This window comes from Aricia agestis, chromosome 2 (genome assembly GCF_905147365.1).
Source record: "Aricia agestis chromosome 2, ilAriAges1.1, whole genome shotgun sequence".
Taxonomy (NCBI): domain Eukaryota; kingdom Metazoa; phylum Arthropoda; class Insecta; order Lepidoptera; family Lycaenidae; genus Aricia; species Aricia agestis.
Window position 1 is genome coordinate 17,753,934 of NC_056407.1, and position 72,089 is coordinate 17,826,022.

Consider the following 72,089-nt stretch of genomic DNA (forward strand, 5'->3'; position numbering starts at 1 on the left):
CCGGGAACTTTGAAAACTCTTTGTTCCGTCGGCGGGATTCGAACCCGCGACCTCCGGCTTGAGCTACCGACGCGCTCACCACTGAGCCACAGAGGTCGTCAAATCTTTGTTATTATACTATGTTAACACGGATGATTGATATATTGAGTCCCTGTCTGCGAGTTGATTTAAAAGAATGCACCTCATTTCTGACTCAAGTGATACTGTCAGGGTAAATAATAATAGAATAGTAAAGGGAAGCTTACGTCATGTAAGTAGGAAAAAGGTAACATTAGATTGGAAGCGATAGAAATGAATGTCTGTTCCTCGTCAGTTTCAACGGCTTATAGTGTGTCAAAGTAAAATGACATCGTGTAACACAATTTTCTGGAATTTGGGAAGGTATTTTGCAGTACCCTGTACCATCATATTATTTTTCTTAAATACGGAACGCTTTGTGCGTCCAATTACAGGTGGCAATAAATCTAAGGAAATAAACGGAGTAGGCTGCGAGTAACAGAATGTGACTACGCATTCAATTGTGATTTGGATAATCGTGGAACAAACGGCAGGCCGTGCCAAAATGCAGCGAGCGACATTCCGCCCGCGTACGAGCGAACAATCCGGCTTCCGAGCGAACGAACGAACCGGCCGTCGAGCATGCTATTCAGCCGCCGAACGAGCGAGCAAAATGCAATTAAAACGAAGCAGTTATCAGCTTCGTCACAAGATAAGCGCTATGCAGATTTAGTTAGCGCCTACTGATTTTCATACACGAGCCCCGAATTCCGATCGATTATCGCGATAAATTCGCCTTTGTCAAATCTATAATATAATTAAAATGTAATTTTCGATCAATAAGAATCGTATTATAACGACGATTCAAACGAGATAACCATAGCAATCAAAATAATTATGTTAAACATTAATTTTAATAAAATGAATGTGGCCATCGAGGCCAGATCGGCGGGCGTTTACTGCTATATCGGGCGGATTAAGGGTCCCCGCAGATATACAACTTTAAGTTGGCCGACTACCGTACAAACCACAGAAATAGATCAAGATAGAAGTAGGTATGAAAAAATTGACACGCTCGTCATCATACAAATTGGAGCGACATTGCGCTTCTATCTTGATCTATTTCTGTGGTTTGTACGATAGTCGGCCAACTTGAAATTGTATGTCTGCGGTGGCCCTAATACATCAGCGCAGATTTGTATCAATGTAAAATGTGCAACTTAATGGCCGAGTGAGCTGCGGGCTGTGATAGCGTCCAGTAGACAGGTGCTACGATACTGTTAGTAGTTACTCCAACTCTTTGCAAGTAGTGTTAGTAGGTAGGACCGTAATATCCCGACATCACGCTGCCGGCCATCGTTCGTGCAATGCTGGACAGCCAACACTTTTTGGGGGCAGTCGAGACATTCGCTGAAGCGGTGATGTCGTCGAAGGAGGAGGCGGAGCGCAGGCGAGAAGCGGAGGCGCATGATCCTCGGAGAAGGCCGAGGCGAAGATCAAGGGCCAGACATGGTCATGACATCGAGTCCCGGGTAGGCCACGATGCGCTGGGTGTTCCAGCGCATTTTTTTTTTTTATGAAATAAGGGGGTAAACGAGCAAACGGGTCACATGATGGAAAGCAATTTCCGTCGCCCATGGACACTCGCAGCATCAGAAGAGCTGCAAGTGCGTTGCCGGCCTTTTACGATGGAATAGGGTAATAGGGGAGGGTAGGGAAGGGAAGGGAAGGGAATAGGGGAAGGTAGGGAAAGGAATAGGGTAGGGGATTGGGCCTCCGGTAAACTCACTCACTCGGCGAAACACAGCGCAAGCGCTGTTTCACGCCGGCTTTCTGTGAGAACGTGGTATTTCTCCGGTCAAGCCGGCCCATTCGTGCCACGTATAAATGGGATTCGCATCGTCGCGGAGTGGTGTGAAATGTGGTGTTTCAACGAGTGGAGCCCAAAGAGGCAGAGATGGTGGGGCTGCGGTCGTGTATCGCGCATTTCCCGTAGTCCCACCCCACATAATCGGCCAAGTGTGAGTCGGACTCGCTCACGAAGGGTTCCGTACCGTTATAGAGTAAAAATAGGCCAAAAATTGGGATTTTTTATTGATTTTTTATTTAATATAAAAATTGTTATTTATTATTAAAGAAGACATTATAACTAAGGACTTCATAAAAATTTCAAGTACCTAGCAGTTGCCATTATTGATTACGAGCAAAAAAGGCCAAAAAAATAACATTTGTTGTATGGGCTCCCATACATTATTATTTATCCCTTAAATATTAATTTTTTTTTTTGTACTTTTTGTTATAGCGGCAAACAAAATACAAAATCTGTGAAAATTTCAGAAGGATAGCTATAGCGGTTATTGAGTTACAGCCTGGAGAGAGACAGACAGACAGGCGGACAGACAGACGGACAGACATCGAAGTCTCAGTAATAGGGTCCCGTTTTTACCCTATGGGTACGGAACCCTAAAAACAAAATAAAATTAATATATTTTAAGGAGGCTATAACCATACACACACACACAATTTTTGGCCTATTTTTCCTCTATAACGGTACGGAACACTTCGTGCGCGAGTACTTGGCCGATTTTTTGTTCCATCGGCGCGATTCGAATTCGCGACCCCCGGTTTGAGCCGCTACACGCTAGGGAGATCGCAGACGGCACACCTTTTTAACGCCCGACAAAAAAGAGAGTCTGTCTGTCTGTGTGTCTGTCCGTCTGTCTGTCTGTTTGTCTGTGTGTGTATCTGTCTGTGGCATCGTAGCATCCAAACGGGTGGATCGATTTTGATCTAGTTTTTTTTGTTTGAAAGCTTTGTCGAGAGTGTTCTTAGCTATAATTCATCATCATCAGCCTCCTTACTGCTGGACAATCAGGGTTTATCTGGTTCATGAAAGGCCGTTAGCAACTTGTAGTCGTTTGATGGGTTTTATATTTCATTCTAGTTCGTGACATTTGTGAATATACAATAAACGTATTACGTATACACATAATAATGGAAAGTTGACCTGGTGCTGCAGCATAACCTAGTAATCAATAGGATATCCAACTCCTCGCCAACTTAGAGCAGAGGTTTCGTGTTTGGGCTCATTTTAATAGCGACAACCAGTAAGAAGTAGATAAATAGTAAATATTTTCATGCTGCTGCTGCAGCATCACCTAGATTCTATAGGAACCGAGCTTCGTATGAACCCAAAGTGGAGGTTGCATGTTTGGGCTCATATTAACGGCCTCATCGAAAAGGACATTGATAGATGGTAATCATGAGACTATGATTCTGTTGATAGGAATTATTCTGCACTTTAACCAACACAAGTTTAAAAAGTATGAAATTAAATTAAGAAATTTAAAAAAACCCCCGCCAAACAACTTTAAAAAGTAATGAAATAATGTTTACTGCCTTTAAGTTCAAATCATTCCTAACTTGTGTAAGTAATATTTTAGTCCATAATTGTTGTCAAGGTGTGTCGAGGGACCGCTAATGTAGATGTTTAATTTCATATAACATTATAGTTTAAGGATCAATTCACAGCGAACTGAATCGAGATAATCAGCGACTTGGCTGTTGTAGGTTGCAGTTTACTTGGCGGTCCCCCGACACATATTACTTTAAATAAGTTAGGAATTATTTGAACTTAAAGGCAGTTATTTCATTACTTTTTAAAGTTGTTTGGCGGGAGTTTTTTTAAATTTCTTAATTTAATTTTATGTGTGATCGAGTCTGCGGCGCACATACAGTTTGCACGGCCGCGCCATGCACTCTCTCGATTTCTCGACTCGATCACACAAAAAGTGTGCCGTCTGCGATCTCCCTTAGGGCGCGATCAGACGTGCTCGTGTTCTGCACGTCTGATCGCGCCCTTACCATTGAGCCATGCAGGAGCCAGGAGGTCGCCTCTTGTCATCATGCTTCATGTATTAACTAGGATCTAGATTAGATACCTTCGTCCTTTCAGCGTAATCGGTATGATGACTTTATGACCCATCTTTTACATTGAGAAATGTTTTATTTATCAACTTTTATACTACAACAACACTTTTATTACTTTACAACTTTTATTATAAATTGTAACATTGTTTTCTTGGCATAATAATATTGTTGCTAAGTAACATTAAAGTAATAAAGCGTACAGGAGCATGTATAAAGGGGAAAACCACAGACCGAGTGATTGTACCGGGGTGAGTGATTGTCGCAGGGAGGCAGTCTCCATCTTGATAGTTGAGATTAAAACCTGTTTTTTATGTTGAAGATGTGAGGTATACCGCTTCATCTTTAATTTTTATAGCTATATTTTACAATGATTGGCTTTGCGTTGAAATTACAAAGATTTCTGCGCCTATGAAAATAAATTATCAAACGTAAAGCTTATTCCTATAGAAATATCATAGCAAACAACACAAACCCAAAGATTGGCTGGAAGAAACTACCTTAAGGCATAACTAGGCCGCCTCTGTGCCATGTTATTTTGTGTGCAAAAAGAAATAATAATAAAAAAAATGAAAAAAAATCCCCAAGTTTTCACTAAGTGGAAAACACGGTCCACTATCTACTTTTTTAAAGTTTTGCTTTAGCCATTACTTAATCTTATAACTATTGTCTATTACTAGATGACGCCCGCAACTCCGTTGCGCCAAAACTCGTTTATCGCGCAGGAAACCGTACATTTTTCCGGGATAAAAAATATCCTATGTCCTTTCCCGGGACTCAAAGTACCTTCATGCCAAATTTCAGCAAAATCGGTTCAGAGGTTTGGGCGTGAAGAGCTTACAGACAGACAGACACACTATCGCATTTATAATATTAGTAAGGATATGCGATACTTATACATACCAGTGAGTAGTACTTATGAATTGTATGGTAACTAGTTTTTATAGAGATGTATGAAGGCTAACTCACCTGGCGACCGACTGACGACGTTGCTAAGTAGCCAGCGTAGCCACGGTCGACCGCTCCGCATGCGGTTACCTAGCAACATTGCCAGTTGTTTTCCCGTGTTTGTATGCTCCGTCACTCAATCTGTCGCCAATGGTCGCCAACCAGTCTCTGCGTTGATTTATGCACGTAGTATTGAGAGCAAAATGTCGTTCGATATGTGTGTGAAAATGGGCCACGTAGCCATGGCGTCTCGGTGAGGTATGGTCCAATAAGAACTAGTTGTCGACGTCGCTAGCCACGTCGCTATGGCGTCTCTTTCTCATAGAAATCGTTCTAATAGAAAAAGTTGTTCATTTTGACGAGCTCATTTGATGGTTTTAAGGATAACGGTGTTCCCCCGAACAACCTGTAAAATGCCTGTAAAGTGTAAACTTATACACAAATAGCTTTATCTGAGTGCTCCCATCAAGACAAGCCAAGCGAAGCGCAAGGATACTACGTATCTTTTCTCGTGTTTCGTGGTTTTTTTTGAACCCTCATAGAGTTGGTTTCTGATGTACCAGATATTTCATATTCTCAGGATATGATTTCAATAATAAACTAATTAAACGTCCAAAGTCTCAATTGAATAGTTAGATTTTATGGATATCCATACTAACATTATAAATGCGAAAGTGTGTCTGTCTGTCTGTTACTTCTTCACGCTCAAACCGCTGAACCGATTTTGCTGAAATTTGGCATGAAGATACTTTGAGTCCCGGGAAAGGACATAGGATACTTCTTGTCCCAGAAAAATGTACGGTTCCTGCGCGATAAACGAATTTTTGCGCAACGGAGTTGCGGGCGTCATCTAGTCTAAAATATAACGATTTCGTCACTGACGCACATCAGATCATCAAAATGTTTGGCTACTTCCTGAAGTGCTAGAAAAACCTAAATTTAGTATACAACCGACAAAAAATCTATATCTTTTCGCCCCCATCCCCTAAAATGGAGGGGGGTGGAAGTTTATATGAAACTTTCGCCATTTCCGAAGGCGTAAGAGTGACTCCCAGTTTGGAGGCGAGGACGGTGACAGTATATATTATGTGCAACATTTTCTACTGCGACCTTCGGAACATTACTAATATCCAGGACTGTCGTTAACGCATCCTAGTCTCTGTCGTTGACGCCGCCCTGCTCAGTACATCAAGTCTCTTCTCTACTATAGTTAACCGAGTAGATAAGTCTACAACAGTTGTTCTCAACTACCATTTAATTTGAAATAGGTAAACTCCAGTTAGAAACCTCAAAAACCGGCTTTGATACCATTGTTACAGCAACATAAACTGTTAACGCAATAAAACCTACCCTTCTATAATGAATCTGTTTTGCTATTTTTTTTTATTTATTTATTTAAATCAGGCATCTTGGCCCATAATATAAAACTAACACTAAGCACTAAACACGTATTATCTGCGACGTGGGGTGCGACGTGTTCGGAAGTCGTCCTCGGAACCTCCTGTAGATGACTCCAATCGGCCAGAACTCGTCCTTCTCGTAGGTCGGTAGATGATACGTCGGGACCCTCACCACAAAGGAGCTAAAATTGACTTTGTGGCGGGACTCCAAACGCTCGACCCTCAAGACGAAGTGGGTCTTGCTCCTGATGTGCAGCCTGGAAACGTATAACAGCGGCGTCTCACGCTGCAACAGTTGCTCGGGTCTTTCGAGTATGGTGCCGTGATGGTTGCGGACGACGGGTTTCTTCTTCTTCCTCTCCGCTCTTATAAACCCGCCATCATCGCACTTTCGGTCTGTTTTGGAGAGAGGACACTTTTTTGCGGGAGCCTCCTTTTTCCCTTTGTTTTTTGAACGCGGAGGAGGGGGCAGAGGGCAAAGGGCGACATTTGCGTAGTTCGGCCGCGGCTCTGTTGCAGGCGGGGAGCAGGCGGTGGGGGCGGCGGCGGCTCGTGCATTGACCCTTCTGAAAGTGCTGACGGGCTGAACGTGATCGCCTGCGCACCTCGACGGCGGGTGACGAATGCGGCATGTGACCTGCTATAAGTACTATAGTAGGTGACTAGCTATAGAAGGTGGTTTATGACCACAGCTATCTTTTCAACATTTCCTTATCACTATAAACTGTTTTCTTGTTTCGTACTTTTTAGAGCATGTTTTAGTAGTCGAGTTTTAGTTAATTAAACTTTATTTTTATTTCATTTATTTTGGGGCTATGATTCGTTCGATAAATTTCTTAATATTATTTCCAACTCCTCAAATGATCGAGGATCATAAGGATTTTTTACAATTTATTTGGTTCTAGTGAGCAAATGAATAGTTATTTATTGTTTCATATTGCATTCGTTCAATTATCAGGTGATACATGCAAACCCGTGAGAAATAGCTAATAATGTTTACATGTTTGAAATGTGCTAATAAAGCACTCTTTCATTTGATACCCCACACGACACCGTCAGAAAAAATATATTTTTTGTTATTTACTTTAAGGCCCATTAGATGGCGCTGCAATCAACTTAACGTAATGTCATCTAGCCTATTATAATACCAGCGGACAATCAAGAGGCTTCTAATGACACTTCATTTGTCCAAATAAGGTAAGTAGTTTTAAAGTTACGAGGGAACAGATGAACATCCATACCCACATACATTGTATAGGTACATACATACATACATACACATACATACATACATACATACATACATGCATACATACATACATACATACATACATACATACAAGTCAGAATCATAACCCTCCTTTTTGCTTCGCTGTAGTCGGGTAAAAATTTGTTCCGTTTCGTCTCGTACATCTCTGGAGCCAATAACCGTACACGAATATCACTGAATTTGATGGTCCCCATTTTGCACGAGTAAATCGGAAAAGCACATGTCAATGAATAGTGGTCCCTCTTCGGCGTGTGGTCTCTCTACAAGCTTACACAAACAACCGATATGTACCTCATCAGATAAAACCAATAATTAATGAAGCCAAATTCAAACCAAGCGAAATCTAATGCAATAGGAAATCGAAATTTGTGAATAGATTATTTTCATTAAAACTGAATGTACGTTTTGATTTGAATACAACGCTCTTTGCATTCGCGTATCAGGTCAGGCCGTTAGTGAAAAATGTTTGCCATTGAATAAATTAGGTGATCAAAAATAACGTGATATTTTTAAACATGGATCCCATAATTACGTACATTAATCCGGCTAAATTCAACTCTTCCACTTCAAAATTCTGGAATTCCTTTAAATCCATCTTGAAGGATTTTATTTCAATATTTAATCAGCGGCCCTCTACATTTCATAAAGGGCCGAAGTTCACATGCCCTCAGCCTTCAGCCCTCACCCTCGTCACTCAAACGGAATACCCTTTTATTTGACTGATAACTTTTTAATCAAACAATATTATCGCCTAAGCAAACTGCTAAGTTCTAAATTAATTTTAATGCCCCAACTCCGTCCAATTCCTCGATATGGCCCGGAACATTGCCAACTGCTAGGGATTTTATATAATTATATCAAATAATTGTTAATTGTTGTTGAATGAGAGGGGTAATTTCATTATTGGTAAAGTATATACTGGAAAATATAGCATGAAACTCAGCGAAACTGAAAAGAACGTTCATAAGCACCTTGACAATGAAGGCCAGTTATTAATTACAACCAGTTTTATTCTATAATTATAAAAAAAAACCGGCCAGGGAGGTACCATAACAAATAATATTATATATTTTTTAATCTTATACAATGTGTCCCGACACCGGTGTCCGATCCTTTAATGTCATGATCTATGGCATATTTCATCGATAAATTGGCCCTCAAATTTTTTCTCTCTCTCACGGTTGTAAAATGGCAGCCATTTTAGTTTTTCTCGGACTTTCACACTAATCTGACCAGTTTAACTATTTTTCTTACTTCTAACGCCGCGTCCACAGTCGATTTCCCGGCGGTGAAACCGAACTGGTGGCTATGGAATTTTGGGCCACCGGGTAGCAGGCGAGGTACGATGAGACGTTCTAGTAATTTACCTAAGCAAGGCAGTAACGTTATCGGACGGTAAGATTTTGGGTCGTCAGGAGGTTTGTTTCCCGCTTTAGGTATTAATTTTATGCAACCGGAACGCCAAATTTTTGGAAATATACCTTCTGCGATACATCTGTTGTAAACATATAGAATCGATGAATTGGCCGCTAAACACGCTTGCTTTATCATAATATTCGATATTTTATCCTCGCCCGCAGATTTTTTTATAGGCAAAAGGTTTACTATTTTAATAAACTCCTCCGGGGTTGGTACATCTGAGACCGGTGTATGAATGGGGTCTAACATTCTACTCCTAATGTCGCGATGGTGTTCATCATCCAAGGAGGGCTCGTCGTCTGGGATGAGAACGTTTAGATATGCCTTCGCCGTTTCCTCTAAACTACAAGTGTAAGAGTTGTTAATTTTAATATTTGAGAAAAAGTTTGGCTCATTACTACTACTGGGTTTAAGCTCGTGATATAAAGAGGACCAGGGACCCTCTTTATCCAGTCTATTCGCGGCATTCTTCAGCATATTATTTTTCGCTAATGTAACGGCAGCGCGATAACGTGACCTTGAAATGCGTAGGTTATTTAAACTAATTATGTAATTATCATCCGAACGGTCGTGGCCAGATTTACGAAGATTATTAATTTTGCGCCTGGCCCTTCTAAATTCCCGACGAAGATTAAGAAGTTTACTGTTCCACCATTTACAGTTGTGATCTTTTTTAAGAGGTTTACGACCCAAGGCTACATCGGCACAGTAAACAAATGTGTTTGACATAATTTCCGCGCACTCATTGACGTTTAAATCCGGCCGAGTGAAGTCTCCGGCATGAGCGGTAATGAGGGAGCGGAATAATTTCCAATCGCCGTTCTTAACATTGTATTTATAGTCATTAGAATTGACTACGGTATCACTCGGGACCGCACGAGAAAACTCGTACACCAGTAAGCGGTGATCACTACATGACGCATCGGGAAGGACACGCCAATTCCTAATCTGGACGTACGCGCTAGATAGCGTGACGTCAATCGACGATTCGCCCGTTGGGCTACTATAGGTAGGTGGTGCATCGGGGGTGTTATGAATATGGAGGTTAAACTCCGCAATAAAGTCTTCTACAGCGGTACGTCGGTCGCGGTCAGCGTACCTAAGCTGGCCGTGCCATAAGGGCGAGGATGCATTGACGTCGTCGCCAATAATAATTTTATTACCCGCGAGAGATTGTAATACGCGGCGAAGTTGATGTAAATGTGGACCTACGGAATCAGAGTACTGAAAATAGCAGCTTACAACGTAAAATCTAAACTGAGGACCCGAAACCTCGGCTACCGCACAGTGCGACGTCGAAAGGTTAGTTAAGGCCGTGACTGAAAATCTAGACTGAGGTGTGTAAATACCCGCGCGAGCTAGGTTATTAATTTGTACTATCTTCGACCGTAGCGACGCGAGTTGATATTGCTCCTGTACGAGCACCAAGTCTAAATTGTAATCGGAAACCAACTTTTCTAATTCTATCGTTGCGTGTATTAAATTATTAAAAATATAAATGTAAAAAAAAATAGTAAAATGAAACAATTTTAATTTTTTAAATTCATTATTTATTTCATTAAGAGTCTTATAATTTACCCTAATTATTATTTTATTAAATTTAAATTATTTCCAACTTTTTACACAAATAATATAACAATCAAACATCAAACATTTAAATAAATCGATTACTTATTTACTTATATTATATGTCATAATTATAAGTTATAAGTATTATTAAACTTAAACTTAAAACACAGCAACAAGTATCTAATTTAATAGAAAATATCAGTAAAGTACAATACTTATCTTATTTCTCTGGTTGCTCCTGTCTCTCGACATAAACTAAACTTTTTCACTATTGAATCTCGTTTTTATACTATCCAAACGGATATTAACAGTTAACAGTCTTAATATTAAATAATTTCAGAATCAATAAAATATTTCCGGTATACTACCGGAAATATTTTATTCCGGAAGTATTTTTAACAATACTACAAAAACTAGTAAATATATCAGTAAAATATAAAAATATTTTATAATAATAATCTGATTTTATGTATATTAAATAAATTATTAAAATAATAATTAACTTTAATAAAACATTAATCAGACTAGCGGAAATATTTAAATACCGGAAGTATTTAAAAACAATTTGTAAAACCTGGTAGAAAAATGACCAGCCTAGTGAAATAATGTCACTTTAGATTTAAATTTAATTAAACTAATTAAAATTATTATTCTTTACATTTACATTTAAATTTGTAACTAAATAAATTATTTCCGCTAACCTTTTAAAATATGGTTTTAGTACATAAATGTATTTATCGTATTATTATTAATTATTTAACACGGCCATACTGACTTGTACTTCGTTCTCTGAAGTACATTCTTTGTGTTAACTTTTACTAAACTTAGATTCAACTAAAGACTTAAGTATAATATGTACATTGTACTTCATACATTGCTACTATCCTACTTTTCACATTAAGTGGACATAACAACGATCAGTGATCTAACTTCAATTTCCTCAACTCAACTCATATACAAATAGAGACTTAAGTATAATATGTACATCATACATTGCTACTATCCTACTTTTCACATCAAGTGGACATAGCAACGATCAGTCTAATGATCTAACTTCTATAACTAGAGACTTAAGTATAATATGTACATCATACATTGCTACTGTCCTACTTTTCACATCAAGTGGACATAGCAACGATCAGTGATCTCAACTCAACTCCGATTCAACTAGAGACTTAAGTATAATATGTACATCATACATTGCTACTATCCTACTTCTCACATTAAGTGGACATAGCAACGGTCAGTGATCTAACTTCAATTTCCTGGCTCCACACCTGCTGCACATGAGACGAGCCTAAAGCAGAGCACTGACTTTCAGCAGTTACCAACAATTATTGTATAACACTTATATGTTATTAACCATATTAGCCCTTATTTTCAATTGATACATCAAAATAGTTCACATAATATAACATTCCTTTTATTTACCATCTGTGTCTTATATCATTAAGAACACACAAAAGAAATCGTAAAATTCTTACAAAAGTTATAATTTTTATTTAACACAATATTATCATGATCAGTCCATTCTCCCGGCCATAATCTCAATTTATCTTTAGCTACTGCAGTTATCGCTCTTAATCTACCTGTTCCCCGTAAGGCGTAGATATCATTTGGAAGAAGAGCAGTTATTTCATAAGGACCTATATATTTTTTTAAACGGGCTTTGGCCCACCACACATTCCCATCACTGCATCTCCTGTGTCGCCAGGATCGTCAGCGGCATCCAACAACGAAAACCCTTTGATATTATGATCTCAGGGAGCCCGAGGGACATGCTAAAGCTGTCTTGGGACCCGCAACGAAATTAATCAGAAGAAAATAGGAGGAGTAGGAAGAATAATAAGGAACTAGTCTATACTTAGGATAAAGCTTTTCATGTCTTCTGTGATCTTGCCTTACATAATCTTATATATATATATATATATATATATATATATATATATATATATATATATATATATATATATTCATGAAATTTAGTATATAGGGGGTTTCGGGGGCGATAAAACGATCTAGCTAGGAATCGTTTCTAGAAAATGTCATTTTCATCGGATACCGAGCAAAGCTCGGTCAAACAGCTGGTATTATATTATACTACATTGCTTACTTCAAATACCTTCGTATCCCGTCTCACTGAATCTAATCTAGTTTTAAATTTGTTTGCTTGCTAACAAAGACGCTGGTAAGCTATTCGCGATCAGATCTAACATCTATTTTCGGGTAAATCTAATCGTACCTCGTTTAGTTGGGCTTGGATTGGGGGAATATTAGCATTACGACCAATAAGTAAACGTGACGGGTGTAAATTCTGTAAAACTTTGTGTTATTTGAATTATTGTGGTATTGATTGATTGTTGGACCTTCCACAATCCGTTCGGCCAATCTGACGAGCCATTACAACAAGTATTTAGCATAATATCCATAACTGTGGAAACGTATCTTTCTACCTGGCAATTTCCCCTTGGTGTCCCTGTTGCTATCATATTATGATGTTCAGTTGCTAGCTCTCTAAATAAGTTACGGATTTGGCCAGAACTAAAATTAGTTCCTTTACCAGTTATGACCGTTGATAGGGTTCCAAAAAAAAAAAATAGACTCTTTCCGGCAAATAACGAGGATAGAAAATACATGTCTAGGGATCCAACCAGACTCGAATTTAATTTTGTGGCCATAAAAATTTATAATAGCGTACCAAAGAATATCCGAGAGTTATCTTTAAAGGAATTTAAATATACACTTAAATTGTGACTCCTTAGTATTTAAATGAATTCTTTGACTGAATTATTAACCATTTTTATTATTAATATTTAATCGATGAATTTTAACTTGTATTTTAATGTTGATGAATTGTTATAATGTATTGTAAGGTTTTATTACATTATAGATGAATTATATTATTTTAACGAATTATTTGCTTTGATTTATTATGTTATTATTGACTTATTATTAATGATATTTTAAATTAAAGTAATATACAATTAATAAGTTTCACACACTATTTTAATCCTAGAATGGAAGCATCAATTAGATGAGATAACACAGTTGTATATATACTGCATTCGGTGAATAAACAATTTGATTCATTTGAAAATTTAGTAAAGCCATCAGCCCATCAATTAAAAGCAATATATTGTATATTATGTACTTGTTTGCAAAAAAGGACTACAGTCTAAGTAGATAGTGTGAAAGGGTATTAGAGTTATCAGTTAGGTGTAAATATCCCTTTTTACTTTAGGACCAGCATGCCCTTTCCGTTCAATACATATCAGGCAATGTTTTAAATATTTTGTGACCAAAGCTGACATCCGGGGAAACCAGAAATGTTCACGAAGTTCATTAATTACTTTATTGTACCCCACATTACAGTTTTCGTCATGAAATAGTTTTTAGCAGATTGTATCTAGATTCTAGACCCTTTTGGTACATACAATTTTTGCTCATTAGGTTGTACTTGTATTTCACCCATATTATTTTATTGAAGTGACAAAATAAGTGTGGCACCATGGCAACGTCCATCGCTATCCCGTCGCCCAAACAATGGTCGCCGTCAGTCTCGAGTTGTAATAATTTACTTTTATTAATTCAACAAATGTACTTATCAGTATAAAAAGTAGCCAGTAGCCGATTCTCAGGCTTACTAAAATGTATATAAAATTTGGTAAAAAAAAATCAGTAAAACCGTTTCGGAGGATTTCGGAGGACGGTACCTAACTAACATTGTGACACGAGAATTTTATAATATATAAGTTATTGCGTAAATAGCATTGATCTTTATCAATTTTGCCGGATTCAACTCTATAGATATTAAATTTTGAATCGTTTTGTTGGGCAATTTCTAACCAAGACTGAGGTTCTTCAATAAGATTTGTCGAATATGACAGTTCAGAGAAATCGTGAGGTGATATTTCTATGTTAACACTAACAGTATTAGAATCATTTACTGGATTACGGCTGAGAAAAACAACATGTCTTATGTATTAACCCTTTTTATAAATAACTAGAATAGATGTTCCGGTGAACTTCGTGTCACTTATAAACCTTCCCTGAACTTCCACGATCATTTTAAGACTAAAATTAGCCAAATCGCTACAAAAATACTAACACAATTGTAAATCAATTTTATACAACGGTAGTATTTTATAATATACCTAGAAGATATAAGATTTGAAAATCAAAATCTTGCAAAAACGTCCACCATCTTGCTACACGGGGGCTAAGGTCTTTTTTATCCCTCGTGGCCTTTGTAGAAATACAATCAGTAAAAATTTTAAATTTAGTGCCTATTAGATTTATACACTAAAACGTTTTAAAGCATTAAATGTCGCCAAAGTTTGTAATTCATAGAGCAATATTATGTACTTTGATGCAGCGGGAGACGTCCTTTTGCTGAAATAGGCAACGACAGTTTTGACATTATATAGTATAGCTCCGTATTCTGACTTACGTCAGTATAAAGTTCTGTAGGTAATTTTGGGTCATATATAGTTAATAATGGCTTGACAGGGCAGTATATGGCGGCGTTAAGTGCCGACTGCGGATTCGTGGTTCTGGACGAGGATGAGACAAAACGCACGGGAACTCTCAAATTTATCACAAAATCTGAGGATCCAATAGTGGTAATAGCGGAATGTACCAGAATAATGCTGGAAGACAGGATACTAGAAATGGCAGAAGTCCTATCTGGGGACCCCGAATCCAGCATGGACTGGGATATATTCGCGAAACCTATCAACTACTCGTGGGTCAATGGGGTTCCTGGATGTGGGAAGACAACTTGGATCATTAATAACTTCAATGAGGAAACAGACGTTATAATAACAACGACAATCGAAGCAGCCGAGGATCTAAAGCAAAGGCTATCGCTACGAACTGGCAACAAAGTTAAAGATAAAGTTCGTACCATGGCCTCTTTGCTGGTAAATGGGACAAAAGAAACCTACAAAAGGTTGATAGTTGACGAGGCCCTCATGAACCATTTCGGCTCAATCGTCATGGCGAATCAGTTAACAGGCGCCAACGATGTTATCCTCATTGGAGATATTAACCAACTCCCGTTTATAGAGCGTGAAAACCTCTTTAAACTTAATTACACTCGTCCAAACCTGGTAACCAGCATCACCCAGGAGTTGTCTTGCACACACAGGAGCCCTATGGATGTGGCATACGCCTTAAGCATGGTCTATAATAACATCTATTCATCGAAGGAAATAGTGCGGTCCCTAAAGCTAATGAAGTATTCAGGAGCGAGAATACCTAAAACCAATCTAAATACCCTGTATCTTGTCCACACACAAGAGGAGAAAGCAGCCCTCACTAATACAGGCTATGGATCGGGAACGGACTCTCGCGTCCTCACAATCCATGAAGCTCAGGGATTAACGAGTCCCTCGGTGATCATCATACAGACCAAGTCCCGAAAGCTGGCAATCCATGACAGCGTTCCTCATGCAGTTGTAGCCATATCCCGGCACACTAACACCTGTGTCTATTACACTGACACTGATGGGGACGCTGTGGCAAGCTTCATAAAAAGAGCCACGGAGGTGTCAACCGAACACATAAGAGATTATAATATAAAAATGGCTATAAAAGACAGGAACGATAAAGTCCTAAGCCACATGGCGGGTAGATTCGACACAGAACGATGTCTTTTTAACAACCTAGAAACTCCACCCAGCTTGAGTGACCCCTCTCCACCAAGCCAATGTCACAACATCTAAAGGCAAAGGGTGGAGCAGCATAAAATCTAAGGAAATCGGAAAATGTCGGATCTACTGGCCGCCACACCGACTGGGACCTCACCGTTCAAAACATTAATATTATTATTATGCAATTTATAAAACAATAAATGTATATATTTATTTATTATATGTATAACATATTATACTCTATTCTATTAAATATACATATACACATATATATATAAGTGTCCATGGCGTGATGGACCACAATTAATTAAAATTCATAATATTATTTCAATTATCCTTGGTGCGAAAAATCTAAATAATAAAATAACAAAAAAAGGATATGGACGAACAGTCTATAGACGGCCCCAATTTTATAATAAAAAAAAAAAAAAAAAAAAATAATGGCTCAGATGATAAATGTTTTACGACGTAATTTCTAGCTAAATCCTGTTCGGTGCCCACTCCCATTTGTTTTTTTTTTTTTGTGAATTTAGTTATTGGTGCCGTTCGGGACGCAAAATTTGGAACAAACTCTCTGAAATAACTTGTGAGGACCATATGATAAACTGCCGTACTTCCCTGGTATTGCTGGGGATAAGTGAATTAATTAAAGTCTTTACTTTTGCCTCACTACACACACACACACACTTTTCATGTTGGTACGAAATTTCTCCCAAGTCCTGCCTTCCGTAGGTTCTCAGAACTCGAAGTACGTCTGACCAGATCCATTTAGGGCCTTACCGGCTTGAGCTGCTGTCTTGATCCTGCTTCAGTTGATATCCACCCGAAGACTCTCGATGCTGTCACACCAACGCTTTGCACCACTGTCGCTTGTTTCAGGATTGATTAGTGGCAGAGCAACATCATCATTTTTCTGCTGTGTGGCAGACACGACATCGCGAAATGCTTTGAGGAGATTGGAGACAGTTTCAGCATCCATCCTGCAAAAAAAATATATATATTAGCTATCGAAAATTTCATACTTTAAAAAAAAATACTATAAAAAAAGCGTCTAAAATAATGGTTTGATCTATCCCACTTCTGATATTAAATTATTAAAAATATAAATGTAAAAAAAATAGTAAAATGAAACAATTTTAATTTTTTAAATTCATTATTTATTTCATTAAGAGTCTTATAATTTACCCTAATTATTATTTTATTAAATTTAAATTCTTTCCAACTTTTTACACAAATAATATAACAATCAAACATCAAATATTTAAATAAATCGATTACTTATTTACTTATATTATATGTCATAATTATAAGTTATAAGTATTATTAAACTTAAACTTAAAACACAGCAACAAGTATCTAATTTAATAGAAAATATCAGTAAAGTACAATACTTATCTTATTTCTCTGGTTGCTCCTGTCTCTCGACATAAACTAAACTTTTTCACTATTGACTCTCGTTTTTATACTATCCAAGCGGATATTAACAGATAACAGTCTTAATATTAAATAATTTCAGAATCAATAAAATATTTCCGGTATACTACCGGAAATATTTTATTCCGGAAGTATTTTTAACAATACTACAAAAACTAGTAAATATATCAGTAAAATATAAAAATATTTTATAATAATAATCTGATTTTATGTATATTAAATAAATTATTAAAATAATAATTAACTTTAATAAAACATTAATCAGACTAGCGGAAATATTTAAATACCGGAAGTATTTAAAAACAATTTGTAAAACCTGGTAGAAAAATGTCCAGCCTAGTGAAATAATGTCACTTTAGATTTAAATTTAATTAAACTAATTAAAATTATTATTCTTTACATTTACATTTAAATTTGTAACTAAATAAATTATTTCCGCTAACCTTTTAAAATATGGTTTTAGTACATAAATGTATTTATCGTATTATTATTAATTATTTAACACGTGCTTATTATTGTGGAGGTTTAACTGTCCTATATTTAAACTATCCATACCGAGTCGTTAAAATAAGTTGCTCCATTTTAGACTTATACGTAGGACAATCTGGGGAGCCTGTGGGGTGGTCGGTCGGTTTTTTATATCGCAAACAACTACCGCAAACCGGCTTAAAGTCGTCTTTATCTTTTTTGGGCAGCTATCCGAGCTATGACCTTCAGCGCAATGTTTACAGCATGGCTTTGTGTCACGACAGAATTTAGCGGTGTGCCCATACTGTTGACAGTTAGCGCAGCGCACGAGTTCGACGTCATCTACAAAGCGACACATCGCCCAGTCGATAAAAAGTTTTTCTTTTGTTTCGATGAGGTGTTGACGCACTTTAGGGTCTAGTTCGATACCTATCCATTTACGGTTATTATATTCTTTGTTTAAAATACGACGTCTTACTATTTTTGTCGAACTCATGAATTGATCTTGTGTCACATTAATTTCGCCGTTTACGTTTTGGTTGTACAGGGATAATAGAAAATTATCGTCTGTAATGTGTTGTGGAACATCTTTGATGAGGATGCGCGGGCTACGCCCCTTGGGTGTCTCGAGACGGAGGCCGGCAGATTTTAGCGCTTCGACTGACTTTAATTTTTTAACTTGCGACTCGCTCGTGAGGCGCAGAAGCACGCCCGAATTAGCTGTTTTCTTAACGCCGTGAAATTGAAAACCGTCGGCCGGGTTTATGACCTTCATCAAAGCCTGCTTGGTCTCAGTTGCCGATTTTAATTCCGCCGATTTTTCTTGCGTGGGGTAGGCTATAACACATGGGAGTGGTTTACGTGTCTCGACAGGGGGAACCGATTTCGCGAGTTTCAGTTTGAGGGCCTCGGAAGAAGAGACCGGAGGCGCCGCGGGGGCCGGTTTCACGACCTGATTAAGTTTAACGGATAGTAAATCTCGCTCCAAATTCGCGACTTTGGTTTCAAGTGACGAGTTTTTAATGGCAAGAAGAGAAACTATGGTTGTCAGTTTGTGTGTTAAGTTCATTATATCGGATTTATTGGCAAAGTTATTGCGCCTCGAGACAGTGTCGTTAGCGAATTCGTTAATTTTTCCCAAGTAGGAAGACGCTTCGCGGACTAACTCGCAGTAATTAAACGAATCATCGACTGATGGGAATTACTAGTCCGATTTTGATAAATTTTAGTGTTAGATAGCTCATTTATCGAGGAAGGTTATTGGCTATTGGCATTATCACGCTAAAATAAGTACGAGCAAGGAAACAGAAGAAAATGGAAAAAACGGGGAAGATTATTTGAAAGGGCTTATTTACCGTCGTTAGTTTGTCTATCTAGCGAACAAGGAGTGTTCTTTATAGTTTTTAATTAATGTTACATTATTTATTAACTGTTTTAAATAAAATAAATAACATTTCATTTAATAGGTACATAAACAATTTAACGCCTTTTATTCGCAAAACAAATATGCAGTCGAAACTCATACTCAATGTTCTTGCAAAGCTGCAAACATAAAGATATTTTATTTTATTTTTTGAATAAAGTAACATAATATAATATTTTTAAGCTTTTAGGTTTCCGTGCTTAATAATTGAAAATGGAAACCTATCAGACTTCGCTTTCTATATGTGGTCCGTCCGTCTATCGCCGAGGTTCATCTCAAGAACCGCAATAGTAGAAATTTTCACCAAATTACGTTTTTTTGTTGGCGCTTTAAGAAATATATTAATATTATCAAAATAAAATTATTGATTATTGTGGGGCCTCGAAGAACAAACGAGATTTTTTTCTCCATATCCATACCGGTAAGGCCCTGATGGTTGTTCATCATGAAAAGAAGCCTCAGCCTCAGTTGCAGCCATTATTTCACGTCACTGATTATTTATAACACTCAAATATTCATATTGGTTAAAATTTGATTGAATGTGGGCACGAGTCCCATTGAAAACAAACAAAAATCTCATAATAACTGAACGTAAACGATAACAAGTCTATAAATAATTCTCTACCTTAGAGGTAAAAACGGACATGTACGACATGTCGCGGGACGGTGCGTAATTTCCAACGCAGTACAAGACGGTAAGTATAGATGTCCGCATCTACCACAGTAAAATCTAATAAAACTCCCAACTTGTCGTCATTTACGTCTTTTTATCTTTGGAATTACTTGTGATAGAAAAAAAAATTGTACGAATATGCGTCTCAATATATGGAAATGCATGATGCAATAAAAAATTTTTGCTATTTTGGACATGACCTTTTATACGTAGGGACCGTCAAAATACTTACTTCTTTTTCATTTCTCTAGCCCTTAGTGTATACTCTTAAGCGTATGCAAAATGTATTTGATGCCTTAGCTAACTTTGTGTTCATTTAAAATCGCTGGGAGGCAGATTCTTTCAGGGTAAGATCAAAAGCGTGATGAAATAAAACTACGAATAAAATTATAATATTTTATTGATACAAGTTAAACGTATACTTCGATCTGGTAGTTGAGTCCGGAGCCTCTCTCGCTCTTGAGCCTGATGTTCGCATAAGAATGTCCCACTCCCCCGACTGTCACGTAGGCGATAGAATCGGTGTGGTCGAGATCACGGGCTATTATTCCCTATAAAAAGAGAGAGAAAAAGTTAGAAATACGATGTAGACATGGGACATGTTGACGTCCCTACTAAGTATATTATCTCGTACTTTTATCTATAAAAATTAAAAATTAAAAAAAAAAACGAATTTTTGCCATTTCGCTGGCCCCCGGCAACAAAGGGGTAAACGCTGGTTACGCCCTTTTTAATGTTATTTGATTTTTGGCTTCTCTGAGTATTAGTCTATCACCCCTATTTATTTCATATTTTTAAAATAACATTTTGGGTATAATAAATGACAAAAGCTTTATTGAATCGAAAATTCTCTTACGACTTAAACTGTATTCTTGCATTACTCTATGAAACATAACTAAAAAAACCGGTGAAGATACGATACAACTAAGCTTTCGCTGTAAGATTCCCCAGAAGAACGGAGTAATCGGCTAGTACGCTCGAAATCTAAAACGACAAATACGTCGTATTATGTTCTTACAGCCGTAAATCTCAAGCGGTTTGGTGATTTTATAAAGTCAATAAACAATGTTACAATTGAAACAATATCGCTTGGATATAAACTGTGCATGTATCTGTCATTGAACTTTTTACTTAATCTGTGCTGTATAGTGCAACCAATGAACGCTTACTTAAAAGTGACATTTGAGTGCTCCCATTGGCTATTGATGTGACGTCAGGACGTTTGACAAGTGCAATTTTCTATTCTAAAACTTTTACGCGGCAAGTGCAGCCATATTTTTTTCACGCACGTGCGAACTCGCAATAAGTTTAGCAAAAGTTACAAAAGTGCATCATATTCAAGAAAATATCAAGAAAGTAAGCTTCAGGTAGCCTGCTTCATACGCGCGCATCCATAATTTTTGGACCTCCGACCACGGATACCAAACCAGCACCAGGATACAAAAGGCGGCTGTTTGCAGCTTATGAAGATTCAAGAAATTCGCATAATTGAACTTTTGGGCAAAGTGCTTGGTAGCAGCACAGCGTATTTGGTGAAGCGATTCGGCCAGGTTGTTGTGTACGCGTGATTAAATCTGTCAGTAAGTCGGTACGGTCATAGTATTTAAAGTCCATCGTGCAGTGCTTCGGACAACTGTAAGTACTGAATTCTTTTCTAAATTACACAAAAATGACTTCCCATACACTAGAATCAAAGGCCAATGATATGTTACGTGATTTATCCAAAAAGAGGGCCTCCATAAAAGGAAGGTTAACTAAGTTTAAAAATTACATTGAAACCTTTGAAAACCAAGTGTTATTATTTGACCAAAAGGCCGAAATTAAGCTTCGCACAGACGCAATAATTAGTTTATATAATGAGTACAATAAAATTCAAGATAAAATAGAAGAACTTCTATCTGAATCCGAGTTAGACAATCAGCTTGAGATTCGTAATGAGTTTGAGACTGTCTACTATAGTGTATTAGCTAGGACACGGGTTTTGGTTAAAGATGATAGGGAAGCTTCCGGGCAACCGGTGAACAGCGCATTACAGTCAGTAAAATTGCCAACTATTTCTTTGCCAACTTTTGACGGGTCGTATGAGCATTGGTTGGAATTCCGTGATACCTTTTTGTCCCTAGTTCATCATTCAAAAGAAATTAGCAGTATACAGAAATTTCATTATCTCAAGTCCTCGCTAAAAGGTAGTGCGGAATTAGTAATCGATTCTCTTGAGTTTTCAACAAATAACTATGATATTGCTTGGGAGTTATTATTAAATAGATACAATAACAATAGATTGCTCATTCACAATCATGTGAAAGCTTTATTTTCAATTCAATCGTTATCAAAAGAATCACCAACGTTAATAAGAAAACTTATAGATACAGTTCTTAAAAATTTGCGCGCATTAAAAATTCTTGGTGAGCCCACAGGGTCATGGGATACCTTAATAATATATATAATAGTTTCTAAGCTTGATACTACAACTGAACGAGAATGGGAGCAAAGAAAAGGTTCTCTAGTGTTAGGGTCAACGGATACAAAAATAAAATTAGATAACTTATTATCCTTTTTACGAGAAAGGGCAGATGTGCTAGAAACTCTTACTATTACGCACAATAAGAGTAGTACTTATGATAGCAAAAAATATCAAAATTTACCTATTAATAAAAATTCTTTTAATACTTCTAAAGTTCATTGTCATGTAGCCGTAGATAAGTCCCAAAATAAAACACAATTTAAAAAGCAATATAAATTGTGTCCCATGTGTTCTGCTAATCACCAGTTATATTCGTGCCAATCTTTTGTAAGATAAACTTACAAGATAAATTAAAATTTATACGCGACAAGAATTTATGTGAAAATTGTCTGCAAGGAGGACATTCAGCTAATGTTTGTAAGTATGGACCGTGTCGTAGATGTGATAAGAAACATAATTCTATAATTCATCGCGACGAAAATGCAGATTATTGTAGCAGCCTGTCGAAGCTAAGCAATAATGCATCTTCAGATCAGCGCGCTTACGGTTCAAACTCGGATACTACACACGTGCATGTGGCAGGCAACTCGGCTAGTAAGTCACAAATAGACGTCAAATACGCGCAGTCGTCAGCCGATATGCAGCCGGTTTTATTATCTACTGCACTTGTAAAAATAGCAGATAACTTAGGTATTTATCATAAAATACACGCACTTCCCGATTGTGGTAGTGAACGCTGCATTATTACACAATCGTTATGTGATAAATTAAATACGCAAAGTTTACAGTCCATTCAACAAATAAAGGGCGTTGGAGGATCGATATCCCAGTGTTCTAAGATATGTGATGTCGAGATTAAATCTATACAAGGCAACTATCATACGCGCGCGAAATGTCTTGTATTGCCGCACATAACCTCCTCGCTGCCTGCTGTTGCTATACGAAGCGAATTATTATGTATACCCGACGGTATTGTTTTGGCGGATCCTGAGTTTTATCAAAGTCAACCCATAGACATGTTAATCGGCGCAGATATATTTTGGGACTTGATAACAGATGGCAGGATACGTTTGAATAAAGGTCCTATGTTACAGAACACGCACTTAGGATGGATAATATCGGGGCCATTGTTAAAAAATGATAAAAATATTAAACATGTTCATTGTAATTTTATGCAAAGTGTGGACATGGAATTTTCTTTAAATGAACAATTACGCAAGTTTTGGGAATTAGAGGATTTATCTAATAATAATAATAGGGTTAATGAGTCGCGCAACGAAGACGAACGTATTTGTGAGGAGTTGTTTGTTCAAACGACTAAACGATTGAGTGATGGTAGATTTTCTGTGCGGATACCTCTAAAAAATTCACCGAATGTTTTAGGAGATACGCGTAAACAGGCCGAACAACGGTTTTTGGCGTTAGAGAAACGTTTACAACGATATCCGAATTTAAAAGGATTATATATAGATTTTATAAAAGAATATTGCGAATTAGGTCACATGGAATGTATCGACACATATAAAACTCCACATTATTTTATGCCGCATCACGGAGTGTTCCGCGAGAACGCAGCTACAACTCGCCTGCGCGTCGTTTTTGACGCCAGCGCGCCATCCTCATCGGGATACTCATTGAATGATTTGCAATTGGTAGGGCCGCCAATTCAGGGAGACTTAATTTCAATTTTGTTGCGATTTCGCGAAAATAGGTACGTTGCTTGCGCGGATATCGAGAAATTTTATCGACAAGTACTTATCGATGAAGAACAGCGTGACTTACAATTAATTCTATGGCGCGACAATCCCAACGATGCTTTACAAGTTTATAAGTTAAAAACTGTAACATACGGTACGGCTTCGGCACCGTATTTAAGTTGCAGATGCATTAAGCAACTTGCTCAAGAGTGTGGTGATCCTGAAGTTGCCAGTATAATTAAACAAGATATATACGTTGATGATCTGTTATGTGGCAACCCTAATAAAGAAAGATTAAAACAAATTTGTTTAGATATTTGTAAAAATTTGCAGTCGGGTTGTTTTCCCCTCAGGAAATGGATATTTAATTTTGATTTTACAGAATTTAAAGAATTTACTAATACAGCGAAAGAATTGTCACTAGGCGATAATTATCATCATAAAACATTAGGGTTGGGATGGCATGGGGGCGATACCGGTCCGTCCACGTCGTGTCCCTGGGCACCTCCCCCGTGCCATCGTGAGCGTTTTCACGGTGACACGGGAGGGGTGGCTGAACGCCGGTATGGGCGAGTGTTTGTGTGTGTGTTTGGCTGCGCCCACAGTGTGACGAAAGGGCCCGCGACCCGGGGTGTCGAAGTTTGACGTAATGGCAGATCGCAATAGTGAAAGTATTCTCCGGGTGGGTCTCGACTCCTCAGGGGTCGGGGAATCCCATGCGCCGTCTTCGGACGGTGGCCGGCCCGTGTATACGGAGGGGCCAACTAGTGCGATGAGGGATGAGGGGGCCGCTGCGGCGGCGAGTAGTGGAGAGGGCGCGAAGATAAGCGCGAACCCGAATCCGGCGCACCTAACCGCGTCGGAGGCGGGAGCAATAACCGATGAAGACGTTGACTTTTCCGGTCCGCAGCCTAATGCTATAGACCGGATAAAGCGACTTATGCAGCGCAAGAAGGAGCGGAACTGCCCAGTACGCGACGCCGATCTGCCAGAGGTGTTGCGTTGACGGGACGTCAAAACGTCGTCACCCCGCACGCCTTCTGCGCTGCCAACCGGACGAGACAAAGAGGTCGGTGGGGACCTGACGCGCTCACCTCGCGTAGTTCTGCGCGACGTGATGCGCGAATTCTCCCTGCCGCCTCCCCAAGGAAGTGACATCACCGGCTATGACAGTGAGGACTGTCCCTTGGACTCCGACGACATGACATCTGACGTGTCGATGGACTCCGAGGGCTTGCCCACAGACCCGGATAAGACACGCCGCAAACGGCGAATCTCGGACGAGGACGAGGCGCCGCCCCCTGGCAGAGGAGCGGTGCCCAAGGCTAAGAAAGGACGTGGCCGGCCACCAACCACCGGCCAATACGTCGGTCTCGCTAAAGCCCAAGCGGACCTTAAACGGGAAAAGGAGGAGGAACGCCGGGCTGTCTTCAGGGCGAAGGTAGAGGAGGTAGCCCGGGCGGCGCGGGAGGCGCGAGAAGCGAGGGAGGCGCGAGCCTCCACTCGCTCAAGCCCTGCCCCAGCCGAGGAGACATCGGAGGAGACCAGCGCGGCCCTAGCGGGCAGCGTAGAGAGGGCCTTGGAAATGGTGACGATGGTCGCCACAAGGTCCTCAAATCTAAAAGGGACATACCAGCGGGCCCTCAAGGAGGCGGTCGCGTCAATCAGGGCGGCCGTTACCGAGATTAGGGGTCGCGGACAAAACGAGGAGATGCGGGCACTGGAGGCGCAGAACGACCGCCTTCTGCGCCAAGTGAACGCGATGCGTCGGGAGTTAGAAGAGCTCCGCCGTCGCGTCACTGGTCCTGCAGCCGAAGACCTGCAAAAGATGTTGTCGGAGGTCTCACGTTCCAACATTGAGACCTTCGGCAACATGCTAAACGCAAGAATTGCCGGCCTAGAGGACAGGCTCCTCCCGGAGCCCCGAAGGAGACCGCCGCTGGCTGCGGATACCGTTGGGCAACCCCCCGGCGCCCCACCACCAGCGGCTCCAAAGAAGAAGACGCCGAAGCCTAAGAAGACGGCGACGGCAAAAACACCGGACGAGGGTTCGACAGGTGGCGTGGTGGCTCCTATACAGCCACCCGCCGCAACTGCAGAGAAGAGGGCTGAGAGGCCCAAGAAGAAGACAAAGAAGCGGCCATCTATGGCCGCTCAGGAGGCGGCAAAGGGGGGGCAGAACACCAACGCCCCTCCCGCCGAGGCCCCGTGGACCACCGTCGGTCCGCGCAGGCCCAAAAAGAAGAAAGGGGCAGCTACTCCATCTAAAGCCGCCCCTAGGAAGAAGAAGAAGGCCAAGCTCCGTGCCCCCAACACCGCGGCAATCACCGTCACACTGATGGCGAGTGCCGCGGAGAAGGGGGTCACGTACAAGGACGTGCTGCTGAAGGCCAAGGACGCGGTCGGTGGGGCAGTGCAGGAACTCGGCATCAACAGAGTCGGGTTTCGCTTCCGGCAGGCACAGACCGGCGCTCGCGTTCTCACCATCCCTGGCGAGGACGCACAAGAGAAGGCGGATGTACTGGCCGCAAAAATGCGGGAGGTGTTGGATCCGGAGGTGGTCAAGATCGGCCGCCCGGCGAAATGCGTAGAGATGCGCATCGCCGGGCTGGACGACTCGGCAACGACCGCCGACGTCATCGAGGCGGTCGTCAGAGAAGGGGGATGCCCGACAACTTTAATTAGGTCGGGCCCCATAACGAAAGGAAGGTGGGGCGACGGCTCGCTTTGGCTGAGCGTCCCCGTCGCGGCAGCCAAAAAGCTGCTCAGCTTGGGGCGGCTGCGAGTGGGCTGGGTCTCGGCGAAGGTGACACTGCTGGCCGCGAGGCCTAAGCGGTGTTATCGATGCCTTGATACCGGCCACCTGGCGACGACATGCCAGTGCCCGGTGGACCGCAGTCGGAATTGTTTCCGCTGTGGGAAACCGGGGCACAAGGCCGCCGAGTGCCGGGAGAAGCATCCCAACTGCTTCTTCTGTGAGGCACTCGGCAAGGAGAAGGACCACGTGCTGGGTAGTAGCGGCTGCGTCACAGCGAAGCCGCTTCCCAGCACCAAGCGCCGGAAAAGACGCGGAGCTCCCTCCGACAAGGCTCGGCCAAAAGAGCCTGGAGCCGGCGGTGCTGGGGTTAGTCAGCCCCAGCCCGCCATGGAGGTGGAGCCATAGGCCCGTGGGCGGTTGATCGGGGGATCACCGTCCGCGCGAAGGGCCCCGAGAAGAAAGCTCCCTAGATGCCCGGGGAGCTCTCGGTGAAGAAAGGCGGCGGCAGAACACCAGCCGCCGCAGTGGAGTAGTGCCGGATGCGGCGAACGGCCGTGTTGGGTGCGGAAGTCCAGCTAAGTGCCCGCGCCCCACGATGGCCTGAAGGAGGGCATGGGGGGGTTTTAGTGGGTAAACCTCTTGTAGGGAGTCCCACATACGGGCGGGCGGGGGATACGTAACGTATTTCCCCTCCTTTTGGGATGGCATAATGGATCTGATCAGTTATTTTACCAGACTAAATTTAATAATATATTTAAAGAAACTATAACAAAGCATTATACTGTCATATTCGTCTCAAATTTTTGATCCACTTGGATTATTAAGTCCAACAGTAATGATTGCGAAGGTTTTATTGCAAAGATTATGGCTCTTAAAATTAGGCTGGGATGAACAAGTTCCCCGTGATATCGCACAAATTTGGATTAGATTCGTCGATAATTTAATTAATTTACAGAATATTCGCATTCCTCGTTATGTTGCAAGTGACAACCCTGACCGTTTAGAGTTACATATTTTTACCGATAGTTCTCTTACCGCGTACGGCGCGTGCGCTTATGTACGCACTATTAATACAGACAATAGTGTTTCTGTTAGATTATTATGTGCGAAAGGAAAGGTCGCTCCGACTAAACCCATAAGTATTCCTAGGCTCGAATTGTGCGGCGCTCGAGTTGGAGCCCGGCTGTACTCAAAAATAATTAATTCGTTGCGCAGTAGTTTCGATAGAGTAGTATTTTGGACTGACTCGACTATTGTGTTAGGATGGCTCCACATGTCACCTAACTTGCTTAAAACGTTTGTCCAGAACCGAACTGTTGAAATTCAGGAATTAACTAGTACTGCCTCGTGGCGTCACGTGAGAGGAGAACACAATCCAGCTGACCTGATCACTCGCAGTCGCAATTTAGACGACCTTTGGGGCACCGCCATGTGGTGGGATGGACCTCAGTTTCTTCACGATATTAATATTGACTTTAATTCGGAGTCCTATAACACCTCAAATTTACCAGAGTTGAAATCTGTTGCAACAGTCACCTTGACTGTTAGTCAGGATGCTGGAGTGTGGTTTCCATTTCAGAGGTTCTCGCAGTTTAATAGAATGAAGCGTACTATGGCGTACTTACTACGGTTTGTTTATAACGCGCGCAATAAACCGAGTGAGAGGCACACGGGCGCGTTCGATGTATCTGAAATAAATGAAGCCGAACTATCCCTCGCTAGACTGTCGCAGTATGAGTCATATCGAGACGTATACGATTGTTTGTCGAAGAAACAATCATTAAAAAATATGCACGCTAGTTTAACCAAGTTAAATTTATTTCTCGACGAATCTAATTTGATAAGGGTAGGAGGACGTTTAGAAAATTATTCCGAATTTAACTTTAATAAAAAACACCCGATTTTAATTTCAGGCAGACATCATTTTGCTCTATTACTATTTCGTTATGAGCACCGCAGGCTTTTACATGCGCCGCTGTTATGTCTATGCTGTATGTCTACGGTGGTATATGGGACACACAGAGACATAGACTATGGAGCAGTAGCAGGAGGGCACAAGTGAAAGACTCGAGAGCGTTGGACCAACTGTTTATTGAAAATAATATTTTACTTATTCTAAGCTCCGTTCATACGTCACATCTTACATACACGATTGCAACTCGCACGCGTCAGCATTCACACACTTACAAACAGGGTTCAAAGTACAGACCCCACAATATTCCCCCCCTTTTGAAAATTTTTTTACATAATTATTAGTATCAAAATTACTAGCATAATACAAAAAAATAAGTTCCTGAAAATTACACAAGTAATACAAGATTACACCATTAATTACAATTTTACATATTTTTTAGAAAAAAAAATTTACATTGATTTAAAATTAAATTTCTCTTTAATATTAAGCATTTTTATTCAATGTTTAATTAAGTATAAGTACATTAAAATTCCTTGTTACTCTACATTGCATAACGTTCGACAAAATCTGACGCAGAAATTACATTGTTGTTAATATTACAATAATCATTAATCACAAGATAAAATGCTTTATAAAACAAGTCACATAATATTTTAACTTAAAATAGGGTAAATATTATTACTTATTACATTTTAAGTTTATTTAATAAAAGGTAAAATTTAAAATTAAATGATAAAATAATTGTCGAACATCAATATTTAACTTGTCCAAAAAAACAAATTTCGAAATCAATTATAGCTAAGTAATGCTATTGTAAAATAAATTTCACTTTGCATTTTTAAAGTATCATAGTATAATCTAAATAGTATATCAAGGTAAAAAGTGTAAAAACAAGGTGTAAACGTAAATTGTATACAATATAAGAATAAAATGCTTTAATAAAAATTGTCTTTTATTTAAAATTCCCATCAACTTATATTACGTTTTCACATATAAACGATCAATATAAGTTGTACTCATTAAAAATGTACAAGTTGTCTTACTGTTTGTACTGTATACTATATCATTGTTTTCATAAGCTATGACGCGGTACTCATATTACCTTCGCGGCGCTACCATTGTTATCGAACTTGAATTACGTGTTACTTTTAACGAATGATTAACTCTTGTTTTGATCTAAGTCAGTTGTCTTGAACCACAGTCACTTTAAACGAATGATTAACTCTTATTTTTGCTCTAACTCGGTTATCTTTAACCATAATTACATAAAAATTAATATTTTCGTACTTTTTAACATAACGCTTCGTTTGAAACTAAAGTGAGCAATTTCCTTATACATTTAAAAATCTTACTGGCATTTTAACTTTCCTTCCAGACTTTGTAATTTTTTGATTATTACACTCTACGTTACTTTTTTCTATAATATCATTTTCTACAGAGGTATCTTGTTCTGCAATATTTTTATCTAATAAAATATATGCTGGCTTTAACCTATCTATCGAAACTGAAGTTACTCTATCCTCCAATTGAATTTTAAAAACTTTTTCTGACCTTTCAATTACTTTATATGGACCTTCATAAGGACAAACTAAGGATGTTTTATTTCTATCGATTCTTAAAAATACATGTGAACAATTTCTAAGGTCTGGATGAACAAAAAATGCTTTCGAACTATGACTTTTAACACTAATTGGCTTGTACTGTCTGATATTATTTTTAATATCCTGCAACACTAAATAAGGATCTGGAATTTCAGGACTTTCTACAAAAAATTCTCCTGGCAATCGTAGTGCACGGCCGTAAACCATCTGAGCTGCGCTCACACCTGTCTCACATTTAATGGCAGCCCGAAGCCCTAACATCACGCTAGGAAGTTCGTGGCTCCAATTTTTATTACCATTAAGCCGTGCCATCAAAGATGCCTTCAAGCTTCTATGCCACCTCTCAACAGCACCGTTGCTTTGAGGATGATATGGAGTTGTCCTAATCTTATGAATGCCTAGGTATGACATTAAACTAGAAAACAATTTACTCTCAAATTGCCTGCCCTGGTCACTAGTGAGTTTCACAGGACAGCCAAACCTACATATCCATTCTCTATATATTGCATTCGCTACCGTATCCGCCGAAATATCTTTTAAAGGATACGCTTCTGGCCACCCTGTGCCTCGATCAATTATCGTTAAGCAATACCTATAATCATCTACTGTGACCGGAAGTGGTCCGATTAGATCAATGTGAATATGATCGAATCTATTCGCTTGTGGAAAACTACCATAGCTAGAATTCGTATGCCTCGTTGTCTTAGACCTTTGACAATTCAAACAAGTCTTCGTCCACAAACCTATATCTCTATTCATATCTGGCCAAAAATATCTTTCTTTAATCATGCGGCGCGATGTTCGCAGACCCGGATGACTAAGACTATGTATACTACTAAATGCTGCTTTTCTATACGATTCTGTTAAATAAGGTCTAGCTATGTTGCTTGAAATTTCGCAATAAATATAATGATCGGAGTTCGGAATTGGCATCTTTTTGAATTTGAATTTAGGATTAGTAATAATATTCTGAAGTTCTGAATCATTACGTTGCTGTATAGCCAATTTTTCATAATCTATTGAACTTGAAGTGCATTCTATAGTTTCTATTCGAGATAATGCATCTGCTACAATATTATCTTGTCCACTAACATGTCGTATATCTGTAGTAAATTCACTTATAAAACTTAATTGCCTAATTCGTCTTGGACTTTCTTTCTTATTATTTTTACTTAATTTAGAAAATGCAAAAGTTAATGGTTTGTGATCGGTAAAAATTATCAAGTCACGACCTTCAAATAAACTTCTAAAATGTTCTACACCTAAAAATATAGCAAGTAACTCTCGGTCATAAGTGCTATAATTTTGTTGTGCCTGCGTTAACTTCCTACAAAAATAACCTAACGGGTTCCATTTACCGTCAACATGTTGTTGCAAAACTGCACCTACGCTGTTATTCGATGCGTCTGTAAAGAGTACAAGCGGCACGTTGTTCGCAGGAAACGACAAAGTCGCTGCGTTCATGAGACCGTGTTTACACTCTAGGAATGCTTCTTCAGCATCCGGTGTCCAATGTATAGGAGTCTTATCGTTCTTTTTAGCTTTATGAATATAACTATTTAACTTATCTAAATATGCTATCGCTTTAGGTAAATGACTTCTGTAAAAATTGACCATGCCTAAAAATTTTCTTAACTCGCTAACATTTCGCGGTTTAGGGTAGTCGATAATTGCTTGTACTTTAGTTTTTAGTGGCCGAATCCCCGATGTTGAAACTTGGTATCCTAGAAATTCTACACTCGTAGCTTTAAAAGAACATTTCTCTAAATTAATTGTAATACCATATTCATTTAATCGACTAAATACCTGCTCTAAATGTTTTTCATGCTCCTCGTCACTAGAGGACGCTATAAGAATATCATCACAGTAACAGTATAAAAAATCTAGTCCCGATAGCACGATATTAGACATGAAACGCTGGAATGTTTGCGCTGCGTTTTTCAAACCAAAGGTCATGCGCTCGAATTCATATAATCCGAAGGGCGTAATTATTGCTGTCTTACAAATATCCTCTGGATTAATTAAAATATTATGATAAGCCTTTTTAGGGTTCCGTACCTCAAAAGGAAAAAAACGGAACCCTTATAGGATCACTTTGTTGTCCGTCTGTCCGTCTGTCAAGACCCTTTTTCTCAGGAACGCGTGGAGGTATGAAGCTGAAATTTATATCAATTACTCAGGTCTACTGTCCCTTGAAGCTGTGAAAAAATCAAACTTCTAAGCCAACGCAATCAAAAGATACAGCCGTTTATGCCGCAAATTTTCGACACTTGCAAGGGAATCAAAACCTACAGGGTGCTTCCCGTGAACTCAGAATCTTGAAATTTGGTACGAAGCAACGTCTTATAGCATAGATAAAGGAAAAATTACGAAAACCATAAATTTTTAGTTACATCACATAATATATATTTTTTTAATAATTTTAAACTTACTACCCATTTCCTCATAAACGCGTAGAGGTATTAAATTGAAATTCATACCAAATACTCAGGTCTATAATACCTTTAAGCTGTAACAAAATCAAACTTCTATGTCAACGCAATCAAAAGAAACAGCAATTTAAGCTGCATATTTTGAAACTCGCAAGTACTCGCAAGGGAATCAAAACCTAAAGGGTACTTCCAGTCGACCTAGAATCTTGAAATTTGGCATGAAGCAACGTTTTATAGCACACATAAAGGAAAAATTCCGAAAACCTTAAATTTTTAGTTACATTACAAAATATATATTTTTTAATAAATATAAACTTATTACTTTTTTCCTCATGAACGCGTAGAGCTATCAAGTTGAAATTCATATCAAATACTTAGATCTTTGTACGGAACCCTCGGTGCGCGAGTCCGACTCGCACTTGGCCGGTTTTTTATATCGATCTTAGAAAACAATTTTTTCCTGAAAGTAAATACGTAAAATCCTGCACGCGGGGAATGGGATATCTGTCAGGTTTAGTTATTGCATTTAAAGCTCTATAGTCACCACAAGGGCGTACCTGTCCATCTTTTTTAGGAACTAAATGAAGTGGGCTCGCCCAAGCAGATTTGGACGGCCTACATATGCCTGCTTCTAACATATTTTGAAATTCCTCCTTAGCGATTTTATAACGCTGTGGCGCTAACGGTCTAGGCTTACAAAAAACGGGTGGACCCTGCGTGTCAATATAATGATAAATAGAATGCTTTGGGGCCTCTTTAAATGACATCGGCTTAAGAATGTCCGGATATTTTTTTAAAATTTCGTAAACTGGATGGTTAATTTTTAATGTGGAAATCGTACTTTCACAATGGTTTACGATCGTTCCACGTACGGCCAAGTTAGTTATTTTATCTACTAAGCAGCGTCCATTAATATCTAAAATAAGTTTAAAATGATTTAAAAAATCTACACCTAAAATTGGCTGCTTAACGTCACAAATTACGAATGACCATTTAAAAGATCTCTTCAATTTTAAATCCAAGGTAAGAATTTTAGTGCCATAAGTCTTAATTTTAGAACCATTCGCTGCGAAAAGCGAGTAATTAGAATTTAAATTTATGTCCAGTCTATTTTTTACTACACTCTTTGGTAAAACAGAAATACATGCTCCTGAATCTACTAAAAATTTTAAATTGGATATTCTATCACTTACAATTAGGCGGTGATCGGAAACTGCGCTGCCTCCCGCCACCGGCTGCAGCTCTGCTAGTTTTCCGGCCTCGGGACGGGGGCTTCTCTCTTGTTCTCCCAGCTGCATGGGGGCTCGCATCGGAAAGCTCGTCCTCGATACTTCCAGTGGTACGTGCACAGCCAACCTGGACTCCCTGGCGCTCGACGTGGTCTCGATTGTGTCCGCTCCCTTGCATAGTTCTTAGTCGGCCTGCTCCTGCTCCTGCTTCTGCTCCGGACTCCATCTCTTTGTGCTTCTAACTGGTTAATTTTCAGGTTCATTTTCGCGATCTCTGCTATTATGGCTGCTACCTCGAAGCTGGTTGACGATGGCTGCTGCTGACCACTTGCTACTTCGCCGATATTACAGGGCTGGTGAGTGTCCATGATTTTATCTGCTATTCCTGCTAATTCTTCTAGATTACTAGTGGACGTCACTGCTAGGACCGCTTGGACCGAAGAAGGTAAGTGACCTTGCCACAAAATCTTCAGGGTCTCGTCTTCGATTTTTCCTCTAGCTAATTCCTTCATTCTTCTAAGCAGCTGACTCGGTTTCTGGTCACCAAGCTCGATTTCGGAAATTAATTTTCTTACTTGCCGCGCCTCCGATTCTTCATAAATTTGCAGTAGTCGATTTTTCAGCGCTTCATATTTATTCTGCTGCGGCGGATTTGCCAAAATGTCTGCAACTTGCTGAATGGCGTCCCTGTTCAGCTTCGCGACGCACATAAAATATTTATTCGCATCCGATGTCTTTTGTGGAGCTAGAATTGCCTCGACTTGATAAAACCACAGGCGAGGGTTATCCTTCCAAAATTCTGGGATTCTGCTACCAATGGAAATTGTTGCTAATTCTGTATCTTCTTTCTTCATAGCTGGCGAAAATCCGCTTGTTGAGGCTTGTGGTGCGGCGCCCATCAGGTTATGCTGCTGCTCGTTCATTATATTTTCAGCCCGGTGGTCGTCTGGGTGGAGCCTTCGTTGGTCGGAGTCTTCGCTGTCTTAGTTTTAGCCGGAGTCGAAGCTGTCTTCGTGTTCAGGGGTCACCAATGTTATGTCTATGCTGTATGTCTACGGTGGTATATGGGACACACAGAGACATAGACTATGGAGCAGTAGCAGGAGGGCACAAGTGAAAGACTCGAGAGCGTTGGACCAACTGTTTATTGAAAATAATATTTTACTTATTCTAAGCTCCGTTCATACGTCACATCTTACATACACGATTGCAACTCGCACGCGTCAGCATTCACACACTTACAAACAGGGTTCAAAGTACAGACCCCACACCGCCACAAGCGTTAGTATTTGCTTTGAGGGATTCTTGGTGGCCTGTCAGAGCGCGAGATTTAGCCAGGAAGGTCGTTCATGAGTGTGTCACATGCAGACGAATGCGCGGTCAAACATTAACGCCTATAATGGGCAACCTTCCACGGGAACGCCTTCAACCAGGTTACCCATTTTTATATTGCGGCGTCGATTACACTGGCCCAGTGCTCATACTAAACCGTAAAGGGAGAGGAGCTAAATCTATTAAATCATACATATGCTTATTTGTATGTTTTGTAACGCGTGCGGTTCACCTGGAGCTGGTGAGTGATCTCTCATCTGATGCTTACCTGCTGTCATTAAAACGTTTCATTTCGCGTCGAGGTAAACCGGCCGAAATTTTCAGTGATAACGGCAAAAATTTTGTTGGTTTAATGAACGATTTTTCAAAATTCCTTTCAAGTATATCAGGAGAAATTAAAGATTACGCATTATCTCAAAATATTAAATTTCGAATGAATCCTCCGTATGCTAGTCATTTCGGTGGTTTATGGGAAGCGGGGGTTAAAAGTTGCAAATATCACTTGCGACGAACCGTAGGCAATGCACGATTGACTTTTGAAGAGCTCAGTACAGTGTTGACTCAAATCGAGGCTGTCCTGAACTCCAGGCCCTTGTCTCCGATGTCAAGTGACCCACACGATCTTTTGCCCCTAAGTCCGGCACACTTCTTGGTCGGCCGCCCATTGACTTCGCCAGTGTTCGCTGACCTGCACGACATCCCCGACCATCGATTGACACGATACCAGAGAAAAAATCCGTCAGCATTTTTGGACTCGATGGTCACGCGAATACGTCTCGGAACTGCAATCTCGATCCAAGTGGAGATTCCAGACTGACGACCTCAAAGAGAATACACTTGTCATCATCAAAGAACATAACTTGCCCCCATTGAAATGGTGCCTTGGGCGCATAATCAAGACATACCCAGGAAAGGACGGTGTCTCCAGGGTCGCCGAGATAAAAACAGCAACGACAACGGTCCGACGCGCGTTCTCCAAAATTTGCCCGCTTTTAGAGATTGAAGTATCTTCATCGTAATATTCATCTATTGGAAACCTAGGGTTTCCAAGGCCGGGAGTATGGATATAAACTGTGCATGTATCTGTCATTGAACTTTTTACTTAATCTGTGCTGTATAGTGCAACCAATGAACGCTTACTTAAAAGTGACATTTGAGTGCTCCCATTGGCTATTGATGTGACGTCAGGACGTTTGACAAGTGCAATTTTCTATTCTAAAACTTTTACGCGGCAAGTGCAGCCATATTTTTTTCACGCACGTGCGAACTCGCAATAAGTTTAGCAAAAGTTACAAAAGTGCATCATATTCAAGAAAATATCAAGAAAGTAAGCTTCAGGTAGCCTGCTTCATACGCGCGCATCCATCGCTTATTAGTTGTATTATACTTTTTTCAATTCTGATCTGATTTGCCCCCCCCGGCTCAGAACCTGGGTACGCCCATGGATGTAGACTGACCAGCTGACGCTAAGCGTTGGTGGAGACTGGCAAGTGGCAACAGATTCAAGTTATCAGATGAGAATCGATGGTAATAATATGAAGTCTTTGCGTTGTTGGTTACCACTGCAATGATAACAATAGCATTAGTGGAAATGTGTGGCCTCTTAAAAATAGTATTAATGCTAAAACGCATGTGTCTATCCTATACCTCGTCACTACTAACTTATTCATATAAGTACGAATATATTAACGATACTACAGACATATTATCAAAAAAACTTGTGATAAAAGAAAACAAATTTTGTAACACTAACACGGCAAAGGGCGCGGGCGTGTAGTTTGTTGTTGTTTCGGCCTAACCAACTTACAAGGAAAATGATGTTTCAAGGAAACACGAGTAATCCGTCACACATGGGACCTCATTCGGTCCAACCCCTACGATCTACAAAAAATTTCAACGCTCTAGCTATTATCGTTCCTGAGTTCAGACAGGCAGACGGACAGACATCGAAGTCTTAGCAACCGTTATTAGCAAAACTTATATACGTTAGCTAAATAAAGTGTGACCTATTTGGTCATATAGACGCTATAATGTATTATGAGCTTACATAATATAAAATTACATTATGACTACTTTCATAGCTAATGGCTATGTAAAAAGCCTACTCAGAGCGTTTATATAGCAATTTTGTGCTACCTGGGTAACTGGGATCGATGAGGACTTAAACGTACATTAATTTCAATATCATATTTTTTTACTTGGGAGGAATTTTGGTGATTGGACGAAATTATCTAGATATATTATATTAATACGCGAGCGAAAAACTTTCGATCCCTTTTGACGAAAAATGCGGAAACGTAGGTAATTAAAATTTTGCACAGTTATCTATACTAATATTATAAAGAGGTAAACTTTGTTTGTTTGTTTGTTTGTTTAATTGTAACGAATAGGCTCAAAAACTACTGGACCGATTTTAAAAATTCTTTCACTAATCGAAAGCTACATTATTTACGAGTAACATAGGCTACTTTTTATTTTGGAAAATATAGGGTTCCGTAAGATATTTCAGTTTTTCGGAAACAACCAGAAAATTTACTTATTTTGCGTACGCTGCCTAAACTATAAAAGATAGAACCATACAAAGTTCTAAGTTAATGTAGATCTTATAAATATCTACAAAAATGTCCGCGACACACTATACCTATCTATGTTATCAATACTAATATTATAAAGAGGTAAACTTTGTTTGTTTGTTTGTTTGTTTAATTGTAACGAATAGGCTCAAAAACTACTGGACCGATTTTAAAAATTCTTTCACTAATCGAAAGCTACATTATTTACGAGTAACATAGGCTACTTTTTATTTTGGAAAATATAGGGTTCCGTAAGATATTTCAGTTTTTCGGAAACAACCAGAAAATTTACATTTTTTTGGACTACATTTAAATGCATTTATTTTACTCATGCTAATAATCCTTATCAAAATAAATTATTTCATCTCTAAGTACAGTTTATGTTGACAATATTTGGTCTTTGAATGATTAAAATTGGACGTTTGGTTTAGAAGTTATGGCGAAATTAAAATTTACACACAGTAGTGGGGCGGGGAAAAAAAGAAAAAATATAGGTTCAGCTGTATTAAAACTCCGTTAGCTACTTCCCTGAACAACCCTTTCTGATATTCTGCGTGCTGACAGGCCGTGGGCGGTGGGTGTGGGAGTAGGTAACGGAGTTTTAATACAGCTGAACCTACATTTTTTTTCTTTTTTTCCCCCACTACTCCCACACCCACTGCCCACGGCCTGCCAGCAGGCAGATTATCAGAAAGGGTTGTTCAGGGAAGTAGCTAACGGAGTTTTAACACAGCTGAAGCTACATGACTGATTTGGTCGTCAGCTCTTAGTCGAGTAGTAGTAGTAGATCTATGAGTAAACAAACAAACAAAGTTTACCTCTTTATAATAATATTAGTATAGATTAAAAACTTATTTATTCAGTGAGTGACATTGGCTATATATTTTTTACCCGTGCGAAGCCGGGGCGGGTCGCTAGTAGTTTATATAGTGAAGGAGTGCATCGAGTTAATGTTATTTTGAAATTATGCTTTTATCATACATTTTTTAATAAAAAAAATATTACACACACTACAATGCACACTACCATCTTTTTTAATGACAAGCCTTAGATACATACAAAAAGCATTTGACGTTTGCTGTGGCGACACACTACAAACACAAATATACGTTTCAAATGATAACTTTAGAACGACTTTTTTCTATTTTACATATTCGAGCACCCCCGCTGATTGCCCGGCCACTGTTTTTATGGCCGCTACGAATATATGGCTTTGAATTGATATTCGGCGTTTCGCTTTTAGTTTCGGTTAAAAATACTGTGTGTTTTGATTAAAATATGTCGTGCTATTCGGGAGATTTATGATTTGAGCTAAATAATTACTGAGGCGGGATTACGTTTGATTTTATTGCTTATACCAGTATCCAATTAATGTTGCCGTGCTTGCATATCCATACTATAAATATAAAACCGGCCAAGTGCGTGTCGGGCCACGCGCAATAACGCGCAATAGGGTTCCGTAGTACCGCTACTATTATTTCTTATTTTTTTATGGTCAATGAATGTACATTTATAACCTGTTTCACACTAGTAACAACATCATCTCAGTTCCTTTCAAAGGAATTTGAACGAAAAGTTCCTTTATACTTCGCCGAATACACTTTTTTTAGTTGATCGACTATTACTCAATAAATTATGTTACTCAATTACTTAGCCGTGATAGTTTTCCTTTTAAATTCAGCATATTTCCTACTCGCGTGAATTTTTTCACATTTCTAATAGCAACCATTTAGCTGGTAGGGGGGCACTGGACTCTAACCGTTTTTTCCACTTTAAATTTCACAAAAGGGATCCTAAATCGGAAAATGATCTATGAATACTTATAATATTTTTACAAAAAACCTATCCAACGACACCCCACACGATGGGGTGGACGCAAAAAAAAATTCTTCCCCGCTTGATGTGTAGGGAAGATACTATAAAACATATTTTTTTTTAAGATTACATATACCATTTTGTTGGCATCATTAAAAATATGTGCATTCATGCCAAATTACAGAAAAATACAGTCCTATAGTTTCTGAGCAAAACCGCGGACAGACAGACAGACGGACAGACGGACGGACAGACCAAAACTATAAGGGTTCCTTGTTGACTACGGAACCCTAAAAAGTGTGTCTGTTACCTCTTTTCATTTTTGATTTCATCAAAAACCATTACTTTCAAACCATTCGTTTATCGCGAGAGAAATGTAGATTTTTCTACATTAAAAGCCTATGTATTATCTCTGTCCTTATAATAAATATAGAATAGATTTTAACGTAAAAAAACAAAATTTATCAATCGTGGGCGCTGAAAGACGAAAATTTTTTTTCACTTTTGTATGGGCAAGGGCCCGAGCGTCACGATTTTCCCCATACAAAAGTGAAAAAAAAAGTTGGTCGTTCAGGGCTGCTACTTTCACAGTGAACTCTCTACAAGGAACACGTACACATCCTAAAGTATTATCACTTATTTTTGTTACACAGTCTCAATCTCCCCATCTATCTACGCAATATTCAAGTTTAAACAGTTACGAACGTAACGGAACACACTGAAGCGTTAATTTGGCAATATTAGAAGTTGGTGGTTTTTGACAAAGTTTTTCGAATTTCTCTAAAGTTGATGACGTTGGGGGCACCTTTAAATTTATTTTAAATGAAATTTTTTACCAATGATTGTGAACAGTAACAGCAACTTTTTATAGGTATGCCGAAACGAATATCACAAAAAAAAATTTTCGCTCCACCCTAATATTTAATTTTTATTCGCTTCTGTACTTATCAAAGGGAAATACTAAATAGGACATCGAATGAAGTAACTTGACTATACATTTCGGGAAGTTATGTTTCCACTTATTAGGGTTTTTTACGGGCTTTGACCCACCACACATTCCCACCACTGTAACTCCTGTGTAAACTGTGTAAACCTGTGTAACTTATTAGGGTTCCGTACCCAAAAGGTAAAAACTGGACCCTATTACTGAGACTTCGATGTCTGTCTGTCTGTCTATCTCCAGGCTGTAACTCAAGAACTGCTATAGCTAGACTTCTGAAATTTTCACAGATTATGTATTAGTATCTAAACACACTATGCCGAAGTTCCGCGGCGGAAATTCCGCATGATTACGTCAGAAATGTCAAACGCATACAATAAAACGCGACGAAATTTCGGCACGGTGTGTCATCGGTAATTTAAAATACATTGCAGGCGGAATCAGCCCGAACTTCCGCCGCGGAAATTCGGCATAGTGTGTTTAAACACTATTGTTGCCGCTATAACAAAAAATACAACTCTGCTACGGTACGGAACCCTTCGTGCGCGAGTCCGAGTTCCGACTTGCACTTGGTCGATTTTTGGTTTATGTTTTGGCACAGAATAGATAATTGGTTTTGGTTACGTTAGCATCAGATCAAGGTCGATAACCATTTGGTTAACCATACTTACATCTAACATACACACACACACACACACACAAACTTAACAATATTGTGTTTAAATCGCTGGCCTTGCTCATTATTTCAATTGATAATAATCTTGCCGAATCTCCGCGTGGTGGAGATTCATACATTATTCATTCACTTTATTCATTCATCACCATTGGAAGAATATCATAATCATAATCATAATATATTCTATCAACTAACAACTAACATTCCTAATAACACCAATAACAACTTACATTGCTAATGTAAATATACTTTACAATTAACATTTCCATAAACTCAAGGAAAATTAAAAATTAATACGGCATTTTACATAGGTACGTATCCTTTTGCCGTACCTATTAATTTTTTGTATGTACAAGATATAAAAAATAAAAAAAATAAAAATTAACTGATGACTTATTATTAATATTAGCTACAACTACAACAGCACCACTGAGCCAATTTTGATGAAAGTAAATTCCCTATTGCAGTATTCCCTAAGTTGAACTAAGGAAGTTGTTGTAGCGGCAGTAGAAATACACAATCTGAGAAAATTTCAGAAGTCTAGCTATAGCAGATCTTGAGATACAGCCTGGAGACAGACAGACAGACAGACGGACAGACATCGAAGTCACAGTAATAGGATCCCGTTTTTACCCTTTGGGTACGGAACCCTAAAAAGTATTCGTTTTTTTAAAAACTAAGGGTTGGTGACGATAGGTAGAGTGACGATCCTTCTCCAAGTTTATTTATCATGTGCTGGTGACTCAATTCCTAAATCATCTTACTTAAAAGGGAAATTAATTAACATTACTGAGTAGAAAAATTAAGTGCGTAGTTCCTAGTAGACCGATCTTACTCACTTTTAAGACGCAATAAAAAAATTGAAGTCACAAATAGTTACCTTAATAATCTGCTGGCCAGGATCTGAGAAGTACACTTCCTTGACTCTCTTGTTCAACGGTATCGCATTGTACTCCGCCTTCTTCTGCCAGACCAGGCGGTTGTTAAAGCTGGTGCCTACGATGAGGTCTTTGCAGTGGGCGACGCACGCGCACAGCGCGATCAACAGCAACAGGCTAGCGGTCCTCATAGTCACGTTAGAGCTGGACGAAGTTCACTCGATCACTGACTGAACTAGTCGAGCGACTTATCCGGTGACTCATCGGAAAAAACATATCAACGCGACCTCAGACACTTTAGCCGAGTCGTTTTCGTTGTCGCTTCTTTATACAGGGTGTAATTATTATTTTTTAACAAAAAAATAAAACCGACTTCCAAGGTAAAAACAAAAGTAATATTCTTAAAAATAAGTAATCTAAAAAGAATCAAATAATTCTTACTTATTCCTTATTATAGTGCCGTCTTCAGACTGCGCCTAAACCTCAACTATTTCTGTACTCAATCTTCATACTTTTGAAGTCGCTACCAGCCCGGAAAAGTTCTGAGATCCTTGACATAGAACTTACGCTAAGGTAAGCTGGTACCGACTTCAAAAGCATGAAGATTGAGTACAGAAATGGTTGAGGTTTAGGCGAAGTCTGAAGACGGCACTATAATAATGAATAAGTAAGAATTATTTGATTCTTTTTAGGTTACTTATTTTTAAGAATATTAGTTTTGTTTTTACCTTGGAAGTCAGTTTTAATTTTTTGTTAAAAAATAATAATCTTACCCTTTTTAGTTACCTATGAGACCACAAGGCTATACTACTTATATAGCTTGTTGTCTTAGAGTTGTACATATTATTACTAGCGGTCGCCCGCGGCTCCGCCCGCGTGGATGTCGGTTACGGCTGCAAAATGCCTACCCAAGAAAGACTCGGTCAGCAAAATGATTCCCAGATCAATTCACAGACTCCAACACTGACATCGACGACGCGGACGCAGTCATTATCCGAAGGGATGCATATAGTGCACACTGCACAGATTGTCTTCCTCCCGCACGCGGACCCCCGCTTGGTGACGCCCACTATCGTTATATTTTGACGACCTCTGTGGCTCAGTGATGAGCGCGTTGGTAGCTCAAGCAAGGGGTTGCGGGTTCGAATCCCGCCGACGGAACAAAAAGTTTTCAAAGTTCCCGGGTCTGGATGTGTATTAAATATGTGTATGATATAATAAAAATCTTAAATATATGTATAGTATAAAAGTATTAAATATATTTCCGTTGTCTGGTACCTGTAACACAAGTCCTTTAGGTACTTAGCACGGGGCCAGACTGACGTGGTGTGAAGCGTCCATAGATATTATTATTATTATTTTAATTTCACCATAATTTCAAAACTAAACGTCCAATTTCAATCATTCAAAGAACAAATGTTATCTACATAAACTGTACTTAGTGATGAAATAATTTATTTTTAAAGGATTAATAGAATAAGTAAAATTAACTCGTTTAAATGTAGTCCAAAAAATTCAATATTTTGAAATTAAAAATTGGTTATTGTGCCTCACTCTACATAGATAAATATAGTGTGTTGCAGACTTTTTTGTAGATATTTATAAGATCTACAATTACTTAGAACATTTTATGGTTCTATCTTATATAGTTCCGGCAGCGTACGCAAAATAAGTAACTTTTCTGGTAGATTTTACACCTGGCGTCCGAAAAACCCAAATATCTTACGAAACCCAATTTTTTCCAAAATAAAATTTAGCCTATGTTCTGCAGAAATAATGTAGAATTCATTGGCTTTTGCTTGGAGTAGTTTAAATAAAGCCAAAATCCTCGAACTTGTATCTATAAGGATTCAAAAGTTCTGTTGGGTACCTTCGGAACCAGGGTATATCCTGGTGCAAAATCTTACTTTTTGGTAGTATATGCCTGAAACACTTCAGAAAAATTTAATTCACTATATGTTTCCATATAAATTTTGAGGAGTTCCCTCGATTACTCATGGATCCCATCATCAGGTCACCACTTTTATGAACATGGTACCAAATTCAAGTCAAACCCTATACAACACAAAAAGAATTTTGTAAATCGGACCACAAACGGCTGAGTAATCGTTGAACATGTAACATTAAAAAAATACATACAGCCGAACGTATTACCTCCTCCTTTTTGGAAGTCGGCCAACAAAACTATGTAATAACACTTTAGGGTGTGTACGTGTTCCTTGTATAGAATTCATTGTAAAAGTAGCAGCGCTGAAAGACTAATTTTTTTTCACTTTTGTATGGGATAACTGATCGTGACGCTCGGGCTCTCGCCCATACAAAAGTGAAAAAAAAATTTGGTATTTCAGTGCTGTTTCTTTCACAGTGAATTCTATACAATGAACACGTATGATACACCCTAACTCTATAGTATTATCACTTAATTTTGTTACAGCCTGTAGAATCGCCGATCAAAATGTATGGATATGACATAAGCGTTCGGTATTACGTTGACGTTCGACTCGTCTAATGTCAATTCCATACAATATTTTGATCGGCGATTCTATAAAGAAGCCTTAAAGAAAACGTCTTGGCTACAAGCTCAGGAGCGATGAGGTTTTATTTGCGTATGCTGCTGAGTAAGCATTATGCTACGGTTATCGGAGGTGGACAAGTAAAGCTATCTTTCGACCCACGCTTATAATCTTTTTATTATTCACAAAAATCATATAAAACAGATAAAACGTCATAAAAATGAAAACAAACGGGAGTCGTAAAGGCGCGAGAAATTAAAGATTTACAACTACGTACGGCTCCTATCGATCTGCCCGCGCGCAAACATTTTATTGTCGTCTGCATCGGCCATTTGTACGTATAAATTACGTTTCAATTATACTTCATGTACAAAGGAGCGTAAGAAATTGATCACGGACAAAGGCGACGTAAAGTATGATCCCACCAAAAACATACCTGTTGAAATGGGACCAAGTTCCTATCGGCTAATATTTGGCCTAAAAAAAGAGTTGAAATCCAATCAAATGCCAAGTTTAGATGCACTTCATTGATCGTAATCATCTTCATCAACAGCCTGATCCATAATACTTCTAATTTGAACTTGTGCCAAAGGGCATTGGGTAACTTTGTATTGACCTGTGGCGTCATTTTTTTTTCCAGCGGCCAGGGATAAAACCATAACTATTTTGTAGCACTGCATTAGAGAAACATATATTAGTAATAAAAATTGTTCTAAGTAATATCGGAGCTGAGCTACGATTATTTTAGTATATTTATTTTTGCATCTTATGTTCACAAAATCAATAGTAATTAACGTTACTTTATGGAGATATCCTTAACAAACATGCGTAGAAAGGATATATTAATCTGTTGTATAATATATTTCTCACTAACTATTGCCCACGACTTCGTCCGCGTCAAATATGAATAATTTTTCATACATATTTTCACACTGGGTTTAACTCTCGTCCGACTAAAATATAGCCAGACTTGAGACTATATTTCATTAGTGGTTTTCAAAGGGCCGGATGCAATATTAGGCGATTATAATTATTGTTTTTGTGTATTAATGTGTTGTGGGTAAAATGACTAGGGTATTGTTCCCATAATATAATGTTGATTATTTCCACTATTTAGCGAATTTTGCAGTATGCAAAGTAGTATGACGCCTGACGCCACCAGCTTTCGGCAGAATTTTCAGTCCAGCTTTTAATCTACTTCCCGACTCATTATAGAAGTACAGCTGCAGGAATGTTTTATAGAATACTAGCTGTCCCGGTAAACTTCGTGTCACTTTAAAACCTTCCCTGGACTTCTACGAATATTTTAAGACTAAAATCAGCCCAATCCGTTCAGCCGTTTTCGAGTTTTAGCGCGACTAACACATTTGAAAATCCATTTTTATATATAAGATATACTTATGAGAAGATTAACTATTTACTTACACAAAAAATATATTGCATTTTTTTGCAAAAGCAAAATAAATAGTTAAAAACTCATTAAATGACGACGCGGCGCGTAGATTATATGTTAAATGGTTAAGTCTTCTCTAAAATGTACGAATAACTAAAATTAAAAATAAATGATGAGATGAATAATTAATTAATAATAAATAATAAAAAAACAATTGTTCTTGTATCTATATCTACAGGTTGTAACATATAAGTGATATACATTATTTAGTTAGGGTATACATTATGCGTCTCTTGTATAAAGTTCACTCTGAAAAGAGCAGGGCTGAAAGACCAAAAAAAATGTTTTTGTGATTTGCGCGCCCTGGCGTAAAGGGTTTCCCCATACAAAAGTGAAAAAAAAAATCTCTTTCAGCGCTACTACTTTCACAGTAAATTCTAATACACGGGACTCATACACAGTACACACCCTTAAGTATTCCCTGTATACTAATATTATTAAGTTGAAGTGTTTGTGTGTTTGAAAGTGCTAATCTCAGGAACTGCTTGTTCGATTTGAATAAATATTTTTGTGTTGGATAGGCCATTTATCGAGGAAGGCTTTAAGCTAATAAACAACGCCGTTTTATTGTATTTTCCTGAATATTCATGTTGTGATTGAATTAACGTTTAGTTGAAAATACGAAATTAAAATGCCTAATATCTCGGCTCCGATATAGTTTAGCTATATGTCCCCCATAATAAAGTTTACTCCCCTTGATATGCTCTCTCATAATATGCCGGTTTGGTGAGTGGCCGCGAAATTTGAAAATGACGCCAATATTACCCAAACCCCTTTCATCACGCTAGTACACTTGGAATTTGATTGGCCTAGAGGATTTGATTACCGTCAGTGAGTGAGTGAGTTAGTGCCAAAATTAGCTATTTTTACAGGGACATATATCAGGATCTACCGAAGCTACATCTATGAAATTGAGCATACAGCTTAATTACTAGTATATAATTACATAGGTATAATTTTATCTTTGCACTCGTAATAGACACTTTTGACCCCCCTGGTCAAAAGTGCGCCGAAACGGTTCGTGTAAATAGTGTGTTGCGTGCGTGTGTTGGCTTTAAAAGAAAGTATAAATATAAAAACATACTTAAAGTAAATTTTAATCAAAGTATTTAAGCAGATTTATTATATCACATTATGACTTTACACAAACATTATGGCAGTAGAAAGTAATACTTATCTTTAACACGTCAAACAGAGATGCTTCTTCGATCATGGCCCGAGCAAAAGTGTCGGAACACGTCAAGAACAGTCTTTTATAACGTGTCCCCACTCTTCGACCCGCCCACCGGTACAGTTTATACAAAATAATACTAGTTTCATTATTAGCACAGTTTCTAAACTATTTACATATTTTTAAAACAATCAGAAAATCATAATATTTATGTAATATGTAGGTATTAGTTAAAAATGTAATACTATAACACGCGCGGCCTGCTGGAACTTGGCCTGCGCACTTCCGTGCGCTTTGATCATATCACATCGTTGCATTGTGACATGTGAAGTGAAAATTTGCCATTTGTATGTAACTGAATGAAGCCCGCAACTTCGACGCGCCAAAATATATTTATCGCACGGGAACTCTACATTTTTCCGGGATAAAAACTGTACAATTTTATCAAAATCAGCGGCTTAGGCAGATCGCAGACGACATACTTTTTGTGTGAACGAGTCTGCGGCGCCCATACAGTCGGCATGGCGCGGCCAGGCGCGGCCATCTCCCTTATCGTGTTGAGGCAACAAACAGGCAGTCTGTCGGGCAGACCAGAAACTTTCGCATTTATAATAATACTAGCTGTCCCGGCAAACTTTTCTTTGCCATATAAAGTATTTCGCCCGTATTATTTTATTGAAGTGACTAAATGAGTATGTCACCATGGCAACGTCCATCGCTATCCCGTCGCACAAACAATGGTCGCCGCCAGTCTCGAGTTGTAAGTAATAATTTACCATTATTTATTCAACAAATGCACTTATCACTATATAAAGTACCCAGTAGCCGATTCTCAGACCCACTGAATATGCATATTAAATTTGGTTAAAATCAGTAAAGCCGTTTCGGACGAGTACGCTATCTAACATTGTGACACGAGAATTTTATATTTTAAAGAAGATTACTAAGAATTGTACCTATTTGCTTCGGTTGAAAAGGTTTGTGGGATCTGGTTCCCCTGGCGATACCTTTAAAAGGGTCGATCTTGAAGACCATGCCCCGGGGATAACACGTATGGGAACACCATCTGTCCAAATATGTAAGAAGTAGTCGGATAACCCAATATACATTCTTTTAGGAAAAAGCTAGGTACCTAGATACCTAGGTACCTGTTTACATAATATATTTTACAAGATGACGCCCGCAACTCCGTTACGCCAAAATTCGTTCATCGCGCGGGAACCGTACATTTTCCGGGTTATGAGGTATCCTATGTCCTTTAACCTTTTACGGGACTTAAGAGAATACACCAGGGGCGAGAGAAATTGAAAATAGGTATTTGAAAATGTATTGCTGTCTCACCAATCTCAAGTCTCCCACCGTAGAGCGCGATAGAGACAACACGACAAAAGTTCTTATATAGGAACAGAAAATCTTCGATTCGTTGTCCGCTGATTCCTTCTCCAAAACTTAACCGATTTAAGTACTTTTTTCATTAAGAATTAAAGCAAGGCTTGAGCTGTGTTCCTATGTTTTATATTTTTTGTATAATCTAGCTAGTTTTGTTTTCTGGGTGTTTGAACACAGAGGAAAATCTTGCCATTTTTTTGGGTTTTTGGACGTTCTTATCTTTTTTAATAATAAAATTATGATAAAAAGAAAACATAGGGACATGTCAATAGTAGCCATAGATATTCAGGAAAAAAATAATAACTCTACCGGCATTATCCAGGGAGGAAACAGGGGACAGCGTTTGTATGGAAAAACGGCGGTGTGGAATCCTCTTTAAGTATCTTCATACTACTAGTAAAACTCTGCAAAATGACAGACAGACAGACAAACAGACATACAGATAGAATATGACTTTCGCATTTATAATTTTAGAATGTTCTTTGTCGAATTCTACTATTCTAAAATTATAAATGCGAAAGTACCACCCACACAATATTCTAGAATCTAACATCAGCTAGTGTATTGTAATAATATTTGGCTTGCATTACTCTCTAGAGTCTAGAGTCTAGTGTTTCATCTCATTTATTTGTATCTAGGTAGTTATCGAAGTCTACATAATGAGAATACTGATATTTACATTTCTTTTAAATGCACTGCGTCTAGCAAGTAAGTAGTAACCAACTAGTTGGAATGTATTCTTAGCTTTGTTATTCGAGTCGGGGGTAAGTACAGGACGTCGATTCTGCTAAATAATATTGCAATGATACAGCTACGATGCGTTCACATTATAATACCATAAAATGCTGCTCATGCCAATTAACAAAATAGAGTTAAACTGGCTTCTGATTTAGCCCCATTAAATCATTCGTTCGACTTTTGTTTGACGTTTTCTTTGCTTATATATTATTATTTTACATTTTTGGGGTTCCGTACCCAAAGGGTAAAAACGGAACCCTATTACTGAGACTTCGATGTCTGTCCGTCTGTCCGTCCGTCCGTCCGTCTGTCTGTCTCCAGGCTGTATCTCAAGAACCGCTATAGCTAGACTTCTGAAATTTTCACAGATTGTGTATAATATTATTGTGTATAATTGCTATAACTATAACAACAAATACTAAAAAAGAAATAAAATTAATATTTAAGGGGGGCTCCCATACAACAATCGTGATTTTTATGACCCATTTTTGCTCGATATCAATAATGGCAACAGGTATAGGCACTTGATATTTTCACAAAAGCCTTAATTATAATATATCTTCTTTAATAACTAATAATAAGTTTTTTTATGAAATAAGGGGGCAAACGAGCAAACGGGTCATAGGGCAGGGTAGGGAAGGGAAGGGAATAGGGTAGGGGATTGGGCCTCCGGTAAACTCACTCACTCGGCGAAACACAGCGCAAGCGCTGTTTCACGCCGGTTTTGTGTGAGAGCGTGGTATTTCTCCGGTCGAGCCAGCCCATTCGTGCCGAAGCATGGCTCTCCCACGTGTAATAATAAAATAAAAAATTAAGGTGGGCTCCCATACAAAAACAATTTTTGGTCTATTTTTGCTCTATAGCGGTACGCGAACCTTTCGTGCGCGAGTCCGACTCGCACTTGGCCGATTTTTGCAGGCTGGCCTTGTTTTTTGCGACAGCAATGTAGATGACGAAAATTGTACAATATCTACTGACAATCAAACTTTTGATCATATTTTTTTAGGGTTCCGTACCCAAAGGGTAAAAACGGGACCTTATTACTAAGACTTCGTTATCTGTCCGTCTGTCCGTCTGTCCGTCTGTCTGTCTGTCTGTCTGTGTGTCTCCAGGCTGTAACTCAAGAACCGCTATAGCCAGACTTCTGAAATTTTCACAGATTGTGTATATCTGTTGCCGCTATAACAACAAATACTAAAAACAAAATAATATTAATATTTAAGGGGGGCTCCCATACAACAAACGTGATTTTTTTGGCCTTTTTTGCTCGTTATCAATAATGGCAATAGGTAGGCACTTGAAATTTTCACAAAGGCCTAAAATATATGTGTACTTTAAAAATATTTAATTTAAAAATAAAAATATAATATTTAAATAAAATAAAAATTTAAGGGGGGCTCCCATACAAAAAACACAATTTTTGTCCAATTTTTGCTCTATAACGGTACGGAACCCTTCGTGCGCGAGTCCGACTCGCACTTGGCCGATTATTTATTATCTGCTGTTAATCAGTCGATTGCCTACAGATTCACCTGTTGCATTGCTTTCACAAGATACGCCATACCTGCCTAGATCAAATCTATATTGCTGGATTTTGGCAGAATCTGGTTGCAGACATTGAGCACTTATTATAAAATTTCGCATCGTGAACTCGCCTTATTAGTTCTTCTGCAACTCGTTGAACAAGTTTCACAGAAAAGAAAATAAAGCCCGTAGTCCGTACAGTAATATGGTAATAGTCTCGTTAAGATGCGGGGTGAACGTGCGTAAGCATACGAGTACACTCCGTTCTTCAAAGTTAAGTGTGCAAATACTCGTCAAAGTAAAATAAAAATGTCTTCAGTTTAATATCTATACTTATAAAATTACATGTCCTGACTGACTTACTGATTCATCATCGCTGAGCAAAAACTGTAAAAGTTACAGCCACGAAATTTGGTGAGTAGGATTGTTTTATTAAGTAGACACCCACTAAGGAAGGAATTTTGAAATTGAAAGTTTTAATGAAAGTTCGTCATTTCTTGAGTTAGAAACATGAAACTTTATTTTTGGGTTACTGATTAAAAATGAATGGATACGTATTTAAGCGTTTTTGGAAATTCTACCCCCAAGGGGGTGAAATTGGGGTTGAAAGTTTGAATGAAACTCCGTTATTTCTTGAGTTAGAAACATGAAATTTTATGTTTGGGTTACTGATTAAAAATGATTGGATACGTGTTTAAGCGTTTCTGAAAATTCTACCCCCAAGGGGGTGAAATAGGGGTTGAAAGTTTAAATGAAAGTCCGTCATTTCTTAAGTTAGAAACATGAAACTTTATTTTTGTGCTACTGATTAAAAATGAATGGATACGTATTTAAGTGTTTCTGGTAATTCTACCCCCAAGGGGTGAAATTGGGGTAGAAGGTTTCAATGAAAGTCCGTCATTTCTCGAGTTAGAAACATGAAAGTTTATTGACGTTTGCTTAAATAGGGTCCGTTTTTACCCTTTGTATAAGGAACCACAAAAACAAAAAGGAGAAAACTATCCATCTTTAATAATAATATAATATCTATGGACGCTTCACACCACGTCAGTCTGGCCCCGTGCTAAGTACCTAAAGGACTTGTGTTACAGGTACCAGACAACGGAAATATATTTAATACTTTTATACTATACATATATATTTTAAGATTTTTATTATATCATACACATATTTAATACACGTCCAGACCCGGGAACTTTGAAAACTCTTTGTTTCGTCGGCGGGATTCGAACCCGCGACCTCCGGCTTGAGCTACCGACGCGCTCACCACTGAGCCACAGAGGTCGTCAAATCTTTGTTATTATACTATGTTAACGCGGATGAAGTCGCGGGCAACAGCTAGTTTATTCATAAACACAAGTTGTGTCCATAAAACATGAAGTTAATATACCTAGCGGAATAGAGCAACAATCTCGAGCTGCCAAACGAAACCGAAATTGGTTTCATCTGTGTGAAAAATATGTGAACGTATACACTTACACGAGCATGATTGAACAATGAAAATGAAGTCTATGATATTAAATTGTCAACGTGCAGCACGCGCCTACTGGACGTCATTAAAGAGTGCTGCTGTCATGTATCACACGTCTCTTTTTACCACGCAGTGTTACTGATAGAGACATCTCGCTTGCTCAGACCTTTAAATTGACAGTCAACGTTATTAAATTACTTTGTAAATCAATTACACTTTTCACGGCTCAGCCCCGTTATAGTTAAAGTCCTCATGTACGAGGAAGCTGACGACTCCAACTGATCGCAGGCCGATCTGATCGGATTCATTTTGGGCATTCGCGAGTGGGATTCTCATTTGAAAGTCACCAAGGTACCTATAAAACCTAATAGATTTTAATACTTAATATGGAGTAATGAAGACGCTCGCGGCTCGTTTCATGCGCTTAATTAGAAAAAGTGTAATTCGACTGTATTATGTAGACATGTGGCTCAATCCACATACACATAACTGAATTTTATTTCACACAGTATATCTGCTAAAAATTGTTATGGCTCAAGCATAATATTGTATTTACCGAATGTGATAACAGTAGATAACCCCGTGTCGTGTCGTTATCATTGCGTACATGTGCGGAATCGCAGCTGGCTGCCGACCTCATATATTAGCTCACCTTCATCATACTTGTATATAGACTCAGGCATCAGGTGTAGTTCTGAGCGTAGTGTAATGTAATTATTCTGTTACATACTAGATGTTGCCTGCAACTTCGTTACTCGCTGGGAGCAGGGAAAATGTTGCCGCTATTAAAACTGTCACGTAATGTATCCTTTCCCGGAACTCAATGTACCATAATATTAAATATCTATGTCGTTGCAATGGTTTAAGCGTAAAGCATACTACTTGAGTATTAGTTTTATAGTATTAGTATTATGTATTTATTATAACGTGAGCGAAAAACTTTGTATCCCTTTTGACGAAAAATGGGAAATATAGGTGAATGAAATTTTGCACAGTTATAGTTTATACGGTGAAGGAGTGCATCGAGCTAATATTTTTTTGAAAATATGCTTTTATCATACATTTTTTTAACAAATAAAACATTACACACACTGTAACACACACACTAGGAAAAATGACAGATTTTTAAGTGACAAGCCTATACATACGAATTATACTCTTTTATTTATGGTTGAAGTCTGTTGACAACACAGATTAATAACTCCAGCAAGTTAACATATTGAAAATAGATTATTTTTTTTATTGAATCTGAGATACTATTTAGACAGTGCTTAGACGGCCAGTCTGAGATCGGCTGAGTCTCAGAGATTTTTTTTACAAAATATAGGTAGTATTCCTAATTTCGTTGAAACTAACGTCGAATTTCGACCATCTCTAGTTAGTTTTAATATTTCAACGATTCTACGAATTAAAAACTCTAACAACCCGTTACTCGTTAAAATGACATCGAATAATGTTTCACAACAACTTCACGGATAAAAAATAATCGCTAGAAATATCCGTGTAATTGGCATGTAACTCCGTGGCGAGAAAAGCTAACAGCGGTGTAAAAAGTGTAAATAAAAGAACTGAAAATATTGCATATGCATTATGCAGTACTTTCAGCTCGTTTTAGTTGTGTTCAGTTTAAAAATAGCAAACACCCGTCTCCCGGAGAGACAGCTGAAATGTAACTAAAAGTAGATAACATTGTTTTTCGTTTAAAGTGCTTAGTTTATAATGGAGTGGCTTGACGGCGGTTCTTTTTGTGACGCACGTGATGACTGACTGCAACATGCTGGTTCTTTTTGTAACACACGTGGTGAATATACCGCATCGACTGCAATATGTTACATGGGCACAAAATAGCACATGTTTTGTAATAAGCACGTGCTATTCTGTGCCATGTAAATCTATATCATATGTATCAGCGATTATATATAAATAAAATAAAATATATTTTTATTCAAAATGGGTATCATGACACTTTTTGAAAGTCGAACGAAGAAACTACGTTGCCTACCACCGGTTCGGGAACTACCCCGCCGAGAAGAACCGGCGTAAGAAACTCGCACGGGGCCATCTTTTACTAAAAAAATGGAAAATACAAAGTTATGGCTTACAGCTATGTAACAAAAATGAAAGAAAAGTAACCTGCATGGAGCCACCCTATTCCGAAGGTGTGCTGTCCTCGATGAAATCATTGACTTTATAATACGCTTTAGCACACAAACGTTCTTTAACTGCTTTTTTAAATTAATTGTCTAAAGGTAGATTTTGAACATTTTCTGGGATTTTATTGTATAGGCGTATACATTGGCCTTTAAAGGTTTTGCTTACTTTGGCTAGTCTGAACATTGGTATTGCTAACTTGTTCTTATTTCTATCTCAAAACTTCACATTCAAAATATTTCGTGCAAAGATCGCTCGAGTCGAACGAGTGGGACCGGTTATAGATGTCCCAATTCGTACACCACATGTGGCCGCTTCGAAGTTGAAGCGTTCGAGACCGATTTCCTGCACGATATAATTTGTTGCTAATAGTTTGTGTATTCTCAAAACACTCGAAATATTTCGTGTAAAGATCGCTCGAGTCATACAACTTACAAGTGCTAGGGACCGGTAGATGTCCGAATTCGTACACAAATTCACCCTCCTATTGGTGGATATGTAGCAAAGTAGTTGTCAAATAAATAAATTACGAACAAATATTCGTGCTTGTGTTTCTTTTACGAGATAATTCCCTACTTATAAGTTAATGTATTTAAAAGAAACTATTTATAATTTCGTTACGTTAGAGTAGCTTGTACAAATGTGTATTCTGTGGAGTTGCTGAATTAGACTATTAAAATTTTATCAGAACTTTTGTTCTATTATGTAGTTTATATACGTTTTAGGATAATGACGTTTATAATAATATGGGAACTAATTTTTTGGGCGGTTATTTAAATATTTGAGAATTTTGAGATGTTATTATGATCAGTTTAAAAAAAAATTGAGCAGTTTTTTAATTTTATGGCGGTTGATTAATTATTGCGACTGTAAAACACGGACAGTAATAAAAAAATAATTGAGCAGTCCAATAACTGAATGAGAGATTTTTTGTTTGTGATGGATTTTAAAAAGCAGATGTTTGGTAATTGGCATATTGACTCAGTCCACTATAGTTTTAGTAAACAATGTATACAATAGAATAGTATAAAAAAAAAGGTTAATGAGCGTATCTCGCCGTTAAACTTTGGTTTGGCGAGGTTTAAAATGTATTAGTTTTTAAGTTTTTGAAATGAATAAAAAAAAAAAAAGATAAAAATGATGGAGTGAGCGATTCGATAACGACTTAACAGAAGGCCTACTTAACCACGGATACCGCAGCGGGGGAGGGGGGGGGGGCGCAGCCACAAATTCCATAACCGCTCATTCATTAATTTTCACCGCTCATTTAAATTATTCTACTGTTCAATAATGTTTTCAATGATCAATTTCATTATTTTTTACAACTCATTTTTGTTTACTGCTTAGTTTTAACTGCTAAACTAGTTATTACACGTGCCATTTATAATTTTTAACTTACCAAAACTGCAATTTATAACTGCCGCTTTAAATAAGTGCCTTATGATATTAATATTTAATACAATAAATGAGTACATCTTCTTATCTTCATAAATTATTTAAAATTCTCGTGTCCTTACTCCTCCGAAACGGTTTTACTGATTATACTCCTACTAGCTGTTGCCCGCGACTTCATCCGCGTTAACATAGTATAATAACAAAGATGGATAGTTTTCTCCTTTTTGTTTTTGTGGTTCCTTATACAAAGGGTAAAAACGGACCCTATTTAAGCAAACGTCAAACGCAAACGTCAATAAACTTTCATGTTTCTAACTCAAGAAATGACGGACTTTCATTGAAACTTTCTACCCCAATTTCACCCCCTTGGGGGTAGAATTACCAGAAACACTTAAATACGTATCCATTCATTTTTAATCAGTAGCACAAAAATAAATTTTTATGTTTCTAACTCAAAAAATGACGGACTTTCATTCAAACTTTCAACTCCAATTTCACCCCCTTGGGGGTAGAATTTCTAAACACGCTTAAATACCTATCCATTCATTTTTAATCAGCAGTCCAAAAATTAACTTTCATGTTTCTAACTTAAGAAATGACGGACTTGCATTTAAACTTTCAACCCCTATTTCACCCCCTTGGGGGTAGAATTTTCAGAAACGCTTAAATACGTATCCATTTATTTTTAATCAATAACCCAAAAATAAAGTTTCATGTTTCTAACTCAAGAAATGACGGACTTTCATTAAAACTTTCAACCCTTATTTCACCCCCTTCGGGGTAAAATTTTCAAAATTCCTTCCTTAGTGGGTGTCTACTTAATAAAACAACCCTACTCACCAAATTTCGTGGCTGTAACTTTTACAGTTTTTGCTCAGCGATGATGAATCAGTCAGCCTGTCAGGACATGTAATTTTATAAGTATAGATGAATCCTTCGACCGTGGATTCTTGGAAATCTATTGTTATTCTATTGTGTCTCGCTCACCAGTGAGCTTGTAATAAGATACGTAGAATAATATAGTGTATTAATTATTCTACGTATAGTACGCGATATTTTACCAGGTAACTAAAAAGAGGAAAATTTTTATTTTTAACAAAAAATTAAAACCGACTTCTAAGGTAAAAACAATAATAACATCCTTATAATATGAACTAAAAAGTATTAAATAATTTTTCCTATCTAATAGTGCCTTTTTCCGAATTCGGCTAATACTCTACTATTTCTGTACTCAATCTTCATAATTTTGAAGTCGGTACCAGTTCCAAAAGTTTCAATTCTGGCAGACTGAAGATTCAGCTATCTGGTACCGACTTCAAAATAATGAAGATTGAGTACAGAAATAGTAGAGTTTTAGCCGAATTCGGAAAAAGGCACTATTAGATAGGAAAAATTATTTAATACTTTTTAGTTCATATTATAAGGATGTTATTATTGTTTTTACCTTAGAAGTCGGTTTTAATTTTTTGTTAAAAATAATAATTGTTAAGTTTCATTAAAATCTGTTCAGTAGTTTTTGCGTGAAAGAGTAACAAACATTCATACATCCATACATCCAAACAAACTTTCGCCTTTATAATATTAGTAGGAAGTAGGATGTTTAAGGGCTCCACGAAGTGAAAAATTTTCACTTATAATACCACAAGAGCTTCAAAATTATCGGGTATTTGCCCGATAATTTTGAAGCTCGTGTGGTATTCGGGGGATTATTTTTCCGTCCCAAATGTCGGCCAATAGAATTAGAATTTGTTTTTTATATATAGCAACTACCAGAGAAAATTTTCAAAAAATTATTAGTATAATACCATGTAGGCAATGATATTCTATGTTACTAACGTAACTAGATTGGAAGTTTACGGTAGCAACGCGTTGCCACTTCGAAGATGCCTGCAGGCATATCTCACATACATAATGACATAACGAATATATGACTTGACATTGTCTTTTGAACAAAAAAGTGGTTACGCATTTCTGAGAATCTTTTGTAAGACATTGCTACTCTAGTATTTTAGAAACTCATTGCATGTAGGTTGTACCACGTGACGTCGAATGGTGCAATTCTATTGGTCGATATTTGGGTCGGAAAAATAATCACGAAAATTATTTAAACATTTTTTTTTATGTACAATGAGGACGGAAATTAAAAAAAAATCGTTAGTTAACATTTGTCTAATTTGTTGAAAAATTAACTGTAAGTTAAATTTCCAACGGGAGCAAATTCTTTAAAGTATTCGGAATACACCATAAGTTTTTAAAATTTTTAAATTCGACCTTTCGCGGTCCGCTCACAGACCGCGGTCCGCCTGTTGCCTGCCGCTGACTTAGACTATAAAACAAATACACTTTTTAAGTCGAGTAAAATAAAAAATAAACAATTTTTTAACTGATAGTTGTTAAATACCTAATAGAAAACTAATTACCTATTAAAATCTGTATAATCATTTTGTAAAAATCAAATTGTCTGAAACGAGATGGTTGCCGATTACAGGCATTTCAATCATAATATTCATCATAGAGCACACATAATTACATACTACATAGTAATATTAATGTCCATTACTATTACTGAATTCTGATGAATATAATTTGCACATTAACATGTACTTTCCGTTCTTAAAACAACGCTGAAACCCCCAAACTTGTATCTATAAGAAATCAGTTCCGTCAGCACCTTCTCAACCTTGATGCAAAATCTTACTTTTCGCTTGCGCACGGGGTGGCAACGTCGCGCGCAGCAAATTACTGGTTCATTTTCAATACCAAAACCGAAATTAAAGAAAAACCGGTATTCTGTGTTTACCGGTTTTTACCGGTAAATTGCAACCTTTAACCGAAATCGATTTCGGTTTGGGGTCAATGAATGAAACCGGTTTTGTTCTACAGCCGCTTTCCGAGCCCTGCTATAGGGTAATAAAATGTAGATCATTTTTGAAGGGGAATGAAGGTTGATGAAGATCGTGTGAAAAATTATACTTTTATATCTGACTACAATTTCAACTGTTTTACATGGTGAGTGGTGACATTTCTTTATAAGACAACGAGTACTTATTAAGTAGAACTCTGAACTTTCCTCGTATTCTCAATCCCGTTCTTGCTCGTCCATTTTACTTATAAAGATGATTAGTCTGTTGATATATTAATTAACGAATTGGACCCGGCGTCCCGGAGGCGTACCAGAAAAGTAGGCTACTGATATTTTGTATGAATTTGCTTTGAGGCTAGGAACGGCCTCATTTTGATTGACAATAAACAGAAATAATCGGCCAAATGCGAGTCGACTCGCGCGCGAAGGGTTCCGTGCCATCATAGAGCAAAAATAGGCCAAAAATTGTGATTTTTGTATGGGAGCTTCTAAAATTCTTATTCTATTTTTATTATTAATTATGGACGAAGACATATATTAAGAATCTTTGTGAAAATATCAAGTGCCTATCTGCTGCCATTATTGATATAGAGCAAAAAAATGACAAAAAATCAAATTTGTTGTAATGGAGCCCCCCTTAAATATTTGATTTATTTTGTTTTCAGTATTTGTTGTTATAGCGGCAACAGAAATACGTAATCTGTGAAAATTTCAACTCTCTATAGCTATCACCGTTCTTGAGATACAACCTGGAGACAGACAGACGGACAGTCAGATATCGAAGTCTTAGTAATAGGGGTCTCGTTTTTACCCTTTGGGTACGGAACCCTAAAAATATATTGTATGATAATTTATTTAACAATAATACCGAAAGCTAGATATTTTCAAATTGACATCTTGCTGCGCCGTAGAGCCAAAAGAAACATTGCACAAAAAATGAATTACATTTTCTCAACGTCAATTTGCTTATATAAATTAACTTTTCTTAGAACTCAAGTAGAATATCTAATGACAACAGTCAACACGCGAGAATAAGCTGGGCCGATGAACTATCAAAGGTAAAAAGGGCGCCAGGAGCTATACAGAGTGTAACGAAACTAAGTGATAATACTTTAGTGTGTGTATGTGTTCCTTGTAGAGAGTCTACTGTGAAAGTAGCAGCGCTAAAAGACCATTTTTTTTCAGTTTTGTATGGGCAAGCACCACCAGGCCCAGCGTCACGAGTTTCCCCATACAAAAGTAAAAAAAAAAAAAGATCTTTCAGCGCTGCTACTTTCACAGTGGACTCTAAACACACATACACACCCTAAAGTATTATCACTAAGGTTTGTTACACCCTGTAGAAGTTACGACCGCAGTAAGCCAGCCTCTTCATCCAAGAATCAAGATACTCTGGTCGAGATCCCGTAAGATATACAATATTATGTTTTAGTACCACCTTCACTGCGTTGAGCGTTCTAATTCTGTGAAGTTTAAATAAAAATAAATTCACTAGCCGTTTCTGCGTAATGGTGAATTTACACGGGTCGATTTTAGTCATGCGGCAAGTCACTAGTCGAATCGCCTGTCCAAGCCGAATCGCCACCCCATTTAAACAGTTCTACAAAAATTGCTTGTGACTGCGTGAAAATTTCGCGTAAAACAGTCGCATTGTGTAGTGGCATTGTAATCGTTCGACTTCCATTATTTAAGAAATAATTAACCAAATAAAAATGGAGAAAAAGGTACTAATGTGAGGCTACAGTGCAGACAAACTATGTATTCGCAGCAAGCGATCGCCAATCGCTTGCGACTGAGAGTTTAAACGGTCGATTTGTCACCAGCCGCATGCAGCTAAATGGCCGCGCGGCAAAAGTCGGTTGGCAGTCTACTTTTGGGGCATGCGGCGTAGCCGAATTGCCATTTAGACGGCTATAGTCACCCGTGTAAACCCCGCATTAGTATTGAGTACGAGAAGAAGTCCCTGTCTGCGAGTTGATTTAAAAGAATGCACCTCATTTCTGACTCAAGTGATACTGTCAGGGTAAATAATAGAATAGTAAAGGGAAGCTTACGTCATGTGGGTAGGAAAAAGGTAACATTGCATTGGAAGCGATAGAAATGAATGTCTGTTCCTCGTCAGTTTACACGGCTTATAGTGTGTCAAAGTAAAATGACATCGTGTAACACAATTTTCTGGAATTTGGGAAGGTATTTTGCAGTACCCTGTACCATCATATTATTTTTCTTAAATACGGAACGCTTTGTGCGTCCAATTATGGGTGGCAATAAATCTGAGGAAATTAACGGAGTAGGCTGCGAGTAACAGAATGTGACTACGCATTCAATTGTGATTTGGATAATCGCGGAACAAACGGCAGGACGTGCCAAAATGCAGCGAGCGACATTCCGCCCGCGAACGAGCGAACAATCCGGCTTCCGAGCGAACGAACGAACCGGCCGTCGAGCATGCTATTCAGCCGCCTAACGAGCGAGCAAAATGCAATTAAAACGAAGCAGTTATCAGCTCCGTCACAAGATAAGCGCTTTGCAGATTTAGTTAGCGCCTACTGATTTTCATACACGAGCCCCGAATTCCGATCGATTATCGCGATAAATTCGCCTTTGTCAAATCTATAATATAATTAAAATGTAATTTTCGATCAATAAGAATCGTATTATAACGACGATTCAAACGAGATAACAATAGCAATCAAAATAATTATGTTAAACATTAATTTTAATAAAATTAATGTGGCCATCGAGGCCAGATCGGCGGGCGTTTACTGCTATATCGGGCGGATTAAGGGTCCCCGCAGATATACAACTTTAAGTTGGCCGACTACCGTACAAACCACAGAAATAGATCAAGATAGAAGTAGGTATGAAAAAATTGACACGCTCGTCATCATACAAATTGGAGCGACATTGCGCTTCTATCTTGATCTATTTCTGTGGTTTGTACGATAGTCGGCCAACTTGAAATTGTATGTCTGCGGTGGCCCTAATACATCAGCGCGGATTTGTATCAATGTAAAATGTGCAACTTAATGGCCGAGTGAGCTGCGGGCTGTGATAGCGCCCAGTAGACAGGTGCTGCGATACTGTTAGTAGTTACTCCAACTCTTTGCAAGTAGTGTTAGTAGGTAGGACCGTAATATCCCGACATCACGCTGCCGGCCATCGTTCATGCGATGCTGGACAGCCAACACTTTTTGGGGGCAGTCGAGACATTCGCTGAAGCGGTGATGTCGTCGAAGGAGGAGGCGGAGCGCAGGCGAGAGGCGGAGGCGCATGATCCTCGGAGAAGGCCGAGGCGAAGACCAAGGGCCAGACATGGTCATGACATCGAGTCCCGGGTAAGCCACGATGCGCTGGGTGTTCCAGCGCATTTTTTTTTAATGAAATAAGGGGGCAAACGAGCAAACGGGTCACATGATGGAAAGCAATTTCCGTCGCCCATGGACACTCGCAGCATCAGAAGAGCTGCAAGTGCGTTGCCGGCCTTTTAAGATGGAATAGGGTAATAGGGGAGGGTAGGGAAGGGAAGGGAAGGGAATAGGGGAAGGTAGGGAAAGGAATAGGGTAGGGGATTGGGCCTCCGGTAAACTCACTCACTCGGCGAAACACAGCGCAAGCGCTGTTTCACGCCGGCTTTCTGTGAGAACATGGTATTTCTCCGGTCGAGCCGGCCCATTCGTGCCACGTATAAATGGGATTCGCATCGTCGCGGAGTGGTGTGAAATGTGGTGTTTCAACGAGTGGAGCCCAAAGAGGCAGAGGTGGTGGGGCTGCGGTCGTGTATCGCGCGTTTCCCGTAGTCCCACCCCACATAATCGGCCAAGTGTGAGTCAGACTCGCTCACGAAGGGTTCCGTACCGTTATAGAGTAAAAGAGGCCAAAAATTGTGTTTTTTGTATGGGATTTTTTATTGATTTTTTATTTAATATAAAAATTGTTACTCGTATTTATTATTAAAGAAGACATTATAACTAAGGACTTCATAAAAATTTTTCCTCTATAACGGTACGGAACACTTCGTGCGCGAGTACTTGGCCGATTTTTTGTTCCATCGGCGCGATTCGAATTCGCGACCCCCGGTTTGAGCCGCTACACGCTAGGGAGATCGCAGACGGCACACTTTTTTAACGCCCGACAAAAAAGAGGGTCTGTCTGTCTGTCTGTCTGTCCGTCTGTCTGTCTGTTTGTCTGTGTGTGTATCTGTCTGTGGCATCGTAGCATCCAAATGGGTGGATCGATTTTGATCTAGTTTTTTTTTGTTTGAAAGCTGACATGATCGAGAGTGTTCTTAGCTATAATTCATCATCATCAGCCTCCTTACTGCTGGACAATCAGGGTTTATCTGGTTCATGAAAGGCCGTTAGCAACTTGTAGTCGTTTGATGGGTTTTATATTTCATTCTAGTTCGTGACATTTGTGAATATACAATAAATGTATTACGTATACACATAATAATGGAAAGTTGACTTGGTGCTGCAGCATAACCTAGTAATGAATAGGATATCCAACTCCTCGCCAACTTACAGCAGAGGTTTCGTGTTTGGGCTCATTTTAATAGCGACAAACAGTAAGAAGTAGATAAATAGTAAATATTTTCACGCTGCTGCTGCAGCATCACCTAGATTCTATAGGAACCGAACTTCGTATGAACCCAAAGTGGAGGTTGCATGTTTGGGCTCATATTAACGGCCTCATCGAAAAGGACATTGATAGATGGTAATCATGAGACTATGATTCTGTTGATAGGAATTATTCTGCACTTTAACCAACACAAGTTTAAAAAGTATGAAATAAAATTAAATTAAGAAATTTAAAAAAAAACCCGCCAAACAACTTTAAAAAGTAATGAAATAATGTTTACTGCCTTTAAGTTCAAATAATTCCTAACTTGTGTAAAGTAATATTTTAGTCCATAATTGTTGTCAATGTGTGTCGGGGGACCGCTAATGTAGATGTTTAATTTCATATAACATTATAGTTTAAGGATCAATTCACAGCGAACTGAATCGAGATAATCAGCGACTTGGCGGTTGTAGGTTGCAGTTTACTTGGCGGTCCCCCGACACACCGTGACAACAATTATGGACTAAAATATTACTTTACACAAGTTAGGAATTATTTGAACTTAAAGGCAATAAACATTATTTCATTACTTTTTAAAGTTGTTTGGCGGGGGTTTTTTAAATTTCTTAATTTAATTTTATGTGTGATCGAGTCTGCGGCGCACATACAGTTTGCATGGCCGCGCCATGAACTCTCTCGATTTCTCGACTCGATCACACAAAAAGTGTGCCGTCTGCGATCTCCCTTAGGGCGCGATCAGACGTGCTCGTGTTCTGCACGTCTGATCGCGCCCTTACCATTGAGCCATGCAGGAGCCAGGAGGTCGCCTCTTGTCATCATGCTTCATGTATTAACTAGGATCTAGATTAGATACCTTCGTCCTTTCAGCGTAATCGGTATGATGACTTTATGACCCATCTTTTACATTGAGAAATGTTTTATTTATCAACTTTTATACTACAACAACACTTTTATTACTTTACAACTTTTATTATAAATTGTAACATTGTTTTCTTGGCATAATAATATTGTTGCTAAGTAACATTAAAGTAATAAAGCGTACAGGAGCATGTATAAAGGGGAAAACCACAGACCGAGTGATTGTACCGGGGTGAGTGATTGTCGCAGGGAGGCAGTCTCCATCTTGATAGTTGAGATTAAAACCTGTTTTTTATGTTGAAGATGTGAGGTATACCGCTTCATCTTTAATTTTTATAGCTATATTTTACAATGATTGGCTTTGCGTTGAAATTACAAAGATTTCTGCGCCTATGAAAATAAATTATCAAAGCTTATTCCTATAGAAATATCATAGCAAACAACACAAACCCAAAGATTGGCTGGAAGAAACTACCTTAAGGCATAACTAGGCCGCCTCTGTGCCATGTTATTTTGTGTGCAAAAAGAAATAATAATAAAAAAAATGAAAAAAAATCCCCAAGTTTTCACTAAGTGGAAAACACGGTCCACTATCTACTTTTTTAAAGTTTTGCTTTAGCCATTACTTAATCTTATAACTATTGTCTATTACTAGATGACGCCCGCAACTCCGTTGCGCCAAAACTCGTTTATCGCGCAGGAAACCGTACATTTTTCCGGGATAAAAAATATCCTATGTCCTTTCCCGGGACTCAAAGTACCTTCATGCCAAATTTCAGCAAAATCGGTTCAGAGGTTTGGGCGTGAAGAGTTTACAGACAGACAGACACACTATCGCATTTATAATATTAGTAAGGATATGCGATACTTATACATACCAGTGAGTAGTACTTATGAATTGTATGGTAACTAGTTTTTATGGAGATGTATGAAGGCTAACTCACCTGGCGACCGACTGACGACGTTGCTAAGTAGCCAGCGTAGCCACGGTCGACCGCTCCGCATGCGGTTACCTAGCAACATTGCCAGTTGTTTTCACGTGTTTGTATGCTCCGTCACTCAATCTGTCGCCAAGTGGTCGCCAACCAGTCTCTGCGTTGATTTATGCACGTAGTATTGAGAGCAAAATGTCGTTCGATATGTGTGTGAAAATGGGCCACGTCGCCATGGCGTCTCGGTGAGGTATGGCCTAATAAGAACTAGTTGTCGACGTCGCTAGCCACGTCGCTATGGCGTCTCTTTCTCAAAGAAATCGTTCTTTGTTACAGCAACATAAACTGTTAACGCAATAAAACCTACCCTTCTATAATGAATCTGTTTTGCTACTTTTTTTTATTTATTTCTTTAAATCAGGCATCTTGGCCCATAATATAAAACTAACACTAAGCACTAAACACGTATTGTCTGCGACGTGGAGTGCGACGTGTTCGGAAGTCGTCCTCGGAACCTCCTGTAGATGACTCCAATCGGCCAGAACTCGTCCTTCTCGTAGGTCGGTAGATGATACGTCGGGACCCTCACCACAAAGGAGCTAAAATTGACTTTGTGGCGGGACCTTCGCTCGACCCTCAAGACGAAGTGGGTCTTGCTTCTGATGTGCAGCCTGGAAACGTATAACAGCGGCGTCTCACGCTACAACAGTTGCTCGGGTCTTTCGAGTATGGTTGCGGACGACGGGTTTCTTCTTCTTCCTCTCTGCTCTTATAAACCCGCCATCATCGCACTTTCGGTCTGTTTTGGAGAGAGGACACTTTTTTGCGGGAGCCTCCTTTTTCCCTTTGTTTTTTGAACGCGGAGGAGGGGGCAGAGGGCAAAGGGCGACATTTGCGTAGTTCGGCCGCGGCTCCGTTGCAGGCGGGGAGCGGGCGGTGGGGGCGGCGGCGGCTCGTGCATTGACCCTTCTGAAAGTGCTGACGGGCTGAACGTGATCGCCTGCGCACCTCGACGGCGGGTGACGAATGCGGCATGTGACCTGCTACGAGTATAAGTACTATAGTAGGTGACTATCTATAGAAGGTGGTATATGACCACAGCTATCCTTTCAACATTTCCTTATCACTATAAACTGTTTTCTTGTTTCGTACTTTTTAGAGCATGTTTTAGTAGTCGAGTTTTAGTTAGTTAAACTTTATTTTTATTTCATTTATTTCAATTATTATCCAACTCCCCAAATGATCGAGGATCATAAGGATTTTTTACAATTTATTTGGTTCTAGTGAGCAAATGAATAGTTATTTATTGTTTCATATTGCATTCGTTCAATTATCAGGTGATACATGCAAACCCGTGAGAAATAGCTAATAATGTTTGCATGTTTGAAATGTGCTAATAAAGCACTCTTTCATTTGATACCCCACACGACACCGTCAGAAAAAATATATTTTTTGTTATTTACTTTAAGGCCCATTAGATGGCGCTGCAATCAACTTAACGTAATGTCATCTAGCCTATTATAACCAGCGGACAATCAAGAGGCTTCTAATGACACTTCATTTGTCCAAATAAGGTAAGTAGTTTTAAAGTTACGAGGGAACAGATGAACATCCATACCCACATACATATATAGGTACATACATACATACATACATACATACATACATACATACATACATACATACATACATACATACATACATACATGCATACATACATACAAGTCAGAATCATAACCCTCCTTTTTGCTTCGCTGTAGACGGGTAAAAATTAGTTCCGTTTCGTCTCGTACATCTCTGGAGCCAATAACGGTACACGAATATCACTGAATTAGATGGTCCCCATTTTGCACGAGTAAATCGGAAAAGCACATGTCAATGAATAGTGGTCCCTCTTCGGCGTGTGGTCCCTCTACAAGCTTACACAAACAACCGATATGTACCTCATCAGATAAAACCAATAATTAATGAAGCCAAATTCAAACCGAGCGAAATCTAATCCAATAGGAAATCGAAATTTGTGAATAGATTATTTTCATTAAAACTGAATGTACGTTTTGATTTGAATACAACGCTCTTTGCATTCGCGTATCAGGTCAGGCCGTTAGTGAAAAATGTTTGCCATTGAATAAATTAGGTGATCAAAAATAACGTGATATTTTTAAACATGGATCCCATAATTACGTACATTAATCCGGCTAAATTCAACTCTTCCACTTCCAAATTCTGGAATTCCTTTAAATCCATCTTGAAGGATTTTATTTCAATATTTAATCAGCGGCCCTCTACATTTCATAAAGGGCCGAAGTTCACATGCCCTCAGCCTTCAGCCCTCACCCTCGTCACTCAAACGGAATACCCTTTTATTTGACTGATAACTTTTTAATCAAACAATATTATCGCCTAAGCAAACTGCTAAGTTCTAAATTAATTTTAATGCCCCAACTCCGTCCAATTGCCAACTGCTAGGGATTTTATTTAATTATATCAAATAATTGTTAATTGTTGTTGAATGAGAGGGGTAATTTCAAATTGGTATATACTGGAAAATATAGCATGAAACTCAGCGAATCTGAAAAGAACGTTTATAAGCACCTTGGCAATGAAGGCCAGTTATTAATTATAACCAGTTTTATTCTATAATTATAAAAAAAAACCGGCCAGGGAGGTACCATAACAAATAATATTATATATTTTTTAATCTTATACAATGTGTCCCGACACCGGTGTCCGATCCTTTAATGTCATGATCTATGGCATATTTCATCGATAAATTGGCCCTCAAATTTTTTCTCTCTCTCACGGTTGTAAAATGGCAGCCATTTTAGTTTTTATCGGACTTTCACACTAATCTGACCAGTACTTCTCATGTAAATATCATATGGAGATAAAAAAGGTCTCATTTGATAGCTAAACTTGTGGACTACGCTTACACAGGCAATATGTTATAAATTTCGTGGAATTAAATATAGAAAACCCAAAGTTAAAGATTTTTTTTGTGCATTTTTTAATTAATGGCTTTTTGTGAAAAATCTAGCACATTAAACTGGTTCTTTTTTGTTGTAAAAAGATAGAAGAGGTTTTTATCTTAAATAAATTCTTTATTGTAATGCTCTAAGTCAGATAGTTTAGAAGTTATAACGATTTTCCTATAAAGTATGAGGTCAGATTAGTATGAAGCCAGAGAATTTTTTTTTTTCAAAAGTTGGAGAAAAAAAAATCGAACTCATGATTTATGGCATATTTTATTGACAAATTGGCTTTCAAATATATTTTTTTCTAATTTTTGAAAAAAAAAAGTTTTCTCTGGCTTCATACTAATTTGACCTATACTTCATAGGAAAATCGTTATAACTTCTAAACTACCTGACTTAGAACATTGAAGTAAAGAATTTATTTAAGATAAGAACCTCCTCTATCTTTTTAAAATAAAAAAGAACCAGTTTAATGTGCTAGATTTTTCACAAAAAGCCATTAATTAAAAAATACACAATTTTTTTTCTTAAACTTTGGTTTTTCTATGTTTAATTCCACGAAATTTATATCATATTGCCTATGTAAGCGTAGGCCACAAGTTTAGCTATCAAATGAGATCTTTTTTATCTTCATAGGATATTTACATGAGAAGTACTGGTCAGATTAGTGTGAAAGCCTGAGAAAAACTAAAATGGCTGCCATTTTACAACCGTGAGAGAGAGATAAAATTTGGGGGCCAATTCGTCCATAAAATATGCCATAGATTATGACATTAAAGGATCGGACACCGGTGTCGGGACACATTGTATACCATTTTATTGGCATCATTAAGAGTGCATTCATGCCGACCAGCTTTGTAGGCCTTATTTATAGTCTCTGAGAAAAACCGCGGACAGACAGATGGACAGACGGACGGACAGACCGAAACTATAAGGGTTCCTTGTTGACTACGGAACTCTAAAAATGGAGCAATAATTTATGTTATTAGGGCATAATTTGGTTAGAATAGGAACATGAAATAGTATCTTAAAAATTAGCCGGTTTAGTTCAAAATAATTGTTTTTTTTTTTCACGAAAAGAAAGCTAAAATAGGTACTCTATTTTATTTAAGTACCTAGGTACATAATTTGTTCCAACAATTTGCAAAATCCCGTGTGAGAAGGTTCACTTATCATCGGAAACCGTTAAATGTTAAACTGGGCGAAAATATTTTGTACTTGAAATATTTTCGAGTACTTTACTGAAAAATATGCCGAATATTTTGTTTCCCGTTTAAAGTAAGTATGTATAAGCTATTGTAAACAAAAATGCAGTCGGTATTTCATGGCACAGTTTTACTGCGCGGTTTCGGGCGGCCTCACCCGGCTCGGTCGCGAATATGAAAAAGGCTTTTTTAACAATTTAAAACTTGGTTTATATAAAAATTACTAGTTTAAGGTTAAGTAATTTTAAAAAGTAGAACGTCAAGTATAATTATTATTCAGATGTTTTAGGAAATTGGTATTTTGTGGCTAAATTAAGAAAAATATCATATCATTATATTATAAGAAATGCCAAGAATTTATTTTGCCTAAAATTATGCTGATTATTTTTCCGACCCAAATATCGACCAATAGAATTGCACCATTCGACGTCACGTGGTACAACCTACATGGTATTATACTGATAATTTTTTGAAAATTTTCTCTGGTAGTTGCTATATATAAAAGACAAACACGTCAAACTGACAGGTTGAATTCAATTGTGTCTCATGGTGCAATTATATTGGCCGACATTTGGGACGGAAAAATAATCCCCCGAATACCACACGAGCTTCAAAATTATCTGGCTTTTCCCTCAAGGTTCCCTGCAAACAAATAAAGTCATCAAGTTTTTCAGGAAAAATCACTCGCGCTTCGCGCTCGTGATTTTTTAACCTGAAACGAACCTATCGGGAAATATCCGATAATTTTGAAGCTCTTGTGGTATTATAAGTGAACATAATATAATAAGGAGTTATTAACTTGATAATATTTTAAATATTATAAGTTTAAAAAAAAACATAAATTCTAAAATGTTGCAGCCTACCGGTACTTTTATTTTCTTTTTACAGTCCAGAGGTTCTCAAATTATATCACGCGAAACTTAGAAACCTTAGAAACCTCCAACAGTCGGAAAAATTGTAGTTACATTTGCTCTCAAAACAACATCTTACCGGTATTTTCGAGAGGAGAACTTCTCGCATCATCATTTCATAACATCTCTTTCATACTTTTATTAAAAGGTGGGATAACCTCACTAGGATTTTTCGCATTCGCACATTCGCGTGTAATATAATGTTGCAGATTTGAGAGAGGAATAGAACCGAGCATTAACATGCGCAGAAACAGAGAAAAAGTTGGAAAAAACGGGGGAAATTATTTGAAATTGCTTAATATCTTAAGAAGAACTGGAGCAATTTTATCTTATCGACGCACATGAAGAATAGACCACGTGAAGGGATATAGGCTATTTTTGCGGAAAAATGTACGGTTTCTGTGAAATTTCTAAATTATGCGGGTGAAGTAGCGCGGAACATCTAGTGTGTAATGTGATAACTGATACCTTTAAACAACATCCACAACCCAAACCCATATATGCTCACAATTATTACACCCTACATTATATTATGCTCTCAATTTTCGACAATGGCCCATGGTTTAAAAATTGAGGGACCACCTAGAGCCGGTGCCAAGCCCGCGAAGGTTCAGCGTCATTATTCGCACGCCGGCGTAATTCAGTTTTGATTCACCGCCGGGAGTCTCAACCTCCAAGTTTCCTGAAACTCATATTACTGAAACTCCCGTTTCTTAAATCCTTATAAAATATCCCCGGGAATAGAATTCTCGATGGAGCATTAAGCAATTTATCACGCGTTAGACAATTTTGAAATTGAAAAGGTTTAAAATTGATGTATCTCTCTGTGACTTCACACTTTCATCTCAACGAACCTCAAAATCATTATCAGTAGTTTTTAATACCGCTCTATTGCTATACTTTGTATATACATTTGTCCAGTCGAAAAAAGTCTAGTTACTATAATTGTAAAGCACACAGTGATAAACTGTACGAGGTCTCCTGCTGCCTTTTTTTAAGCATTAGATAGCAGATCTTGTAAGTTATGGACGCGGTGTAAAATATTATCCTACTAATATTATAAAGGCGAAAGTTTGTTTGGATGTATGGATGTGTGGATCTATGGATGTTTGTTACTCTTTCACGCAAAAACTACTGAACGGATTTTAATGAAACTTTACAATAATATATCTTATACATCAGAATAACACATAGGCTACAATTTTAACCGACTTTCAAAATGGGGGAGGTGTTATGTTCGTTTTCTTATATTCAACGATTACTCCACCGTTTGTTAACCGATTTTCAAAATTTTTCTTTTGGTATATAGGGAATCATTCCAATTTGGTATTATATTCATAAAAGTGGTGATCTGATGAAGGATCCATAAGTCATCGAGGGATCTCCTCAAAACTTATAGGGAAACATGTGGTGACTTCGGTTTCGTGAGAAGTATTCTGAGCATATGCTACAAAAAAGTAAGAT

At 38.3% G+C, this 72,089-nt stretch overlaps 1 protein-coding gene across 2 annotated transcripts; it reads right to left on the bottom strand.

Moving 5' to 3' along the window:
* Window positions 1-18,100: 18,100 nt before the first annotated feature.
* On the bottom strand, window positions 18,101-42,768 carry LOC121738948. Of its 2 annotated transcripts, XM_042131244.1 has the most exons (3): window positions 42,495-42,767; window positions 20,593-20,733; window positions 18,101-18,122 (listed from the first exon to the last, which is right to left on the bottom strand). In XM_042131244.1, the coding sequence occupies exons 1-2, from the start codon at window positions 42,681-42,683 to the stop codon at window positions 20,593-20,595; spliced, it is 330 nt and encodes a 109-aa protein (XP_041987178.1). In that variant the 5' UTR covers window positions 42,684-42,767; the 3' UTR covers window positions 18,101-18,122. The 2 variants fall into 2 exon arrangements, with proteins under 2 accessions (XP_041987178.1, XP_041987170.1); XM_042131236.1 differs by lacking the exon at window positions 18,101-18,122 and having other exon boundaries at window positions 20,565-20,733; window positions 42,495-42,768.
* Between the last annotated feature and the right edge of the window lie 29,321 nt (window positions 42,769-72,089).

Excerpts from the sequence above, each read along its gene's own strand:
- LOC121738948 (XM_042131244.1), bottom strand. The coding sequence starts at position 42,683 with ATGAGGACCGCTAGCCTGTTGCTGTTGATCGCGCTGTGCGCGTGCGTC. Across the intron at positions 20,734-42,494 it reads CTGGCCAGCAGATTATTAAG|GGAATAATAGCCCGTGATCT; the intron begins GTAACTATTTGT and ends CTCTTTTTATAG.